At 42.4% G+C, this 72,089-nt stretch overlaps 2 protein-coding genes across 2 annotated transcripts; one reads left to right on the top strand and one right to left on the bottom strand.

The window, feature by feature from the left end:
• Positions 1-17,174: 17,174 nt before the first annotated feature.
• Positions 17,175-35,060, bottom strand: SARAF (store-operated calcium entry associated regulatory factor). Its single transcript, XM_012468770.3, has 6 exons — positions 34,848-35,060; positions 29,690-29,868; positions 25,386-25,803; positions 21,648-21,789; positions 20,847-21,001; positions 17,175-17,966 (listed from the first exon to the last, which is right to left on the bottom strand). The coding sequence occupies exons 1-6, from the start codon at positions 34,948-34,950 to the stop codon at positions 17,941-17,943; spliced, it is 1,023 nt and encodes a 340-aa protein (XP_012324193.1). The 5' UTR covers positions 34,951-35,060; the 3' UTR covers positions 17,175-17,940.
• Positions 35,061-45,158: 10,098 nt separating this feature from the next.
• On the top strand, positions 45,159-57,142 carry LEPROTL1 (leptin receptor overlapping transcript like 1). Its single transcript, XM_012468773.3, has 4 exons — positions 45,159-45,248; positions 50,999-51,074; positions 53,797-53,983; positions 54,848-57,142. The coding sequence occupies exons 1-4, from the start codon at positions 45,233-45,235 to the stop codon at positions 54,962-54,964; spliced, it is 396 nt and encodes a 131-aa protein (XP_012324196.1). The 5' UTR covers positions 45,159-45,232; the 3' UTR covers positions 54,965-57,142.
• The last annotated feature ends 14,947 nt before the right edge of the window (positions 57,143-72,089 follow it).

The raw sequence follows: 72,089 nt of genomic DNA, 5'->3' as shown, positions 1-72,089 counted from the left end.
GGCGAATCGAGGGTGAGCTATAAGTGGCAAGTGCAGCTATGGTGTCCTCTCACCTGAGTCTGAGTTCCCGCCCACCTCAGCATGAGTGTGTTGGCTGCACCTGCTGGCCATGTGAAGGAGAGGTTTCTTGTCTTTGCAATCTCTTAGCCAGTCACCTGTAATGCATGTCATATTCTGGTTTAGTGCTTATTCTATCATAAAACTGTCTTCTTTTTCTTCTACCATTGTGGAGATTTTCTCCAGTTTGTCAGAAGATTCCAGTGTTAATTATATTCCCCCGAAAAAGTCTCAAAGATGCAAGTGTCTTTGCAAGACTCTTGGCAGGTGAGGGCTTCTGTTTCTGTCGGTGGGAACTTCAGATGAAGACGCCTTTGTGGAAGGGAAGTGAGAGCCAGGACTGGGCTTTTTCCACAGCCACGAAGGGATGCCCTTGAGTCGGTAATGCCACCGCCCAGCGGGGTTCACCTCCCCTGCTGCCTAGACACAGCCCATTTTTTTTTTAATTTAATTTTATTTTTTTTATTGCATTTTAGGTTTTGGGGTACATGTGAAAAACATGCAAGGTTGTTGCATAGGTGCATACATGGCAGTATGATTTGCTGCCTCCCTCCCCTTCACCTATATCTGGCATTTCTCCCCATGCTATCCCTCCCCAACTCCCCACCCCCCCGCTATCCCCCCTCCCCCAACAGACCCCTGTGTATAGTGCTCCCCTCCCTGTGTCCATGTGTTCTCCTTGTTCAACACCCGCCTATGAGTGAGAACATGTGGTGTTTGATTTTGTGTTCTTGTGTCAGTTTGCTGAGAATGATGTTTTCCAGGTTCATCCATGTCCCTACGAAGGATGTGAACTCCTCGTTTTTAATGGCTGCATAATATTCCATGGTGTATATGTGCCACATTTTTCCTGTCCAGTCTATCATCGATGGGCATTTGGACACAGCCCATTTTTGAAGGCAGGGGAATTGCAATACAGAAAGAGTAATTCACACAGAGCTGGCTGTGCAGGAGACCAGAGTTTTATTATTACTCAAATTAGTCTTCCTGAAAACGGGCGGGAGGTGGCGGGGAGATCAATTTTTAAGGATAATTTGGTAGATAGGGACTTGGGAAGTGGGGAGTGCTGATGAGTCAGGCTGGAGATGGAATCATACGGGATGAAAGTGGGTTCTTCTTGCTGTCTTCTGTTCCTGGGTGGGATCACAGAACTGGTTGAGCTAGATTACCGACGTGGGTGGCTTGGTGGCGTCAGCTGGTGCCTGGATGGGAACCCAGGGTCTGCAAAATATCTCAGGCCCTGATATTAGGTTTTACATAAGTGATGTTATTCCCAGAAGCAACTCGAGGAGGTCCAGACTCCTGCAGCTGGAGGCTGCATGGCCCCTAAATCATAATTTCTCATCTTGTAGCTAATTTGTTAGTCCTGCAAAGGCAGACTGGTCCACTGGCAAGAAGAGTGTTTATTTTGGGAAAGAACTGTTATGATACTTGTTTCAAAGTTGAACTATAAATGTCTTCCTGAGGTTAGTTCAGCCTCTGCCAGGCATGAATAAGGACAGCTTAGAAGTTAGAAGCAAGATGGAGTCAGTTAGGTCTGATCTCTTTCACGGCCATCATTTCCTTAGTTAGAATGTTTGCAGCCTTAGTCATGCAGCCAGGCATCTTTGGCTCTGGACGGGGGTCAGCCAACCATGGGCTGTAGGCCATATTGGGAAGCTCTGATGTATTCATAAATAAAGTTTTGTTTATGCAACCATCCCCATGAGTTCGGTTATGACTGCGTTTGTACTAGGATGGTGGAATTGAGTAGTTTTATTTCAATACACTGGTTTGGTGCTAGAGAAAAAAATGGAGAAAGTGTATTTCATACATTACTACCTTGATGGTGGTGGTGTTCACTTTGTCTTATGTTAGTGTGTTGGTGTAGGTTTTTTAATCCAATCTTATCATTTCTATCTTTGAACAGTAAGTTATCATTTGCATATGTTTGTAATATCATTCATAGCTTTAAAGCAACTTCAGGCATATTGTTTGACTTTTTAAAAACTTTCTGTGGGCCAGGCGCAGTGGCTCATGCCTGTCATCCCAGGACTTTGGGAGACCCAGGCTGGTGGATCAGCTGAGGTCAGGAGTTCAAGACCAGCCTGGGCAACATGTGAAACCCCGTCTCTACTAAAAATACAAAAATTAGCCAGGTGTGGTGACACACACCTGTAATTCCAGCTACTCCGGGGCAGAGGCAGGAGAATCGCTTGAACCTGGGAGGTAGAGATTGCAGTGAGCCGAGATAGCACTACTGTGCTCTAGCCTGGGCAACAGAGTGAGACCCTGTCTAAAAATAAAAAATAAAAATAAAAAAATTTTTTAAACTTATTGTGTTTTTTCACCTTGTAAAAGTTTATTTTTGACTTTTTAAAAACTTATTGTGGTTTTTTTTACCTTGTAAGCAGTGTATTTTTTAAATTATAGAAAACTTGAAATATAGATTAAATCATATATCTGTGTCTACTGAGCATCCATTTCACCAACAAACAAATAATTGGGTATTAACAGAGTCTCATTTGTTTCAGATCTCTAATTTTAAAGGAAGGGGCATTAGAGACAGCTGAAACCTTAGCATCCACCCTTCTTCCTCACCCTACATGGGTCATGAAGCGTGATGGGTCCCCCGACAGGTGTGTGTCTGCTGCTTGAACTTGGAAGGTCAGTTGGTGAGGGAAGACCATGGTGCCCAGCTAAGGAGCAGGTATCCCCAAGAATCCAGATATCCTTAAGAGAATCTGAGAACCCACCAAGAAAAGCAGTCTCAAAGTGCAAATGCAGTGGGCAGAGAGCCAGAAAATTAGGTTTAAAGCAGCTTAGATGTGGGAGGTAGCACAGACCTCTAGGGCTGACCTGCCCTCGTCCAGGAGTGCCCCCATGTACATCCCACTAAATTCATCTCCTGCCCCCTCCCAGGAGTGTCCCCATGTACATCCTAATAAATTCATCTCCCGCCCCCACCCAGGAGTGTCCCCATGTACATCCTAATAAATTCATCTGGCCGCCAAGCTGCACTTGTCCGAGGCATTCCTTGGTCGCTTGGCTCCAATATGGGGTAGATATTGCAGTGCCAAGGTTTTCAGGTTAATAGATCACCTCTGACCTGAAGCTGATATCCATTGTCCCAGTACACATGTGTGCCCCAGGGCTTTGAGTGTACCTGTCCCTGCTCCTCCCCACTCTCTCCATCTGTTTTACTGTCTTTGTCTCTCTCTCTCTGTCTCCTGCTCCAGCTCTGCCCCATCTTTATGAAAGCACAAAGCACACAGATGTAAGATAAAGATACGCCTGTGTGCTCTGTGCTTTAAACATGTGTGGACTGCAGAGGCTGTGGCATATGAGTCCTCACAGAACTGCTGTGCCTTGATGCTTCTGTTTGGGGGACGCACCCATTCAGATCGGTGTGGATCCCTTCATGAAATGTCACGCCCCTTCCTGGTCTGAGTGGTGACCAGTTAGCATTCACAGATGTCGGGCAAGGTTTCTCTTCCCTCATTTTCATCTTACAGCAAATGAGCAGGAAAGACTTAAGAACAGACACCCACAGTTGAGCTGTGAGTTTGCTCATGGGGTGAGAAGATTCCCAGCTCATCTGCAGTCAGCCTGCACAGTCTCTGAGTCCATGGCCCTGTCCTTGCCAGCACCAGATGTTGTGATTGTGGTGAGAAGCTGGCGCCACAGGCCTCGAGTTTCCCCATTGCTTTGACCCTCCACCCCCTTATTTCCATGGGCCAGGGTCTCTTGCCATGTCTTAATCAGCCATTCTGGGTTCTTTTCATGAGGATTACTCGTTTCTATTCTCCTTTCATTTTCCTTCCAGACAGCTTGTCTTGTTCCTCACTGAGGTGGGAGGTTTGTCTATGTAATTATGTTACACAAAGTGGGTCACAGATGTGTGCATTGGAGGCAGGGGTTCAATTAGTCCTGATGTCTTTTGTCACAGATTTTTTTAATTAAAATCCTTTCTGTTAAGCTTTACACTTTTTGTGCTTTATTTCTTGTATTCCATTTGTGTTGTTTAGAAAATCTAGATGTTTTCACAGTTTTCAGGTCCATATTTACACAGCTGACCCACTGGGAATTTGCCTCTGTGTGAAGGGGAGTGATGTTTTCACGTGGGCTGCCAGGCGGCTTGGCACTGCTGATGGGCACCAGCACCACTGCAACCTTCCTCCACAATCAGGCTCTGGGCGGTGTGTCTCTCCAGGCTGTGGGTCTTTCACTCTAGAAATGGTTCTAGTCATGGCAGCGTTTCCTGCAGCCCCCAGTCACCTGTGAGGTTCCTTCCCTGTTTCCTGTCCTTGCCCTTTTGTTTTCTTTGATATTCTTGGTGTTTTCACCGTCTATGTGAATTTTAGACCAAATTTGTAAAGTTCCATAAAAAGAACATTTTCCAGATAAATCTATCAATTTAACATAATTATATCTGTATCTATCTATGTATATGTTATATTACATATAACATATTGCATATGCAATTGATCTGGATGATACATTCCTAAGATTATTACCAGAAGTGTACTGAAGCGGTATTCACTGATTCTGTCTCTGGAGGTCACTGCTAGTCACACCGTTGCTGTCCTGGTCAGTGATGCTTTCATCATACCTTTCATGGTTGTTCTTTGTTTCTTGTTTACCTCCCTCTTCCTTCTGTCTGACTGATGGATTTTTAATCTTTTTTTCCATTAATCAATTGGAAAGCTTTAGGTCACATTTTTGTTCTGTTACTGCCTACCCATATAGTTTTAATTATACATGTGACTACAGAGTTCCAATGTAAATCTCAGCTATTTAACTTGTCCCAGGTGATCTTGCACATCTGACTGAGGTCAAGGGCACAGTGAGAGAGCACAGAAGCCTTTGGGGTCCAGCATGAGGGCTCCACACTGTGTGCTGCAAACAGCGTTCTGGTGGGCACGTGTTTTAATTCCCCACAGGGCTGAGTATGGAGGAGATACTTCCCAGCATGCTGCCTTCTCACTGGCTGTGATGGGAACAGGTGTGGAAAAGAAGAGATCATCTCATGGGTTTCAGTTAAGGATAAAACTTTGTAAAAATGTTAAAAATAAAGACCAAAAATACATTTGACAAAAACAGTCCAGACAACATTTTTCCTGCTATTCGGAAGAGTGACTTTGGACTTAGTAACAAGAGGATTTTATGTTCCCTGCCTGTCTCCGTGTCTCACCCTCTTCCTGGCATACTCTCCATTCTCACCGTGCAGACACAGGTGCACACCTGTGGACCCACAGAGGCAGCCCATTCCAGGAGGAAGTGAAAGAGAATCACATGTAAAGAAGATGAAAGATTTTGTAGGTTTCACTTCTGATGTTGTTCAATCAGTGAGAACATAATTAAATGGTATTCTTGGGAGAATCCATGAAGATTGTCTTTTAAATACAGGCTATTTTGTTTGATTCCCAGTTTTCTTCTCATTTTGTTTCCAGAGGGCCCACACGATGCCCACAGCAGGCTCTGAGTAGTGATGGACTCGCTGGTCTCTGGTTTCAGTGGGTGACCAAACTGTCACTGCATCGCTCAGAGCATGGACATCTTAATGTTCCTGCACACACCGGGTCCCGCCTGGAGGAAGTGCTGGCATTGCAGACCTGTGTGGCCCAGGCCTCCTGACTGGGACCTGAATCCATCGTCGCATGGTCTTACCCAAGCCTCCAGACAACGCACGGGGGCGTCTTATCCCCTGCAAGGATGGGGGAACAATCCTCATCCCACAGGGTTTTTGTGCAAAGCAATTGGGATAATCTTGGTAAAGTGCTTAGGGCCTCACACAGCATGGATGTCTGAGAAACATTTGCTCTCATGCTGTTCCTCACCCAGACCGAGCTAAGAGAGGTGTTCTAAATCAGGAAGATAAACCTGGGAAGCTAGTTATGATCTGGCTTTTATGAACATATTTAGGAAAATCCACGGCATCCAATCTGCTGTCCTTATCAGAGGGCACCAAACAACATGGAGAGAGGAGACAAGGCCTGGGACATGGCTTTAATTATCCAGTTACATTGAATAGCACAGAGCAAGGCTGCTAAGACATAGCTCTGATTTGCTCGACTGTGGAGTTCCAGTGTTTCCATGTCCTTGAGAGGCAGCCTGACCTTGCCTTTCAGAACTGTGGATGTCTTCTTCACCCGGGAATGGCTGGGAATTGCTCCGTGACTTCATTACTAAACCCGACATTCTGTGCTCCTCCACACAAGACTCCGAATACATTTGAGATCCCCTCCCTGTAAAGAGTAGGTGTGGGAACCAGTGCTACCACAAGCAATGATCAAATATTGTCAGAGTGAAATCCTGAGAATGACTGGATTTACTTATTTATGCAGCTGATTCATCACATAATTGAGAAATACACCCTTCAGAAATTCACAAAGGGTATAAAACCTTTACAATATTAACAATTACTTGAAAGTTTTTCTGAGAACTTAGGTGGGTCTGAGATTACCTTTTCATGTGGTTGTGTTTTATGATTTTTTTTTTGCCAGGGGGGAGGGGAGCGTAGGGAGGGCGCAGGCAGGGGGAGTAGGAGGAGCAGCCGGAGGAGGTGGCGGAGGGGCGGGTGAGATATTTTATGATTTTCAAACACGTTTTTCCTCTGAATGATGAAGTTAAATAGTGGACTTTGCTGCCATCTCATATTTGCTCATGCACCTACTCATAGCTTTTCTTACCATTGGCTGAGAAGGAGGGCTGTCTAGAATCACCACTCACAGTGCAATTTTGAAACAGTGCATTAGATTGAAGAATAGTCCATCTTTGTTAGGTATTTTCTTCATAATATATAAATGCCAGTGAAGTTGTCAAGTCACACACATGGAAATTACACACTGGGGAAACTGGTTTGGGCATTTGACCTCAGCAGTGAGGAATCAAGCACTGTGGAGAAACAGCAGCAATATTCTTCCTCAGTACACGTGATGCATTTTGTCCCTCAGCTCAGAATTATCTATCTTAATTATTTGATGTAAATTCTGGTCTAATTATCTACATTTTGCTAATCCCGTATCTTGTCTTTTTTGAGAATGTTTTTATTCAGCCTGCCCTTGAGTTTACCCCCACAGGTCTGAAAATCTGTGGAATGTGTATTTGAAGTTTTATTATCACTCAAAGTCCCCCCACCCCCCACTCAGTTGCTGATGCTTTCTCTCCAAAGTGATGTTAACAAGCTCTGGTGGGCTCTGCCAGAACAAGAAGCCGGCCCACTTTCAAACCAGGTCAGATGTGGCATCCTCAAAGTCACCACCCACGTGGCCCTGGCACTCGCTGCTCCGAGCCTGGCATTGCCTTCACTGGTTGGTGTCTCCTGTTGAACTCGCCAGGCCTGCTGGAGGGCAGGTGCAGCATGGGTGCGTCTGAGACCTACCCTTCCGTAGACAGCCCATCTGTCCCCAAGCCAGTTGGACCAGAGAGCCTGGGTGGTGGCTGGTCATCCCTCTCCATGTCCCCCTGACAGATGGCCCTCTCCACATCCCCAATGCCTGTTGGGAGCAAATTAGCTAGTTAAATAGTTGATGAATTTGTGAGTGGGTGCCTGACAAACATGATGCCTGTCACACTCCTGTTACAGCCCATATGAGAGGAGCGGACAGGCCTGTCAGTATCGATGAAATCACGGGGCTAGGGGAGACTGCAGGAGTAGGGCCTGAGGTCGTGTATGGCATGCTAGGTAAAAGGAAACAGAATTTTTACCTGATTCTTCTTTGTTTTCTGCCCTCCAGTGCCCCACGCTGTCTGGGTGTCCCAGTGAACCCAAAAGTCAGACACTTTGTGTTTTGGGGTTGATAGAAGAAAGAAAAGATAGATCAGTTATTTACTCTTAGTACGTTTCAAACTTTAACTTTTACCAGATGGTGAAGTCCCCACAGAGGAATTTATAAGGACTGTTTGTGCTTGACAACGGGATCCGAGTTCTGGACAATCTGGAGCCTGGGTGGCCGGCCGGAGCGTTTCTGATGGGGTCCTAAGTGTCCCATTCCCTTCAAAGCATCAGAAATGGATGAGCAATGTCCCCAACTGTCCCCAGAGCAGTACAAGCTGTTTCCATCTGATCTCACAGGCAGGAAGGAAACCCCCGCTGAGGCCACCACCTTCCCACGGCCACCACGTGGCGTCTGCACACACACCTGACCACTCTCAGACCTGAGGGGTCCACACCTTCACCTTGAAAGGCGGCTGGAAGCTGTGTTTATCTCCTTTATTCATAAGGACATGTTTCTTCACTCTTTTTTATCATTTCTCACAGAATCTGGCTATTTCATTCATTTTTAAGCACTCATTTGTTCTTAAAATTTAGAAAAATATTATTGTTCTTTATAATATTTCCTGAAGTACAATATCAGGGCACTGGTTAAAGTTAGAGGTTGTAAGTAGAAGGCCTTGTTTCATGCTAATAGAAATATCACGGGCTTGTTTGACCAGGACAGTTTGCTGGTAAGTCAGGTTATTTCCCTGACCTGGGCTTTCTCCAACATCATGGCTCTCTTTTCTCAAATCCCCACAGCTGTGATGAATGGGCACAGAAGCACCTAAGTTAATGTAGGGCCACAGCTGAAGACAGCCAATGCTCAGGACAGCTCCACGAGTTAGCCACGAGGCTGAGCCCGCATAGGTGTGGTCTTTTCACCTTCGCCATCGTTGACTGCTGACCCTGCCGCAGAGACAGGAAAGAGAGATGCTGGGGAGTTTGTTGGAGTCACAGATCCTTCCCCCAAGAGGTGCATCTGGCAAACTGGAAGTCATACCCTGCCAGCCAGGAGCAGAGGCTCATGCCTATAGTCCCAGCACTTTGGAAGGCTGAGGCAGGAGGATCACTTGAGCCCAGGAGTTTGAGATCAGCCTTGGCAACATAGTGAGGCTCCATCTCACTAAACATAAAGAGATTCGCATGGTGGCACACACCTGTGGTACCAGCTACTCAGGAGGCTGGGGTGGGAGGGTTGCTTGAACCCAGGAGGTTGAGGCTGCACTCCAGTCTGGGGGACAGAGTGAGACCCTGTCTCAAAAAAAAAAAATGATATGCTGTTTCTCTAACACACCCCTTGGGCCCAGATGTCTGCTAAGGAAGTGTATTTTACATAAGGGGAGACACAAGCCCCGCCACAACTATGATAGATGAAGTGGGTCGTGGGCTAGAGCTCTGGGAAGAAGATGCTCACTCTGGCAGGAAGGGCAGGTGCAAGGGGAGAACCTGGTCTGGGAAGAAGCAGAGCTGCCTGGACACCACAGAGAGCACAGGGGAGCACTGTGTGAGGATGAGAGTGGAGATTGCAAGATGCAGCTCCAGGGAGGAACAGCACAGATCACCAGCAAAGCACCGGAGCCCAGGAGAGAACGGGAAGCAGGTCCTCCCCACAGCGTCAGAAGCACCTGGACCTCGGGCTCCTGCCTCTAGGGCTGTGGAAGATTTCCTCTGTGCTGCTTCAAGCTGTCCAGGTTCCTGGTAACTTACTGTGGCATCCCCCAGAGATGGGTGTGGGCTTGGAGCTGAGGAGGGTGTTGTTGCAACAGACACCCAGCAGCATGGACGCAGCTTCAGAACTGGGCAGTGGGTGCAGGTGGGGTGAATTTTTAGAGGCATGGTAGGGAAAATCTAGAGCATCTTGGGGAGACTATTGGTAAAATATGGATGTTGAGGCTGTGGAGCCTCAGGTGGAAATGAGGAATGTGCTATTGGAAACCAGAGCAGTGGCCACCCTTCTCATAAAATGCAGAGAATTTGGTTGAACCATGCTGTACTATGTAAAGGAAAATGGAAATCATAAAAAAACAATGTGGATGTTCAGCTGAGGAAATTTCCAAGCAAAATGTGAAAGGCATATCTTGACTTATCCTTGCTGCTTCTACCAAATGCAAGAGGAAAACCATGAAATGGAGGAAGGAACTGCCAACCAAAATGAGCCACCACAATGACTTGGGAAATTTTCAGCCTGTCCAGAACGTGTGCACAGGAACAGGCCAAGCCTGTGGCCAGACAGCTGTTTGCTAAAGAAATTAGGAGTGAGATTCACAGATCCCACAGCCACCTCAGGAAAGTTAGGAATAGACAGAGACCAGAAAGGACCTGTAGAGAACCCTCATGTTTAGTGGTGACAGCCCCAGTAGCATACATAGGAGACCTTCGAGAGTTTTGAGAATTTACATCAGCAGAAACAGTGCCAATGTGGACTGAAGAGGAGAGCAATAAGATGGAATGAAGGAGGAATGGGCCTTGGGGAAGGGCTATAGATGCAGTGGCCAGAGCAGGTGGACTGCCCTGGGGGCCCAGAGGACAGAGCGTCGCACCACAGACCATTATTCTCAGCCTCCAGAATCTAAGGGAAGAACGTTCCCTGCTGGGTTGCAAACTTTCCATAAACTGATGACCTCTCCATTTTTTCTCTTGAATGTATTCCTTTTGAAATGGAAATATCTATCCTATTCCTGTCACAACCTTGTATTTTGGAAGGAGACTTGTTTTTTAGGTTCATGGGTCCAAGGGTAGAGAGGCATTTTTCCCAGGATGGGTCACACATGGAGTCTCACCCATACTGGATTTACATCATATTTAGGTGAGACTTTTGGATTTATAATCAATGCCAGAATGAGTAAGATTCTGGGGGATGTTGGGATGGGGTGAGTATATTTTGCATATGGGACAGACATAAATTTTGAGGAGACAGTGAATTGTACTGGATTGAATAATGATGCCTCTCCAAAAATTTATGTCCTTTCTGGAGTGTCAGCATATGAATTTATTTGGAAACAGTGTCTTTGCAAATGCAATTAAATACATTAAGATGAGGTCATTCTGGAATAGAATTGGACCTAATTTCAATATGGCTGATGTCTGTATAAGAGGAGAAGAGGCACAGACATACAGGGGGACGGCTGCCTGAAGGTGGAGGCAAGGACTGGGGCAATGGGATCACAGCCAAGGAGCAAGAGGATTGCCAGAAACCCCTGGAAGCTGGAAGAGGCAAGGAAAGATGCTTCCTTGAATCCACCCCCATGACCCGAACACCTCCCATCAGGCCTCAAGTCCAACACTGGAGATCACATTTCAGCTTGAGTTTTGAGGGTACAGACATCCAAACCTTATCAATTTCCCCTGGCCCTCAAATCTCATGTCCTCACATTGAAAAGTATAATCACGGCCGGGTGCGGTGGCTCACGCTTGTAATCCCAGCACTTTGGGAAGCCAAGGCGGGTGGATCACAAGGTCAAGAGATCGAGACCATCCTGGTCAACATGGTGAAACCCCGTCTCTACTAAAAATACAAAAAATTAGCTGGGCATGGTGGCGCGTGCCTGTAATCCCAGCTACTCAGGAGGCTGAGGCAGGAGAATTGCCTGAACCCAGGAGGCGGAGGTTGCAGTGAGCCGAGATCACGCCATTGCACTCCAGCCTGGGTAATGAGAGTGAAACTCCATCTCAAAAAAAAAAAAAAAAAGAAAAGTATAATCACTCCCTGCCAACAGTCCCTCGGAGTCCTAACTCATCCTAGCATCAAGTGCAAAGTCCTAAGTCTCATTCAAGACTCATCTCCTTCCACCTATGAGCCTGTAAAATCAAAACAAGTTCTTTACTTCCAAGGTACAATGGTGGTTCAGGCATTGGGCAAACATTTCCATTCCCAAAGGGAGAAACTGGCCAAAAGAAAGGGGCTACAGGGCTCATGCAATTTTGAAACCCAGCAGGGAAGGTATTAAATCTCCAAGGCCCAAAACAATCTCTTATGACTCCATGTCATGTATCCAGGGCACAGTGCTGCATGGGTGGGCCCCCAAATCTCTGGGCAGCTCCATCTCTGTGAGTTTGCAGAGTGCATCCCCCACAGATGCTCTCATGGGTTGGAGCTGACTGCCTGCAGCTTTTCCAGGTGCTGGGTGCAAGCTGCTGGTGTATCTACCATTCTGGAGTCTGGAGGACAGCAGCCCCCTTATCTTAGTTCCACTAGGTAGTTCCCTGGTGGAGACTGCGTGGGGTCTCCAACCCATGATTTCCCCTCAGCACTGCCCTAATAGAGTCTCTCTGTGAGGGTTTTACTCCTGCAGCAGGCTTCCACTTGGGCAGCCAGGCTTTCCCGTCCATCCTCTGAAATCCAGGTAGAGGCTACGAAGCCTCCTTCTCACTTGCATTCTGTGTGCTTGAAGGATTAGCACCAGGTGAAAGCTGCCACAGCTTATGATTTTCACCTTTCAAAGTGGTGGCTTGAGGTGTGTCTCAGGCCCTTTGAGCTGAGGCTGGAGCTGGAGCAGAGGGTTGCAGAGAGCAGCCTCCCGAGGTGATACAGGGCATTGGTGTCCAGGACCTGGTCCATGAAACCATTTTTTCCTCTTAGGCCTCTGGGCCTGTGATGAAAGAGGCTATCCCCAGGATCTCTGAGATGGTTTCAAGGCCTTTTTCCTATTGTCTTGGATATTAGCCCTGGCTCCCTTTTAGTCAGTCTAATCTCTCTAGCAAGTGGTTCCTCCATAAGCCACTTGAATTCCTCTTCTGAAAACACCTTTTCCTTTTCTGCCATATTACTAGGCTGCAAATTCTCCAAATTTTTATGTTCTGATTTCCTTTTAAATATAAATTCCAACTTTAACTCATTCATTACCACATCTGATCATAGGTTATTAGAAGCAGCCAGGTCACATCTTGAACACTTGGCTACTTAGAGATTTCTTCCACTAGATACCCCAGGTCATTACTCTTAAGTTCAACCTTCCATGGATCCCTCAGGAATGGCCACAATGCAGTCAAGCTCTTTGTGAGGGCATGACAAGGGTGAGCTTTGCTCCAGTTCCTGGCAACTCCCTCATCTCCATCTGCTTGAGACCTCAGCAGCCTGGGCTTCACTGTCCCTATCTCTATTGGCATTGTGATCACAGCCATTTAACCAAGTCTCCAGGAACCCCCACTAGGCACCAACCACATTCTTCAAAACAGGGCTATTTTAAACGTGAGGACCATGGGAAGGTGAACACATTGCTTACAAAGTTGACCCCTGGGCAACAAATGCAGACTTTACACCCATGGTCTACATGTGGTGGGATTGTTCAGTGAGAGTTTTCTGATGCAAATATGTGTGGCTAACACCCCTAATTGGACCTGGACAACCTGATCAATATCTCTGAACACTGAGTGATTATTAATCTACAATCTAATGACTACCAGCAAGCTCAACCAGATCAACTTTCTATCAAAAATAATTGTCACTGAATCCACTTAGAAATCCTTATCAATTTGTTCTCAGCTAGCTCAGTTAAGTATTTACAAATTCTTAGCCTACAGATCCTCACTTTAGCTGAGTGAGACCATATCATGCATCAGAGCTTTGCTTCTAAACTTAAACTCTTAAAACATGGCCAGGCTCCTGCAAAATTATTTTTTCTCTGCCTTTTGTGTCTCATGAATGAGGAAATTTTGTATTTGATTCTTCAGTTCAACTATCAGAAAAATGACATTTCGTATTAGTTTTCTCCTGATAAAAAGACCTTGCTTTCATTGTATTTTCTTTTAGAATTATCTTTGACACCAGTCTTCTTTGCACTTTGCTTTACAGTCGAGATGAGCAAGGATTGAAAAGCACATTTCCCTTGCAGACTTTCTGGGGCAGCTGCATGGCAGCCAAGCCCTGACCAGCCTCTCCCTGGAATTCAGGGCCTGGCAGCCTCACCAAGCTCAGCTGTGCACAAACCTTCCTGTCAGCAGGACATTCGGCTTGACTCTCTTGAGAATCACGGAATTGGGAGTTCCTAAAACAACCTCACACCTGTAACCCTGCAAGAGGATCTAACATTCTCAGGGTTCCCTTTTCAGGGTGGCTGAAATATCCTATTAGCTGTATGGTACCACGTTTTTTTGGTGTGTGACCTATTTGCTCCCAAGGCAAGTGCTATAATTCCAAGAGGGTTATCATTCCCTTGCTGTGTGACTTACTTCCTCCCCAAAAATCAGGGACTGTCTTTCCCTATCACAGTTGAGATCTGACTCTAGTTATTGGCATGGAGGCAGAGATGTGGCAGCGCTCAGTCTTTTGCAAGGCATCTGCTTCAGGTGAGGCCATTACATGGTCTCTAGACAAGGAAGGCTAATCCTCTTCAGCAAGGAGAAAGGAGCTGCCATGCCAGAAAGAAAGACTTAGGAAGATGTAGATTTTCAAGATGTAGATGTTCCTGTGAACAATCCAATTAGCCAGCCAACATCTGTTGCATGCAATTGAAGAATCAGGAGATTCATCATATGTATGAAGTTTTTAGTAGCAAACAACAAAAAATGACTCTATCAAATTGGGCAATGAGAAGTTGTTAATGTATGTGTCAAATAGCTCAGAGTCAATGGGAAGGCTAGAGATGCAGGCTTGGCAAGAGGCAGGTTTTCACCATGAGCATCCAAGCGGCACAACCCAGCCAAATATGCTACATTAAGTGTCCAGTTAAAACACCTCCCTGTAAACTATCACCAGACACTCACCAATGCCTCTGCTAAGTCTTTGACGACTCCATCACTGCTGAGAATAATTTCTAATTGTCCTGAGCTCTTAGCATCACTCCCCACAAAGACCTGAAGGAGGCATCTGATTGACAGAACTTAGTCACATGACCATGCACTAATTGGCAAAGAAAAGGAATACCCCATGCCCCGAAAGAGCACAGAGTAGCAAGAAAGACCTGTGCTTAAAAGATAATTATAACACAAAATACTAAGATGTGTTATAGAACATTAGAAGGCCAGGTTCGGTGGCTCATGCCTGTAATCCCAGCACTTTGGGAGGCCAAGGCAGGCGGAACACTTGTCAGGGGTTCAAGACCAGCCTAGCTAAGATGGTGAAACCTTCTCTCTCCAAAAAAAAAATACAAAAATTAAACTGGGCACAGACCCGTAATCCCAACACTTTGGAAGGCCAAGGCTGGTGGATCACCTGAGGTCAGGAGTTTGAGACCAGCCCAGCCAACATGGTGAAACCCCATCTAAATACAAAAAAAAAAAAAAAAAATAGCCAGGCATGGTGACAGGCAACTGTACTCCCAGCTGCTCAGAAGGCTGAGGTAGAATTGCTTAAAACCTGGAGGCAGAGGTTGCAGTGAGCCTAGACTATGCCACTGCACTCGAGCCTGGGAAACAGAGCAAGACCCTGTCTCAAAAAAAAAAAGAACATCAGAGAAACTTAAACCCAGCCGGGCGTGGTGGCTCACGCCTGTAATCCCAGCACTTTGGGAGGCCAAGGTGGGTGGATCACTTGAGGTCAGGAGTTCAAGACCAGCCTGGCCAACATGGTGAAACCCCATCTTTATAAAAAAAAAAAAAAAAAGAAAGAAAAGAAAAAAAAAAAACTTAAACTAGTCTTCAGGAGGAACAAGGTCAGAATGGAAGATATCAAGGAGCTTCAGAAAGAAACCTGCTTAAAACTACAGAAACACCACTAACTGGTTAAAATACCAGAAACCTCATCTTAACATCCAAAGATTTATACACAAAGGTGAACCCTCACGTGTATAAAACTGCAAAGCTTGTCTTCAGTTCCCTTTCACTCCTTTGTCCTTTCTTTGCCCTCCTAACAGGGCACACCAATCTCCCACTGAGGTGCCACAGTCTCCCTTGGCAGCGACCCTTACTTGGTCCCTAGAGACTTAGATGTACTATCTTATTATTCTGAGCCTTATATTTGGGGAGGTGATACATGTGAACCTTTTCCATAAACAACAAAGGGCTGGGAGTAGTGGTTCATGCCTGTAATCCCAGCACTTTGAGAGGCCAAGGTGCAAGGACTGCTTAAGGCCAGGAGTTTTGAAACTAGCCTGAGGAACATAGTGAAATGCCATCTCCACCAAAAAAAAAAAAAAAAAAAAAAACCCATAAATGACAAGGAAGTGCAAATACACAACAGATAAAAGAAGAACACTCAGATGGGGGTTGAAACCTATATTCTGCCTCTTTTCCTCCCTTACCTCCAGGGAGCCTCTGAAATAACCTCAAAGAACACCCCTAGGGCTCCCCAGAGTAGCTTGAAAGCCACCAATTAGTCAATTCTTTTTTAAAAAAGCTATCTCGTACAGGAGGAAGAGTCTACTCTCTTTACATTAACTCATTATTTTCTTACGATCCCAATGATCTGCAGTACTATGTTCAACAATAATCTTGAGCATACTGTTTTAAGAATATCCAATTTGATATTCAGATCACTGTCGTGGCCCAATCTATGGCAGTATTAGGTTTTTTTACTTTGCTTTCCAAGTAAAACATATATAAGACAAGATTATCAACTCCTGCAGCAAATAATATACTAAAACCCAACAGAGAAAAAGGTACCAAACTAGCTGGCACAGTGGCTCACACCTGTAATCCCAACATTTTGGGAAGCTGAGGCGGGCGGATCACCTGAGGTGCCCAACATGGTGAAACCCTGTCTCTACTAAAAATACAAAAATTAGCTGGGTATGGTGGCAGGCGCCTGTAATCCCAGCTACTCGGGAAGCTGAGGCAGGATAATCGCTTGAACTTGGGAGGCAGAGGTTGCAGTGAGCCCAGATTCCACCTCTCCAGCCTGGAAGACAGAGTGAGACTCTGTCTCAAAAAAAAGGCAAAAAACGAAATTCTCCTTTACTCCATATCCTTCTAAGGAGAAATGGGGTAAGGATTTAGTGGAACAGACATAAAGCAAAGCTGTGTTTCCTCTGTAAGTTAAAATTTCTACTGTTTTACTGATGAAAAGAATAGTCCTATTCACAGTACCCTTGCAACTACCCCCTAAGTCACATTTTAAAGTCCTAATAAGGGTTTGTCTGTTTTAAATTGGTTCCTATTGGTTGGTACAAAAGTAACTGCAGTTTTTAATGGCAAAACTCATTAAACACATAATATATAAAACTGGGCTTTCAGGTTACAAAGCTTAACTAAATCTCTGATGGGTTGGGAGGCTTGGAGATTTAATTTAAAAAAAAAAAAGCAATTTTTTGGCAGAGGCTTTCACAACATTTCTAAATTACTTTTTGAAAACATTTACTGAAAGACTAAGGTATGACTACCACGTAAAATTATTATTTAGGGATGCAGAACTTCTGCATGGACTGTCCCCCCTGGGAAAAAGGGTTTAAAAAAAAAAGTAACATTTTTTTGTGCCAAGGCTAGTAGAAAGAATGAGATTAAACCCCTTGTTTGTTTTTATTTTTAAGATTGAAACAGACTATTACAACAATATTTGAGATTCCACAGAGAAATGCATGCTTTTGTTATTAAAAGACTTTTGTTGAAAAATTTGACCTTTACCTCTTATAAACTGAAGAAATATAGAGGTTTCAAGCATTTTTGCCAGCACACAGTCTAGATGCTTATTTTCTACCTTTTCCCACAGAAGGTAACATTCACTTACCAGAAGGCCATCACCACCACTGAATGATTCAAAGCCTCAGAGCTCAAAAGTGATCAGAACTCACAAATTAGTATAATTCATCCAAAGCTTGATTTAAATGTTTGAAGAATAGCAAACAACAAATAATATAATACCAAATAGAATATTAGAGTCTCTATGAGGTAATAACTCATCAGCTACAACCACCTAAGACTGAAATTTTCTGTACTTAGTTTTTATTAGTACAATGCCTTCATTCTTAATGCTTCTTAGGGCATCACAGGTTTTAGAAATTAATGTATTTTTAGCATTCCACAGTAATGATCACTTTCAAAAACTGCAATATACATCTGCATGTTACACTGACATACAGCACATAAGTATTTTGTCACATATGAACTTTCAGCCTCAAATAATAGAATACAAAAAGCTATACAGGACAAAACACCACACAACTTTTGAATATTCCCTTTTCCCAATTGTTAACAGGCAGCACTTTTTCTAAAGAGAAAGTGATGAAAAATCCGAAATTTCGGCATCCAATGATTGACTCCAACTTTCTACTTTATCGTCTCCTGGTACCACCATATCCTAGAATGAGAGGGGTAAAATTTACATTAGTTTTTTAAAATGCATTCGAATTGCTTATAAAATTACAAGAGTCATACATGTTTATTGTTAGCAAATTAATGAGAGAGACAGGAGGGAATGAAAGAGTGAGCCACTAGGTGGAACAGGGCTGAGCAGGACAGTGCATCGCCTCCCACAGCAGCCTTCCCAATCAGCGAGCCTACTACACTCACACATGCTTGCTGGGAACGACAGGACTCCAAAGAAGAAGACGCATTCTATAGTGGGGCCACTATGGTACAGGCAATACTCAAAGTCTAAGCCAAAAAGACAGAGGCCAATGGCGCTTAAGCCATGCCCTGCGACCTCTCACAACTCCAGTGGTAAGAGACACATGTGGGGAGGGATATGGACTTTAGATGGTTAAGCATTACGTACACACCGTGCATGCGTGCGTACACACACACACACACACACACACACACACACACAGACACGTGCGCTACAGGATGACAAGTCTTCCTATCTGGAAAGTCTCTCAATTTTTTTCAGGTTTAGATTTTGGTTTTTATTATTTTCTTCCATGTAATTCCCATACATTTCTAGTTGACTGTCAAGATTTTTTGGAAGTCTTCTTTCCATTGAGAATGAGTTTTCTTCTGTCATAATGTCTTACCTAGTCTAATATATGTATGACAGAATTTTGCTCACTGCCCAGGCTGGAGTGCAATGGCACGATCTCGGCTCACTGCGACCTCCACCTCCCAGGTTCAAGTGATTCTCCTGCCTCAGCCTCCCAAGTAGCTGGGATTATGCCACCACACCCAGCTAATTTTTGTACTTTTGGTAGAGACGGGGTTTCACCATGTTGGTCAGGCTGGTCTCAAACTCCTGACCTCAGGTGATCCACCTGCCTCAGCTTCCCAAAGTGCTGGAATTACAGGCATGAGCCACTGCACCCAGCCTTAGCCATATTTTTACATATTCTCCTAACTCCTTTTTTTATCCCCAAAAGTACGCACTGTCTCATACTCTTAACACCATAGTTTTGCTTGTTTTTGAATGTGTATTTTATAAAATATAACTGCTATCATCATAGTGTATATATTATTTTGTGTCTGGCTTCTTTATATTTGGTATTTTCTGCACACAACTGCTTATTTTCTTAGTTGCACAGTAACCCACTGCATACAGCAAACATAACTCGATTTATTCATCCATTTTACTGCTGATGGAAATGTGGCTGTTTCCAGTTGCAGGCAATTATGAATAAGGATGCTATGAACATTCTTGTGCTTATCTGCCAGCATACAGGTGTATGTATTTCTGTGGCTATATATCTGAGAGCAAACTGCTGTGTCCTAGGTATGCATAGGTTCAATTTTAGTAGGTAGTACCAGTTTTGTTAATTGAATGTATCAATTTATATCCAAACCAGCATTATGAGAATTCTACTCACATTTTAAAACTTATTTAAATATATTTTTCTATCAATTTCAAGAATTAAGTCATTGTTCTATAACTTACTTCTCCTGAAAGACAAATCTACTCCACAGCAATCTCTCATGGCCTTTTTACCCAGCAGCTCCCATTCTCTGGCAGTTAGGCTTGATATTTAATCCAGCTATTACTTTGTTTTTTGTATCCTTGCTTTTTATAAAATATCCTCTGAGCCATTCCGAGGGAATGTATTCTCTTCCCGGGTCCACAAGGGGGCGTAGTTTCAAAGGCAAGATTCTTCCCAGCACCATGCCCACCCTCTCCATTCGGGAATTAAGGGTCTTTGTTTAAATTTTCGCACGAGTGGGAAGAATCAAAGATCAATCACTCTAGTGGAAGTTTGAAGGAACTCCTTTCATAGGTCAAAGGGCTTGGAGAGGGAGGGAATTCCTCCCTGGTTAAAAGTCCCTGTCCCCCACATCAAGGAAGATTCCATATTTGGGCCCCCTTCCACAATCTTTGTGGAAGCTCTCTCTCTCTCATCTTCTCTCTCCTTTTTCTCTTTCTTTGTCTAAATAAATCACTTTCTGCAAAAACTCTTTGGGGTCCGATATTTACTTGCAAACGCACCATGCCCGGCATGGTCCCCCTTTCCCATTCTTGGGTGAGAGACCAAGAACCTGGAGCCCACCAGGGAGTGAGCTAAACCTCCCCTGCACCTCGTGTCCCAGAACCCGGCAAACAATTCCAGTAAACATTATAATCATACTTTTGAAAATTTTTTAATGTATACCTCAGTATCTTTTTTGAATGTTACTGAAATTTTAAGTTTAAGCTTCTACTTAAAAAATTCTAGTTTAAGGCCGGGTGCGGTGGCTCAAGCCTGTAATCCCAGCACTTTGGGAGGCCGAGGCGGGTGGATCACGAGGTCAAGAGCTCGAGACCATCCTGGTCAACATGGTGAAACCCCGTCTCTACTAATACAAAAAATTAGCTGGGCATGGTGGCGCGTGCCTGTAATCCCAGCTACTCAGGAGGCTGAGGCAGGAGAATTGCCTGAACCCGGGAGGCGGAGGTTGCGGTGAGCCGAGATCGCGCCATTGCACTCCAGCCTGGGTAACGAGCAAAAACTCCGTCTCAAAAAAAAAAAAAAAAAAAAATTCTAGTTTAGAACTTAAAGGATCCCTAGAGATCACAAAATTAAATATATGTGGAAGCTACCATCCAAAAAGGTTCAAGTTAAAACTTTGGTTGGTGGTAGAACTAAGCCTAAATCAAATCCCTGTTTGATTTTTAAAGAATGTTTAGACGTGGTATGTCAGTTAATTGTGCTATTAAAATTTTGGTGAGTACACCAAATAAAAATAATGGTTGCTATATAGATAATCATCTTCTAAAGTTCCCAAACTATTTCTCTACTTTACTGCTATGTAAAAGAAACTTGTATATTTGCACTCTTACCTGATGCAGTTCTAGTTTTCGTGTCTGAATTTGAACATGCCGAATAGCTGCCCGAGCCTCCACGAAGGGGTGAGTAAGCCCGACTATTCCATGTGCCAGAGTAGGAGGGAGGATAGGACGGGTAGTACCACGAGTCTGAGAAGGGTGCTGCCGCTCTTTAAATGCATAAAAGCAGGTTAGGCATTTTTCTTGTAGCTATAATTTTTAAGTACCTTCCTGTTCCTAAACTGTCAGAAAAAAATGTCAATTATTTTTTCCTGAATGTTCTGATATAGCAGAGTTAACATGAAATTTAAAACTGTTTTATATTTCTGCCATTATTATGGTCATTGCTATAGGGGAAAAGTGACAGGGAGTCAATGCTCTTTCTTTCTGAATTTGCACTGAAATAAAATCTAAACTTAACTACCATTAATACTTCATATTCCAAAATCTGGCCCCAAGCTCTTTCCAGCCTTACTTTTATCATTCTTCTACCAAACAAGACTAACTGTTCCCCAAATGTTATATTCTTTCCTGCCTTCTCATTTTCTCAGGTAAACTAAATAGTCTTTTTCTCATTTCATAGTATCTATGAGGATGACATAGGAAGAAACACAGTGAAAGAAAATAGCATATACAATACTGATCAATTCACGTACAGTGTACCTTCCCCCTTCCCAGAGAATCTTATTTAGTAGGCTAATGTCACCAATTTATTTTCCTTAGCAAAACTAAATGCAGTTAAATTGTAAGCAAAACAAAGAAGCCTCTTTAAAAAGTTGAATTCAAGAGCAAGTGAGATCAATGCAAAAAGCTTACCTATTGCTGCCAAACAAATATCCTAGTAATCCACCAGTTCCCAAGCCAGTCCAGAACCCTGGTCCTGAATTTTCGTATCCTTGTTGTCCTGCAAAAGCACTGCCAAAACCAGAAGTTGCACCACGGCCAGTATTCTGTGGTCCTTAAAATAAAAATGAGTTATTATGTATCTTCACTTAAACATGACATAGTCTACAAAAGCAAAGTAACATAACATTTCAATTATTTCATCTGTCCTGAACCATTTATTAATAATACTCAGGCATCAAGTTATTACAAGTTGTATTCAGAAAGGTATTTGTAAAATACTGGTTTATAATGAAGGAGATCATTTCCTACAGACATGGGAGGAGAGGGTTATTTTGGTACTGGGGAGGGTCTTGCTATTAAATTACATCTGCCCTGCTCAAGATCAGCTACTAGAAAATGACCCCACTTTTCAGAATTACTTTCTCTCTGCATTGTGAACTCAAGTGGAGTCTCTAAGAGCTTCAGATGAAAGCTGTGCCTCAGTCTCTAACCAAGGAATCCAAGAGGAGGCAGCCAGATATTTATTTGTGTCAGCTGGGAAGTCAGAGCGAAAAGGGACCTAAAGAGTATCTTTTACTCAGAGGAAGTTTTATTTGATGTATATCATATATATAGGAAAGTGTGCTAATCTTACATGTATGGCACAATAAATTTGTACATATGTACCCATCCATGTAACCACCACCCACACCAATAAACCATTTCTGGCACCCCAGAAGGCTCCCTCATGACAACAACTAATCGATTCACATCTGTGTCAGAGATCAGCACTACTCTGACTTCTCTTACCATACTTTAGTTCTGTCCATTCGTAACGTTTTCTAAACAGGATCACACAGTATGTATTCTGTGTCTGGCACATCATTATGTCTATGGGAGTCAATCCTACTATTGCATGTATCAGTTTTTTTTTTTTTTTTTTTTTTTTTGAGATAGAGTTTCACTCCGTCACCAGGCTGGAGTGCAGTGGCACCATCCTGCTCACTGCAATCTCTGCCTCCCGGGTTCAAGCGATTCTCCTGCCACAGCCTCCCCAGTAGCTGAGATTACAGGCAAGCACCACCACACCCAGCTAATTTTTGTATTTTTAGTAGAGATGGGGTTTCACCATGTTGGCCAGGATGGTCTTGATCTCCTGACCTCGTGACCCGCCCATCTTGGCCTCCCAAAGTGCTGGGATTACAGGCGTGAGCCACCACACCCGGCCTCAGTTTCTTTCTTAACTCATGTGTCTTCCACTGTGTGAAAAACACAGTCCCATTCTAATATTTACAGATATTCTACCTCAATTTTTTGGCTGTTTTAAATCAAACTGTTATGAACATTCCTGTGCATGTTTCTTGGTACCCCATGCATTCACTTCTCCTAGGTATTTACGTAGGAATAGAATTGCTGGTCACAGTGTAGGCGTATGTTGGGGTTAGTAGATACTGACAGTTTTCCAAAGTGTTTTACCATTTTAACTCCTACCAGCAAAGTATGAAAGTTCCAGTCACTCTACATCCTTGCCCATACCTGGTACTCTGTCTTTTTAATATTAGCCATTATTGGTCATCTGGTGGCTAAAAATAATCTGTGGTTTTAATCTGCATTTCTCTGAAGACTAATGATGCTGAGCACCTTTTCTTATTTTTATTGACCATATAAATCATGGATTGGGGACCCCAGTACTGGTCCGTGGCATGTTAGGAACTGGGCCACAGAGCAGGAGGTGAGCAGCAGGCAAGCGACTGAAGCTTCATCTGTATTTAACGCCACTCCCCATCACTTGCATTACTACCTGAGCTCCACCTCCTGTCAGATCAGCAGCAGCATTAGATTCTCATAGGAACGCAAAACCTACTGTGAACTGCACATGTGAGGGATCTAGGTTGCATGCTCCTTATGAGAATCTAAGGTCTGATGATCTGTCACTGTCTCCCATCACCCCTAGATGGGACTGTACAGTTGCAAGAAAACAAGCTCAGGGCTCCCACTGATTGTACATTACAGTGAGCTGTTAATTATATATTACAATGTAATAATAACAGAAATAAAGTGTACAGTAAATGTAATATGTTTAAATAATCCCAAAACTTTCTCTCCCCACCCCTCTAACCCCTACAGCCCATGGAAAAATTGTCTTCCACAAAACCAGTCCCTGGTGCCAAAAAGGTTGGGGACTGCTGATGTAGACGTCTTCTCTTATTATAAAATGGCCATTCAAGTCCTCTTTGGAGGGCTTGTCTCCCTGGGAGTTCATTTTATATTCTAGATATATATATGCAAGAAATACGTTTTGCAAATTTTTCCCAGTCTGAGGCTTGCCTTTTCACTCTCCTAATAGTGCCTTTTGATGATTAGATGTTCTTAATTTAAATAAAGTCTAATTTACCCATGTTTTCTTTCATGGCTAGTACTTTTTTTTTTTTTTTTTTGGTTGTATAAAGTGATTTATTTAGAGAGAGAGAGAAGCAGGAGAAGAAGAGAGAAAGAAACAGCTAACTCTCACATTGAATCAGAGAATCCAGAAAGATGGAATCCAGGAGAGGAAAGCAGCTTCCATACTGAGTGGAAGGGAATAGAAAGAGATGGAGTTTGGGAGAGGAAGACAGGCTTCCGCGAAGGGAGTGTTCATCGAAGGGGACTTCAGAGGGGAAATCCAGGATAGAGAAAAACAGCTTCCACGAGCACAAGAGTATTCATGGAAGGGGATCCAAACATGGAGTCCCTTATGGCTGGTACTTTTTATGTTCTGTTTAAGAAATCTTTACCTATCCTAAGGTCATAACAAATATTCTTCTATGTTTTATTCTGGAAACTTTAATTGTTTTACCTTTTACATTGAGATCTATAATACTTAAAGAATTAATTTTTGTGTACAGTCTAAGACAGTGGTCAGGGCAAATGTTTATTACCAAAAGCATTCTTTTTTTTTTTTTTTTTTTTTGAGACAGGGTCTCGGATGCAATCTCGGCTGACTGCAACCACCGCCTCTTGGGTTCAAGTGATTCTCATGACTCAGCCTCCGAAGCAGCTGGAATTACAGGTGCCTACCACAACACCCACCTAATTTTTGTATTTTTACTAGACACTGGATTTCACTATCTTGGTCAGACTGGTCTCAAACTCCTGACCTCAAGTGATCTGCCCACCTCAGCCTCCTAAAGTGGTGGAATTACAGGCGTGAGCCACTGTGCCTGGCCAATCAGGCATTCTTAACATTGCAATCACAACATACCTTGGAAGAAAAGCAGAACAGAAGAGGAAAAAGAAGTTGAAAGTAAAAAACAAAATGAGAAGACAGCCAGGTGCAGTGGCTCACACCTGTAATCCCAGCACTTTGGGAGGCCAAGGCAGGTGGATCACGAGGTCAAGAGATCCAAGACCATCCTGGTCAACATGGTGAAACCCTGTCTCTACTAAAAATATAAATTAGCTGGGCATGGTGGCGCGTGCCTATAATCCCAGCTACTCAGGAGGCTGACGCAGGAGAATTGCCTGAACCCAGGAGATGGAGGTTGCAGTGAGCCAAGATCGCGCCATGGCACTCCAGCCTGGGCAACAAGAGCGAAACGCCATCTCAGAAAAAAAAAAAAAAAGAAAAGAAAAAAGAGATGACAAATCTTCTTTGGTTTCCCAATGCAACCATTTTCTATTTCGGAACCAAGCACAGGATACGCTAACCTCACACTGACCCTTCTTATAGCCACTGCAAGGGAAACATACCTGTAAACTCAGACTTAAAGCCTGGGGGAGGAGGTCCTGATGGATTGGTGAATCTCTGGTAACGGGGGGAAAATGTTGGATAATCAGAATATGGTGGAGGAGAATACTGCCCATCACTCAGGAACAGCTTATAGACTACAAAGGCGATCCCGAGGAGCACCACAATGGTAATCAATCCACTCATGTTACAGGAATCTGCCGAGTACCACTTATGATAATAATCAGAGAAAGAGGCAAAGCCATGCTGCTTTCCAGACTCCTTCAGTTTCTTCAGGCCAAGTTCCGTATAATCTAAATTATACTCCAAGCCACAGGAACCTCTTAGTACATACTGGTCTTCAGAGGACTCATAGCCTTCACAGCTCACCACAGTTTTTCCAAATTTGTACGCAATATCTAAGTCGGTCTTACATTCCCACTATGAAGAAAAATAGAAACAGACTATTAGAAACAAACATTTTTTTCATTTAATATATGTTACTTGGGCTATATATCTGTCATAAAATTGCAAAATGAAGCAATGGAATGATCCACAAAATTCAGGACAGTAAGTATTCGTGTTTGGGGGGACAGAAAATAAGGGGCATATCTGTGTTCTACTTCTTACGCTGGATAGTGTGTACATGAGTGTTCGTTTTATTACTATTCTTTATTCTTTACATATGTTATATATCCATCTGAACATATTAAGTATTCTATAATTTATAAAATTTAAGCAAACTGTCAAAATGTCAATTTCTTGCCACTGTTGTTGAAGATGCTTTCTTTAAAAACACAGATTTCTTAAAAGATGTTAAGGCTCAAAACAGTATCATATATGAACGTCTGGTAGCTACACAAAGCAACAGAGATATTATATAACCTTCTGAGAAAAAAACCTTTCTACACTAATTTTATATAAAACCATGGACTAACTTTCCAGGGCCCAATTATATGTAATTCTCTAGTATTTTTAGAGATAGTTAGAAAAATGCAAAAAGAATCCAGGCTAGCCCCAAAAATATCCACCTTAAAAAAATACATGCCCGTTTGGTCTATATTCTATATGTTGCACTGAAAAAGCAATATGCTTCTTTAACTCTTAAGATACAAGCTCAACGCCGGGTATGGTGGCTCACACTTGTAATCCCAGCACTTTGGGAGGCCGCAGTCAGTGGATCATCTGAGGTCAGGAGTTCAAGACTAGCCTGGCCAAATGGTGAAACCCCATCTCTACTAAAAATACAAAAATTAGCTGGGTGTGGTGGCATATGCCTGTAATCCCCACTACTTCAAAGAGAGAGGCTGAGGCAGGAGAATCACTTGAACCCAGGAGGTGGAGGCCGCAGTAAGCTGAGATTGTGCCACTGCACTCCAGCCTGGGCGATAGAGTGAGACTCAGTCTTAAAAAAAAGACACAACTAAAGTAGATTTAATTGGTTCTGTTGCCCTTCTGCAAATTTTTGTACAAATTATTTTCCTCTTTCAAAGTTCAGATACACTATTTTACTTTATTTATAACAGCCGTATTGAAATGTAATTCATACAATTCACCCACTTCAATGGTTTTAGTATATTCACAGTTGTGCTACCATCATCACAATCAATTTTAGAATATCTTCATCACCCTGAAGAAATCTTATACCCATTAACAGTCACTCTCCATTCTCCCCCTGGACTCCTCCCAACCAACTTTTTTTTTTTAAGAGTTGGTTAATCTTTACCACTTTGGAGGATTCAAGGATTTTTTTTTTTTTTTTTTCTGTAAGACAGAGTCTCACTCTGTTACCCAGGCTGGAGTGCAGTGGCACAACCTTGGCTCACTGCAACCTCTGCCCACTGGGTTCAAGCGATTCTCCTGCCTCAACCTCCTGAGTAGCTGAGACTACAGGGGCATGCCACCGTGCCCAGCTATTTTTTGTATTTTTAGTAGAGACAGGGTTTCACCATATAGAGGCTGGTCTTGAACTCCTGACCTCATAATCTGCCCATCCTGGCTTCCCAAAGTGCTGGGATTACAGGCATAAGCCACAGCGCCCATGCCCTGCCAACTTTCTGTCTATATGGATTTCCCTAACTGGACAGTTCACAGGACTATAATAATACAATATGTGGTCTTTTGTGACTGGCTTCTTTCACTTAGCATAATATTTTCCAGATTCATCCACGTTGCAGCATGTATTAGTATTTTACTCTTTTTCATGGCTAAATAATATTTCTTTGCATGGATATACCACATTTTATTTATCATTCATTAGTAATGGACATTTGAATTGTTTCTACCTTTTGGCTATTATGAATAATGCTGCTATAAACATTAGTATAAAAGTTTTTGTGTGGACATGTGTTTTCAATTCTCTTGGGTGTATTCCATAGAGTAGAATGACTGAGGCATACGTGATAAGTCTATGTTTAAACTTTTGAGGAATTCCCAGTTTTCCAAAGCAGCTGGACCATTTCACATTCCCAGCAGCAGTGTATAAGGGTTCCAATTTCTCTACATCCTCACCAGCCTTTTTATCTTTTTTATTATAGTCATCCTACTGAGTGTGAAGTGGTAGCTTATTGTGGTTTTGATTTGTATTTCTCTAATGGCTAATAATGAGGAACATTTTTCATGTGCTTATCCGTTATTTATCTTCTTTGTTCAGATGCTCTGCCATTTTTAACTTGGTTGTTTTCTTATTGAGTTGTAAGAGTTCTTTTATATTCTAGCTATAAGTCCCTCATCAGTTATGATTTGCTAAGTTTCCTCCCATTCTGTAGGTTGTCTTTTCACTTTCTTGATAATGTCCTTTGATGGCCAAAAGTTTTTCATTTGGGTAAGATGCAGTTTTTCTTTTGTTGCTGTTGCTGTTACTACAGTATTTTTTAAATAATTTTATTTAGAGGAAGATTTATAAGTTTGTTGACAGGTAAATAAAACAAGCTAAACCTATATTGATATTTCAGTGTTAACTACCATTTCCTTAACCGTACATACTACTAGGTAGCTTCTAAGTACTTTATTTAAATCTCAACTCTTGGAATAGGAGTCTCTCTCCTTCTACTAACCAGCCTCTCTCCTGCTACTAAACATAAGCCAATGTATGATATCCTCAATACTTCTTTGCTCATGCTATTCCCTTCTCTAGCCCTTTCTCTCTAAAAATTTTATTATTCCTTCATTCAGGTAGGCTTGCAAAAATAAAAAATAAAAAAAATAAAAATTTTATTATTCCTTCCTAACACAGCACAAATACCTCCTCCTTTAAGTCCCAATGGCTCCAACGAGATGCGACTTTATAATTTTGTCTTGGAACCTACATGTAATCTGAGTGCTTATCTTACCTCTTCTACTAGTAAGAGAGTTTCTTTATTCTACCTTACTCATTTTTGTATATTGCAATTAATACATGTTTAATGAATGACATCACCATTACTGCCTTTTTTTCCATCAAGACTGTAAAAGTAGCAAGTAAAGTGGGAGTGAGACTTCTGCAATAACCCAGAGGATTCTATGATTCAACTTAGCTGTACTGGGGGAAAATATTGTGAAGTATCACCCAGTACACATCAACTTCCTCTCTGAATTGCAAAGACCATGCATAAAGGTTGCATCAAACAAGAATATCATTCTGATGGAGAGGGGAAATTGTCAACACAAGTTTCTTGCCTTGTGAGCAATCATCTTAAATCCCTTTTGAAAGCAGTCAGAATACAAAGTAGAAATATGTAACTAGTGATTTAAACTGAATTCATTTAATAAAATCTATTCTGTATGTAAAGCATATTCAGTTTTAGAACTTCAAGGAGATGCTCTGCTCCATGTACAAAACACCAGCGTCCCAAAGGCAATAAATAAAACTTGCTGAAATGCTTCCATTCAGAAGTAACCACCCTCAGTTCTACGACAATTTTAAAATCAACTGTTAGAAGCACAATAGAGATATATGAACCCCTACTATTTACGATCTATAATTCCTAATTATCTTAACTTTGTCTTAAGGGTAGGTTGGTATTCTTTGAGTAATGACAGGGAATTAACAACCATTAAAAGATCCCCTATGCCTCACCCTCAAGTATCTAAAAAGTTGTGGAAATTTACAAATGTCTTAGAAGGAGGTCACAGTACAAAAACTGCAATGAGCATTTTCAGGCTTTAAAATAGGTTCATTTCTCTTGGAGGCCCTTTCTTCCACAGGAAGAGTGACTGATTTAATTACATATTTTAGGCTGATCTCCAGCTTCCGTATGTGCTCCCCCAAAATACCGAGTAATGTCCCAATAAACAATTTACTGAATAAAAACCCCATTTAGACTGCCATCACTGTAGTGGATATTACCTGTACATCATACCCATCCCAGCCTTTGTTCTGACACTGTATGACTTTTGGGGTGTAAGAATCACAACCAGCTGTGCCTCCAACACATTTCAACTGTGGGATGGGATCCAGCCTGCGGGAGGTGGTATAGCGGTCATAGTGAAGGGTAAGAGCTTTTACATCCCGCAGCAACATTCTGTCTGAAACAGCAAGAAAACAGAGGAACACAAAGTAAATATCGTGTCAGAGAAAGGTTCATCCTAACAAAACTCTCATCATAGGAAATGTCTTTCTAGCCTTCTGAGGATGGCTAAGAAAGAGAGGATAAATCCCTCTCTCAAAGCTATCCCAACAACATTCAGGCCTTCTGCAGAAAGTTCAGAAGGTCACACTTTTAAGATCTCTCTGCATTTCAGGCCAGATGCTTCTATAGCACAAGTGGTACATCATTTTTGCTAAATCAAAAGAACAAAAAGTTCATTAACTTGAAACACTGTACTATGTAGTAATAATAGTGGTTAATCAAAATAGCAAAAAATATAAGCATGTTCCTGAAGTACATTTAATGATTTAAATGTCCATCAACAGGTGAAGAGATTAATAAATTCTAACCTATTGCAGTAGAATATTCCACAGCAGTTAAAATTAGTGAACTAGAATTCATGTATCAAACTAGATGGCAAAAATATTTTAAACAAAATACAAGTTGCAGGATGTTTCACATGATAGCTTCACACAAACCTTTTTAAAAAAGGCAAAACAGTACTACATACAGTTAACATCTATATACATATATAGTAACAACATGAAAACATGTATGAGAAGGATTAAACACCAAATTCAAATCAGTATCTCTAAGCTCTATTCCTAATGTTTTATTAGTGGGAGTGGGGAATTTGTAGCAAATATAGTAGAATGTGAAGATTTAAAAAAACTGGGTGATGACTACATGTATGTTCATTGTATACTTCTGTATATTTAAATACTTTAAATATTTCACAATTTTAAAAAGTAAAACTAAATTTCACAAACTAAAAAATTTTAAACATACTGACAGATTTTAAAAGGAAGAGTCAAAATAATAAAATTATGTCTGGCATTCATGTGCAAATACGTATTTCTAAACTGGGCATGATGGCTCATACCTGTAATCCCAGCACTTTGGAAGGCTGAGGCAGGTGGATCACCAGAGGTCAAGAGTTCGAGACCAGCCTGGCCAACATGGCAAAACCCCATCTCTACTAAAAATACAAAATTAGCCAGGCATGGTAGCACATGCCTGTAATCCCAGCTACTTAGGAGGCTGAGGCAGGAGAACTGCTTGAACCTGGAAGGCGGAGGTTGCAGTGAGCCAAGATTGTGCCATTGCACTCCAGCCTGAGCACAAGAGTTCTGTCTCAAAAAAAAAAAAAATGGGAGGCGCAGGTTTCAGTGAGCTGAGATAGTGCCACCGCACTCCAGCCTGGGCAACAAGAGTGAAACCCCATCTCAAAAAAAAATATATATATATATATATATAATCAAAATAGTAGAGAATGGGAACAGAGACAAAGAAATTGTGAAACAAAAGAAAGCTTAGAAATAAATCGAGATACATGTGGGAATTCAGTGAGATAAAGCGGTCTTTTTAATTTAATAGATAAAATATGTCTTCTTTAATAAATAGCACTAGCGTAATTGACTATGCAGCCACAAGAAAATCCACCTAAAGCTATATAAAAACTTAATTCCACATGGCCGAAGGATCAAAAATTTCCAAGAACTATATTAAAATAAACTACGCTATATTAAACACAAACTACTGCCTCCTCATACATAAAAAATAAGACCATGAAAATGTTCAATGGTCTAAAAATCAGACTGTATTAATCAAATAAATAACAGAAATAAACTGAATTTATTGTAACAGAGTTGCAATAATGCAAAGAACACTGAACTAAGTTGGTGTCATTATCTGGCTATGACTTTGGCCAAGGCACTTAATTTACCTGTGTACAAGTTTCCTCATCTACAAAATTAAAACATTATCAACCTTGAAATTGGTTGTGAAGCTTAGATACAATTTATTAATATTATCTGGCAGAGTACTTGAAGCATAACAGGTGATTAGGTACGATAAATATTACTGAAAGTTTTAAGATGGAATAGCATGACCAAAGCCCTATAGCATCTTTCTTCCCTAGAGATCCTTAAGGTCTGAAAACAAAATGCTAACAACCACACCCCACTAGTTACATCAGTCAAGGGACACAGGAGCTCTCTGAACTCCAGACTCATAAATCAAAATCTATGGCTGGTCTCAAACGAGATAAACAAAACCAAACTCCCCCAAACCTGATCATCTCACAGTCTTCCACATCTCAGGAAATGGTAACTCCATGCTTCTAGTTGCTCAAGCCAAAAACCTTGGATTTCTCATCTTTCCTCTCACTCCTACATCGAATTCATCAGAATATCATGTTAGCTCCACCTTCAAAACAGGTGACAAGAGAATCCAGCTACTCTAACCAACTCCACTGCTCCTCCCCTGGTCCAAGCGGTCACCACTCTCAGAACTTACTGTACAATATTAAAACAGATATTAATATATATTCATTCACTGGTTTCCCTGCTTCCCTCCTACCCTCTTTGGTTTGTTTTCCACAGAGCAGCCCAAATGAGTCTTTAAAGATATAAGCAATTTCAGGTCATTTACTCCTCCTCCCCACTTTAGGTTCCTAGTCAAATGTCACCCTAACAGTGATTTCTTTTCTGATCAGTATATATATATATATATATATATATATATATATATAAAATTATTTTTTTTTTTTTGAGACAGAGTTTAGCTTTTGTTACCCAGGCTGGAGTGCAATGGTGCAATCTCGACTCACCGCAACCTCCACCTCCTGGGTTCAGGCAATTCTCCTGCCTCAGCCTCCTGAGTAGCTGGGATTACAGGCACGTGCCATCATGCCCAGCTAATTTTTTGTATTTTTAGTAGAGACAGGGTTTCACCATGTTGACCAGGATGGTCTCGATCTCTTGACCTCGTGATCCACCCGCCTCGGCCTCCCAAAGTGCTGGGATTACAGGCGTGAGCCACCGCGACCGGCCCAATGTATATTTTTTAAGTCTCCACTTTTGCCTGCACACCATGTCCTCCTTATCCTGTTTTATCATTCACGGTGCATACCACTTTTCACAATATAACATGTTATTTACATGTTCATCGGTTTATTGTCTATTTCTCCCCAGGAGAGGTAAAGTCCTTGGGGGTAAGACACTGTTTTGTTCCCAACACTCTGAGGAGTGACTTAATATAAGATTACATTCAATAAAGAATTTTGAAAATTCTTTGGTTATCTCTTTAGAATGGTGCTAATTTTTTTTTCCAGACCAATTACTGCTCAATGTTAGCTAAAGTAAGGGCATCCAAGTCAAACAAAAGATAAATTAGGTTGTTGATTAATGCTTTAGTAAAGGACTTAATAAAGGGTATCTCGATAAAGTACCTTCATAAAACAGTTCCTCAAAGTAAACTTAAAGTGAAGTAGAATTTACATAAAACAATCGAGTTTACTCTGCAAAACATTTTGGTGCTTTGTGTTCCAGAACAATAGTTTTATAGCATAGATAAACCAGGAAGTGGTTCATCTTTAATTTAAATTTGGTTCTTCTTTTTATAGTTCCTCTGACTCAACTTTAAACTTCCTTTTTAAATTTATTTAAGAACTGATTTTAAAGTTCAACAAATTAATGTTTCATTCTAGGTTTTCAACTGTAATTCTGATGAAGTCTCCCACTTATATACAACTTGTAGAAATACAAAAGAAAAACGTAAGACATGTAAATACAACCTGGCTTTTTATTTTTTGGTAATAAAACATCCATATCAAATGGCTACTCAACGTGATGTGCTTGCGTATAGCACCTTCCCTCTCATTTCAGCATGTAAGAATAAAATAGGCTATTACAGAAATAAACCTGTTGCTTAAATTCGCAATGTAGGCATTTCCAATCACCAAATCACAAAAGCAGTATGCTTTCGATGCCATCTTTACTCCGAAATCCAAAAATGTCGTTTTAATTTTTTTAACAGAATTCCAATTTAACAGCATGCATCATTTATTAAAAGGAAAAAGTCAAAATCTGTATCTAAGTAGACATATACGTATTAATTGCACGGAATATCATTGATCCCATGAAAATCTTTAGACAATTTTAATACCATACTAACATATAAGAACCTCTTCCCTAGAACCCACTTATCATGTACCATCACCAAAAAAAAAAAAAAAGAGAGAGAGAGAGAGAAAATTATTTTTTTTAATTTTTGTGTATGGTAAAAGCCAATGGGAAGAGCTGGTGCCGCGTGATGTACTTCACTGCAATCGTCAGAATAAGAGGCAGAGGTTCTCATAAAAACACAGTGGCTCACGCCTGTAATCCCAGCACTTTGGGAGGCTGAGGCGAGCGGATCACGAGGTCAGGAGTTCGAGACCAGCCTGGCCAACATAGTGAAACCTCGTCTCTACTAAAGATAGAAAAAATTAGCTGGGCTTGGTGTTGGGCACCTGTAAACCCAGCTACTCGTGAGGCTGAGGCAAGAAAATCGCTTCAACCCGAGAGGCGGAGATTGCAGTGAGCCAAGATCACGCCACCGCACTCCAGCCCGGGCGACAGTGCGAGACTTCGTCTTGGGGCGTGGGGGGGAGTGCAATCTGCGCTTCTGCTAACAGACCTGTAAGGTGTGCAGCCCTGTCCGCTAAAGGTGACTCAGAGACCGCGAGTGGCAGGCAACGGCCGGCCATAGCAACAGGCGGCCATGACAACAGCCGTTCACTGTGACATCACACAGCTATGACAACAAAGCAGATGCGCAGATGAGTATCCAGTTCTCCAGTCAGACTCAGAGATGAGAAAGAAGACGGTGGGCAAATTCCAGCAGTCCGGGGCAAGGAGAAAGGAATCCCCAGCCGTCCCGCCCCGCCCACTCCAGCCATCTCTACTCGCCTCCTAGGACGCCCGGGAAGAGCAGCGGAACCAGGGAGGGCAAGAACAGCAAATAAGTCAGACATGGGAAATCCAGGAACCCAGGCTCCGGGGAGACGGCGCAAGGAAACGCAGGGGCGCCCGCACCCGCTGACGGCGGCGGAAAAGGGCGAGCGAGGCGCCTGAGGGCCCCGACAGCACTCACCAGGGTTGTTCCAGCCCAGAGCAGGGCCTGCGGTCAGCAGAAACAAATGCAAGCCGAGGAGCAAGCAATGCCCGGCCGTTCCCGGCCCGCAGGCTGCCGCCATGGCGCTCAAAGAAGATGGCGCTGGGCTGCCAGGCGCCTGCGGGCCGAAGCCGGGTGCGATAGCGCGCGACGCTTCGCCACGACACAGCCAGAGCTGGCAGGGAAGGCACGGTGCGACTGCAGAGGCGTAGCCGCAACGGGTCGGTGCGCCAATCCTACGTCATTGCCGCTGCGGGCCGTGGGGCGCCGTGAGTGGCCGCCGTTGGCCCCGCCCCTGGAGCGAGGCCCGGCTTGGGGCGGGGCGAGGCAGTGTGGGCGGGGCCGAGGGCTGCGCGTAGCGTTGTTGTGTCTGGTCTGAGATTCCGGAAGCTTCTGTGCGTAGGCGCTGTGGTTTGAGAGGCTGAAAACGTTGCGACGCGAAATCTAAGAAATGTAGTCAAATTATGTTTTACTAAAGGCTCAATAACTGTGCTTTATTCATCTCTATGTGTTCAGCACTTAGCATAGCGCCGGGCACAAGGTCAGTGTTCTATTACTGGTTGCTAAATACAGGCAAGATTCAGGCAAAAGGTAACAGGGAAATAGATTGGTTTCAGGGCTCAGAACCTTTACGAGGTTCCTTGCGCATGGAGGCCGGAAGACTGTAAAATGTCAGGAGGAGAAAATACTGTCTGAATGAAGCCAGAGAAAACAGTTATCTGAGCTTTGAGGTCTAGCAGGTTTGGGTTTATTTCATTCATTCATTCATTCAATGAATGTATGTTGAATACATAATACGCACCAGGCACTGTTTTAGGCATGGAGGATACAGACAAGATCCCTATACTCATTGAAGTAGAATAGGACAAACAACATACAAATTAAACAACAAAAAGAATAGATAATAGTAAGTACATTGATGAAAAAAGACAGTAGATGCATGGGACACAACTTCAGGGAGGGCCTTGCTGAGGAAGTGATTTCTGAATAATGAGAAAGAACCAACCATACAAAGATCATACAATGCTATCCTGGAAACTGGATGCAAAAGCCCTAGCTTTGTATTTTGAGGAAGAGTCATTCAGTCAGATCCTATAGATTGAGAGTTAAGACCCACAAGACTGCCCCCACTTCAGACATCAACCACAAGTCTCAGCTTGTGACCTGTGCTTCTGACCAACTTTCTATAAATTAGGGTTTCCAGGTCAAGCTTGGTGGCTCATGGCTGTAATCCCAGCATTTCTGCAGGCCAAGGCAGGTGGATCATCTAAGGTCAGAAGTTCAAGATCAGCCTGGCCAGCATGGCAAAACCCCATCTCTACTAAAAATAGGGAAATTAGCTGGGCGTGGTGGCACACACCTGTAATCCCAGCTACTTGGGAGGCAAGATTCAGGTGAAAGGTAGCAGAGAAATATATTGTCTGGTTTCAGGGCTCAGAACCTTTACATGGTTCCTTACTCATGAAGGCTGGGAAACTATGTAAACTGTCAGGAGGAGAAACTATTGTCTGAATGAAGAACTAGCCAGAGAAAACAGTTCTCTGAGCAGTTCTCGATTCTCCTGAGACAGGAGAATCGCTTGAACCTCGGAGGTGGAAGTTGCAGTGAGCCAAGATCGCACCACTGCACCCAGCCTGGGGCATGGAGAGAGACTCCCTCTCAATGAATAAATTAGGGTTTCCATGACCCCCCATCTTGAGTTCCATAATTTGATAGAATGGCTTACAGAACTCAGAAAAACACTTTATGTTTACCAGGTTATTATATTGAACACGTACTAGTACTTAACATTACCTACCAGGCACCGTTATAAGTACTGGGGATACAGCAGTGAATAAAACAAAATTTGGGGGATAAGAGAGGCAAACAAGGCCATAACTGAAGCAAAGTAAATTAGGGGAAGAGTGGAATAAGAGGTGGCAGAGCAGTGGGGCCTCAGAGTAGGACCAAGCAATGGTGGGACCAAGAACTGAAATAGAGATAATAAAGAATCCTATTCTCAACATGTTAAGTTTGAGGTCACTATTAGGCATCCAGGTAGACATGTCAATAAACAGATATACTATAAAAGTCTGAAGTTCAAAACTAAGGTAAATTTGGTAGTTATAATATAAAGATAGCATTTAATGTCATGATGCTATGGTTTGAATGTGTCCCCCAAAGCCCATGTGTTGGAAACTTAATCCCCAATGCAATAGAGTCGAGAGAGGAGACTTTTAAGAGGTCATTAGGTTATGAGGGCAGGGCTGTTAATGCTGTTATCACAGAAGTGGGTTAGTTATTGGGGAGTGGGTTCCTGACAAAAGGGTGAGTTCAGCTCCCTTTCTCTTTTGCCTACCACCATGGAATGGCACAGCAGGAAGGACCCCACAAGATGCAGGCCCCTGGACCTAGGATTTCCCAGCCTCCAGTACTGTAGGAAATAAATTTCTATTCTTTATAAATTTCCCAGTCTCAGGTATTCTGTTATAGCAACACAAAATGAACTAAGACATGTGGGAAGAGATACAGTAACAGTAACATAGAGAATTGAGATACCACAAAAGAGGCGGGCCAGGGTATGAGAACACCAACATTTGAACCTTGAGCAGAAGAAGATTCTAGAAAGAATCTGAGAAGTAACCTGGTGAAGAAGAAGGAAGAACCAGAAAAATAAGGATATGGAAGCTGACAGACAGAAAGAATGGTCAACAGTGTCCATTGTTGCTGAAAGTTTGAAGCAAAATTTGGTCTTTGAATGTTGCAATGTGGAAATCACTAATTACCTTAACAAGAGGATTTTAATTTGAGATTCCCACCATGCACCATATACAGTTCTGGACAGTCATGAACAAAACATGAAAGTTTGTACTAATTTACATTCTAGTGGAAGAGGTAGCCAACAAATGTTATTTCAAATAAATAATAAGTGCCTTGGGTAATCTCAGCAATCTGGGAAGCAGAGGCACAGGATCACTTGAGACAAGAAGTTTGAGGTCAATCTGGGCAACATAGTAAGACCCCATCTCTACAACAATTTTTTTTAAATTAGTCAGATGTGGTGGCATGTGCCTGTAGTCCCAGCTACTCAGTCTCAGCTACCCAGAAGGCTGAGATGAGAGGATCACTCGAGCCCTGGAGGTTGAGGCTGCAGTGAGCCATGATTGCATCACTGCACACCTGGGTAACAGAGCAAGACTCTATCTCAAATAATAATAATGAGTATCTTGAAGAAGAAAACAGAGTAATACCACAGGTAGTGCTATAATAAGTAGGATGGCCCAGAAAGAGCTGAGCCTTTCTGGCTCATTCATTACTGAATGATGAGGCTGTAAAAGGAAAAAAAATGTTTTCTCCTTTCTACTGTCACACAACACAGAGCAGTTCTGCGGCCAGAAGGGAGGCTGGGGGAGTATTTCCCCCACACACCAAGCAACTCTAAAGGACATCAACTCAGTGTCTTATAACTTAATTTAAATTAAGGGCCCAGTCTCCCACAAGACTGCCCTCACTTCAGACTTTGGTCCAGGAAAATACTTAATGTTTACCAGTTTATTGTAAAGGATTTAGAAAGGATACAGATGAACAGCCAGATGAAGAGATGGATAAAGCAAAGATAGGGATCAAGGCCTTGGGGCTTCCATGCCCTCGAGGGGCACCCCATCCTCGCAGCACCTCCCTGTAATCAGCAACCTCAAAGCTCATCAAATCTTGTTGTCTAAGAGTTTCTATAGAGCTTCATCTCCAGCTGCCCCACTCCCACCTCTCCTGTTAGTTGGTGGGTGGGCTGAAAGTTCCGACCCTCTAATACTCTAATCACATGGTCTTTCTGGTGACCATCTGGTATCTGTAAACAATACAGCGTAACAGCTATTTACATAGCATTTACATTGTATTTGGTATTATAAATAATTTAGAGATGATTTAAAGTATATAGGAGGGACTGGGTGCGGTGGCTAACACCTGTAATCCCAGCACTTTTGGAGGCCCAAGGTGGGCGTACTGCTTGAGCCCAGGAGTTTGAGACCAGTTTGGGCAACATAAGACCTTGTCTCTACAAAAAAAAAAAAAAAAAAAAAGTAATGCCTGACTGTGGTCCCAGCTACTTAAGAGGCTGAGGCAGGAGGATAGCTTAAGCCCGAGAGGCAAAGATTGCAGTGAGCCAAAATTACGACACTGCACTCCAGTCTGGGTGAGAGTGAGACCTGACTCAAAAATATGTTTTTTCTCTGAGCTTTCTCTGACTCAACCTGTAAGAGTTAGTAATTACCAGTTTACAAAATTGTGAAGAGGATTAAATGAGATTAATGCTAAAGCACCAGGCACATAGCACCTGCTGAGTAAAAAAGAGTTTTCTTCCTCTCGTCCACATTCTCATCTTCACCATTTAATTTTGGAGAGTGGGAAACCATCTGTGTAAGAAGTATTGAAACTGAAAGTTAACACTAATTAGCTATTATGTAACAATAGAGAACATTTAAAAGATATGACATTAACTAGCATTTAGGGTTCACTTGGAAAACTGGTGAAGAAAACTGACATTCTTTGCTTTAGTTTGCATAGGAATCGTTTGAGGTGCTTGTTAAATTTTTAGATTCTGGGCTTTACACAAAAGAGTTCTAAATTCAGAAGGTTGAGAGTAGCAGTCAAGAATTTGGAAAGCATCCCAAAGTATACTGCTGTGGGTGGTCCTTGAAATACAATACTTAAAACCACTGTTTTTAAGGTCTCAAGTGACTGGTCCCTAGACCAGTAAAGCAAAAATAGTCCTTAGAGTGATGAGTGTTTCTGTGCTGGAAACACTGTGAATCTCATGGGAAAGATAAAGAGCACAATCTCTTAGGATTCTGTGACCATAGAAGAAAAGAATATAGATTCCTGTAACCCAATGAGTAATCCCAGTTGCCCGTGAATGTCATCAAAGACATCTGTAATGCCAACACATTTATACTCAAAAGAGAAAATCAGGCTGGGCGTAGTGGCTCACAGCGGTAATCTCAGCCCTTTGGGAGGCTGAAGTTGGAGGATCTCTTAAGCCCCGGAATTCAAGACCGGCCTAGACAACGTGGCAAAACCCCACCTCTACAAAATTTAAAAAATTAGCGGGGCATGGTGGTGCATATCTTTGGTTCCATCCAGCTACTAAAGAGGCTGAGGCAGGAGGATAGCTTGAGCCCTGGAGGTGGAGGCTGCCATGACAGGAGGTTGCCATGACTGTGATCACATCACTGCACTGCAGCCTGGGCAACAGGACAAAACCCTGTCTCAAAAAGAAAAAAAATAACAAAAGTGAAACTCTGTGTCAAAAAAGTTGAGACGAGGCAGGGGTGGGGGGGAGTTACATACCTACCTTACAATTTGCCCACAAGGAAATTACTTGTGGACAAAAGACGAGAGAACTCAAAGTCATCCTTTGCTCACTCCTTATGTATGGCCCTACTATATGACAAATGCTTATCAGATTGCTTCTTTTGCCCTGTTTTTTCACTAAACCAGACTAAAGCATAAGTGATTATACCTGTAAAGTGTGTATTCAGCAAAAGGCTAATCAGAAACTCAGAAGAGGCTGGACACATTGGCTCATGACTGTAATCCCAGCACTTCTGGAGGCTGAGGAGGGTGGATCACTTGAGCTCAGGAGTTGGTGACCAGCTGACCAAGATGATGAAGCCCATCTCTACTAGAAATACAAAAATTAGCCGGATGTGATGGCATGAGCCTGTATTCCCAGCTACTTGGGAGGCTGAGGCAGGAGAATCACTTGAACCTGGGAGACAGAGGATGCCACTATACTCTGGCCTAAGTGACAGAGCAAGATTCCATCTAAAAAAAAAAAAATGCTGGGCAAGTTGTGGCTTACGGCTGTAATCCCAGCACTTTGGGAGGCGAGGCAGGCAGCTCACCTGAAGTCAGGAGTTCAAGACTAGACTGATCAACATGGAGAAACCCCCCATCTCTACTAAAAAATACAAAATTAGCCGGGTGTGGTGGCACACGCCTGTAATCTCAGCTACTTGGGAGGCTGAGGCAGGAGAATCACTTGAACCTGGGAGGCGGAGGTTGCAGCGAGCTGAGATAGTGCCATTGCATTCCAGCCTGGGCGACAAGAGTGAAACTCTGTCTCAAAAAAAAAAAAAATTAGCCAGGTATGGTGGTGGGTGCCTGTACAATCTCAGCTATTCGGAAAGCTAAGGCAGGAGAATTGCTTGAGTCCAAAAAGTAGAGGTTGCAGTGAGTCAAGATCATGCCACTGCACTCCAGCCTGCAGCCTGGGTGACAGAGTGAGACTCCGTGTAAAAACAAAAAAGAAAAAAAGAAAAACTAAAAATAATGCAACCATTTGTCTTTTATCTACCTATGACCTGGACGCCCCCTCCTCACTTTGAGTTGTCCTACCTTTGCAGACCCAACCAATGTACACCTTCCATATAGTTATTGACGTCTCATGTTTTCCTAAAATATATAACACCAAGCTATGCCCCGACCACTTTGGACACATCATCAGGACTTCCTAAGGCGTGTCAAGGGCGCCCCTTTAAACCTGCAAAATAAACTTTCTAAATTGAGTGAGACCTGTCTCAGATATTGTGGGTTCACAGAACAAAACAAGGTGCTGTGGTGACATGTGGGATGGAATTACTCACTTCTCCAGGAATTCTGCCTATCCATTCAAGAGAGTTGGGGAGAAGGACACATATGACTGCTTCAGTAGTTTAGGGAAAGGAGCCGGTGGTTCACAGATTCCATGTAAACAGTGTGCGTTTCCATGGCATATGTTCAAGTGTGCCTTGTGGTTTTGTTACCACATCCTTAAATGGAAACTTTTTTTATTATACAGGACAGAGATGGTAGATCATTCTGCACTAACTTGAACAGAAAAAAAATTATACTCTCCTACAAAACACCCATAGACTTATTTGGGGCATTAAGACTCAAGAAGTAACCTGTTTATTGTTGTTGTTTAAATTGTAATTCAACCCTAGAAATAGTAGAGTGAAGCAGAGTGGGTAATGCCTCAAGCTTCCCAGTCACTCTCATTTTAAAGCATGTTGGAAATATCTCTTCTAAACATTCACTCAACACTTTATCTTAGTCTGATGACTGAAAAAAAATTAAAAATTTAAATTGTATGTAGCTCACCCCCATCTACTTCCTTTTAAAACCTTCAAAAGATTTTTATTGCTCAGAGAAAAACCAAAACTCCTGATGTATGGCCCTACTATATAAGCACGCTGCCCCACACCAAATTTGACCAACCCCATTGGCCTTCTCTCTTCTCTCCAAGGGACCAAGCTCCTTTCTCCATTTGCTACCAAAGCTCCTAACTCCCCACCACACACACACAAACATGCACACACACAAACACATGCACACACACATGCATACAAACACAAACATGCATGCGTACACACATGCACACACACACATGTATACACACAAACATGCACACACATGCATATACACACAAACATGCATGCGCACACACACATGCAAAAACACACAGACGCACACACGCACACACACACACACACACCCTACGCCACCTATGATGGCTTTTCCCTTCTCTAGTAACACATTTGTTCATCCCTCTGTTGTCTCTCCTTGGGAAAAATTTTCCCTGGCAGATGGTAATCAAAAGTTTTCATAGGACTTTCTATGCATCTTTCGTAGTGTAAGAAAGGATAAAAACTTCTTCTACCCTCTTAGGTTGAGAAGCTGAGGACTGTGATTAAACTAACAAAGTACAGATTACCAGGAAAAAAAGGTTTTTTTTTTTTATTTTTTTTTATTTTTTTTTTTTGAGACGTAGTTTCGCTCTTGATACCCAGGCTGGAGTGCAATGGCGCGATCTCGGCTCACCGCAACCTCCGCCTCCTGGGTTCAGGCAATTCTCCTGCCTCAGCCTCCTGAGTAGCTGGGATTACAGGCACGCGCCACCGTGCCCAGCTAATTTTTTGTATTAGTAGAGACGGGGTTTCACCATGTTGACCAGGATGGTCTCGATCTCTTGACCTCGTGATCCACCCGCCTCGGCCTCCCAAAGTGCTGGGATTACAGGCTTGAGCCACCGCGCCCGGCAAAAGGTTTATTTTGCATGCACAAGGAGGCTTCACAAAAAAGAAGTGAAAACTCAAAAAGTAATTAGGCCTGGGAGCATGTATTATTTTAACAAAGGGTGATGTACTGTGGAAAAGTAGACAAAGCAAAGGGGTTTGGATGTTTAGGGGCAGTAGATTTTAAGAAAGTAAACATATGGGGGGAAACTAACGAAAAGTAAGTTTTACTTTAGTAATGTTTAGGCAGACTCTAATCAATGATGTTTACTGGGGCATAGGAGTTGCCTCCTCTCCCTAGTCTGGGAAATGGAAATATTTATAAGTAGAAAAATTTGTTTATACATTTTTGGGGACCAGGCACAGTGGCTCATGCCTGTAATTTCAGCACTCTGGGAGGCCCAGATGGATAGATCACTTGAGGTCTGGAGTTCAAGACCAGCCTGGCCAACAGGGTGAAACACTGTCTCTACTAAAAATACAAAAATTAGCTAGGCATTGTGGCTTATACCTGTAATCCCAGCTCCTTGGGAGGCTGAGGCAGGAAAATCGCTTGAACCAGGAGGCGGAGGTTGCAGTGAGCTGAGATCACACCAGCCTGGACGACAGAGTGAGACTCTGTTAAAAACAAACAAACAAACAAACAAAAAAACACTTTTTTTTTAGAAGTGGAAATTTATGTTACCTTTACAAAGGGAACTTAAGCACAGCTTTTGGGTAGAAAAGGGGAGAGAAGAGAGCTCCTCCTATGCCTGCTGCTGCTTATTTGCTTTCAGCTCAAAACAACCCTTAGGCCTATTTATTTATGTATTTTTATGTATTTATTTAGAGTCAGAGTCTTGCTTTGTTGCCCAGGCAGTGGCACAATCAGAGCTCACCACAGCCTCGACCTCCTAGGCTCAAGCTATCTTCCTACTTCAGCCTTCCAAGTAGCTGGTACTACAGGCGCACACCACCAAGCCTGGCTAAGTTTTTTTCGTTTTTTGTTGAGACAGGGTCTCACTATGTTGCCAGGGCTGGTCTTGAACTGCTGGACCCAAGGGATCCTCCTGCCTTAGCCTCCCCAAGTCCTGGGATCACATGCATGAGCCACCACACCCAGCTTCAAAGTGGCATATTTTAGAGCAGCATATTCTGATCCCCTTTACTAGCAATCATCATTCTTGCAATTTTACATTTTTTTGTTTCTGTCTCCCTCACCAGTCTGCAAACAGTACCTGGTTTTGCGTATCTCAGTGTCTAACCCTGTTCCCAACACATAGTAAACAGATAGTAAATGTTACATACCTAACTGCAGCATGTGCAAATAAATGTACTGGACCTGGGCTTTCACTTTTTTTTTTTTCTAGTCTTGTTACTACCAAAATGACAGTCATCCAAAGGATTGGATTTCTATTAAATCCACTCTTTACTGAGCCCTGCCGCTCCTACCTCTGGAGGTGGGTCCTCACCAGAACCCTAGTCCTATGTAGGAACCCGAGGAGCCAAGTGCAGACGACCCAACTAACCTTAATTCCCCTTATTATAGTGCTGGGAGTGGAGGAATTTCCCTTATAACGGGCTGGTAGCGAAGGAATGGAGGGAGAGAGGAAAAGGCGCAGTAAAATAATGTGGGCCCAGCAGAGTGGCTCACACCTGCAATCCCATCGCTTTGGGAGGCCGAGGAGGGCAGATCCCTGAGCTCAGGAGATCAGCTTGGGCAACATGGTGACAGTCCCACCCCCTGCCCGTCTCTACAAAACAAAACAAAACAATTAGCCAGGGATGGTGGCTCATGTCTGTGTTCCCAGCTACTCGGGAGGGTGATGTAAGAGAATCACTCGAGCCTCTGAGATCAAGGTTACAGTAGCCGTGATCACACTCCAGCCCGGGCGACAGAGACCCTGTCTCAAAAAACAAACAAAACAAAGAATGTGAAATTAAGCCAAAAGCCATCACACGTGCCTCCAAAGGACGGCGGCCACCCGCGCTCCCTTTCCAAAGCACGCGGGAGGTTGTGGGATCAGGGACGCGGGCTTCGGCAGGGAGCCCCCCGACCGACCCTGACGGGAATTCAAGACCTGCCGCCGGCTCATTCCCCCAGTCGGGGCGAGGGCAGCAAGCCTCGGCCGGCGGCGATCTGCAGACCTGCGGAGAAGGGAGGCAGGGGTCGATTCCACAGCCCAGCGCAGCTCGTCCCCCGCGCCTCCGCGCGAGCGCGAGCCGCCGGCGGAAGTGTTGCATCGCGCACTTCCGGGTGTTGTCTGGGCGCCGTAGCGCGTCTCGGGTCTCCCGGCCGCCGCCGCCGCCGCCGCTGCCTCGGGTCGTGGAGCCAGGAGCTACGTCACCGCCATGGCAGGCATCAAAGGTGGGCTTGGGGCGCGGGGCGCGGGAGGACTGGGGCCCGCCAGGGAAGATGGGCAGGGGGGTCCCACGAGGCCCCCACATTTCCTCTCCGGGCCCGGGCGCGCGCGCGGGGTTGCTGCGCCGGCGAAGCGACCCCCGCCGCGGCCCTGCCCTCAACCCGGGGGTGGGCGCGGCGCCCTCCGTTAAGGGACTGCTTTGACCGTGGCTTCGCCCGGCAGCCCCCACTTTCTGCCGGTTTCGGCACCCTCTCTCCCACCTATCGCCCCCCGGACAAAATATGGAGTGGTTCGCGGTCATTGAGGAGTCCCGTCGCGACTTGGGCGGCCACACACGTTTTGCAGGAGTTTGCATCCGAGAGAGAGGCGGGTAGAGCGTGGGATTGAGGATGCTGAGGCTGCTGGAGAAGCCAGCTATGGAAAACGAGTCATTTCCCACCGAAAGGCACAAGTGCGATCTGCGGGCGCTGCACGGGTCTTCCCGAAACCTCGAGCCGCACATCCCACCCGGCCGCCCGCGCCCGAAGCTTTACAGGCTCCGGAAACTGGTGCATTTTCATCTGCGGTGTCTGGACCCTAAAGTGGATACTGTAGGCGACCCCAAAGTCCTCCTGGCTCTCTTCCTCTCCGCAGTTGCATGCTGAGGCTTTTTCAAATTTAAAGTTTTTTTTCTTTTTCTTTTCTTCTTTTTTTTAGAAGATAGAATAGTCTTACAACTTAATGAAAAACTACTGGCTTTTTTATGTATTTTCTTTTTTTAAAAAAAAGGAAAGTTATATTCCAACTGTTTGGTAGTTTTGTTGTCATTGTGATTAGAAGCAAAGTTTTCAAACTACTACTTAACTAATTACATTGATTTCTTGACCTACCACTTTGTAGAAGGGCAGGCAGGCAGGAAACAGGAACTATTTTGGGAGCAGCGGTTTTCTGTGTATTTTTTCTTCTCTAAGGAAAACTTAATCGAGTTTTTTTCTCAGGGTTACAATCTTACTGTTTCTTGTTTATTTTCAGTGTCTGAAAACATTTCATTTCCCACATAAAACCTTTGTCATTTGAGCAACTGGGATACTTTGTAATCTCCGTTTGAACTCTTAATAGACTCTTTTAAAAATCCATATGTGAAAGGCAGTTATTGTGAAATGCTGTGGTTTTCAGGATGTTGCCCGTTTCCCTGTTCTTCCCCATTTCTTTAGTGTCATTAAGAGTCTCTTAAGAAAATAGCTTTGTAGTTTACTTTTCCAGACCTAGGGAAATACTGCATTAAACAGATGAAAGAGCCTCGGGTGAATTTCACTTTTGATTTCAGCAGGCTTTTCTGGTTGTTATGAGTCAGTATGTTTCTTTCTCTTGGCCTAATATCATTTTTATATTAGAAAGGCGTGTTGCTATAATTAGAGACCATTAGCCATTTCTTAAGCCATTTGTACCAATGTATCTAAAAGTAATACATCACTTCCCCAGGTTAGGGAAGTGGTCCCTCCTTCTACTCTAATTTCTTTGTAATCACAGAATCAGCATCTTGTCTCTAGAGGGTTTTTCTAGATAATTGGACTGTTCCATCCCTAGCCTAGAGGCTTTGGGAGTAGAAACCAGACTTATCTAAGCTTTGTCTTCCCAAATGTTGCATCACTCAATTACTGTATGAATTTTGCTTGTTGATGTGTCATTTAAGAAACAGTTTATATACAAGTGATGAAATTTATATATAAATCTGCCTAGTTGCCAATTTTATAAGATTGAATAAACTACAAGTTTTGAGAACATTTTTAAGCAATTTATTTAACTCTAATTGACTGCCTTATTCGGTATGACTGGGTGATAAGGTGTCATATCAAACTGTGTTTTGAACATTTTTTAAAAATTTAGTGTTTAATGGAATGAAAGTATATCTCATTCAATGGAATGAAAGATATCTCAAAGTATCTTGATTCCCCCAACCAATTCCAAGGACCTTACTTTTTCATTATACAACAGTGTTGAAAAGGAATTAGACTCTAAGGTATAAATCAATATATTAATAATGTTATTCCAATATTCATATTCATAGCACTTATGATAAACAATCTTGGTTTATGTTTTTAAAATTGTTTTGATACCTGAGCCTTATCTCATTTTAGTCCCTGGATTTTTTTTTTAAAGAAATAATTTTGCATTAACTTTATAAGAGTGTAGTCAAAGAATTTAGATTTTCTTTTTTGGTAAGAACATGATGACTGTTCTCTGCCACAGAACAGCCACCTTCAGAGGCCATCATGGTCCTAAGGTGGCTTGCCTCCTGCTGAGATGACCACAAATACGCTTTTTAAGATTGTTCTGCCTGGTTAAATTTTTTGTTTGTATCCTCCCTCCTGTCAAAGGGCAATTCTTCCTTGTATCAACCCTTTCTCCTAGTTCTATTTGTTTCAGTGTGAGAAGCAAGATAATCAAACTTAGAAATTTTGTGTCACAAGATACACAAGTAATGGTGATTACTTTTGGGAAGGGAAAAGTTCCTTTTTCACTTTTTTTGTTCTGGGTATATGAATTACCTATTGAAAAATATATATAAATGAGCATAGATAATTCTTTAAAATAAAAATATGTTGGCCGGGCACAGTGGCTCACACCTGTAATCCAGCACTTCAGGAGGCTGAGGCAAGCGAATCACCAGGTTAGGTGTTTGAGACCAGCCTGGCCAATATGGTGAAACCCTGACTCTACTAAAAATACAAAACTTAGCTCGGCATGGTGGCGCACATCTGTATTCTTAGTTACTTGGGAGCCTGACGCAGGATAATCGCTTGAACCCAGGAGCAGAGGTTGCAGTGAGCCAAGAAGTGCCACTGCATTCCAGCCTGGGCAACAGAGTGAAACTCTCTCTCAAAAAAAAAAATATATATATATATATATAAAAAATAAGGCCGGGCGCGGTGGCTCAAGCCTGTAATCCCAGCACTTTGGGAGGCCGAGGCGGGTGGATCACGAGGTCGAGAGATCGAGACCATCCTGGTCAACATTGTGAAACCCCGTCTCTACTAATACAAAAAAATTAGCTGGGCACGGTGGCGCGTGCCTGTAATCCCAGCTACTCAGGAGGCTGAGGCAGGAGAATTGCCTGAACCCAGGAGGCGGAGGTTGCGGTGAGCCGAGATCGCGCCATTGCACTCCAGCCTGGGTAACAAGAGCGAGACTCCGTCTCAAAAAAAAAAAAAAAAAAAAAAAAAAAATAGTGTTTTACTCTGAATTCCCATCTAACAATTGTGTCACAAAAATGAATTAATATAAATAAATAAGAGTCTGTTTATAGAGAATGTTGGTTTTATTGTATGGGCTTTGTAACATCTATTTTGTCTCTTTTTAGTGGCCTTTGTTTTCTCCAGGATTCTAAGTTGCATATGAGTGGCTTCTGAATGAATGAGGTGTTACCAGGTGGTACTTATAGTAATGGACTTCGCTGTCTTCACAGTACCTTTAATGTTCTGAAAATTATCAGCATTTAAGATCTAGTCCAACTGTCATTTTAGAGAAGAAAGAACTGAGACTCACACATTACTGGAACAACTAGTTAGTAGCTATTAGGGTCTAGGATCCTCCTGACTCAGTTCCGTGCTGTTTCCACTCTGCTACTAAATTCATTCTCCAAATATCTATTGACTGTTAAGAGCCAGGGCACGATCATCACAACAAAAAAACTAGTTCCCTCCTCTCATGAGATGGACAGTTGAGAAGGAAAGACAAAATACAAACCAGTAGGAAATCATAGCTGATAATCAAGCAAAGGAGAGTCGCTCTGTGAACAGAGGGCCTCTTAGCATGCACAGGTCTCTGCCTAGAATGCTCAACCCCAGATATCCACATGATTTCCTCCCTCACCTCATACAGATCTCTGCTCTGGTGGTACAGAGATGCCTTTCTTGGCTGCTGTGTCTAGACTAGCACTCCCATCCCTTGCTCTACCTGGTTAAAAATCATTTTCTTCTCCCACTAGAACATAACCTCCATGAGAGCAAGAGCTTTGTTGTCATTGCTCTGTCTCCAGTAGCAAGAACAGTTTCTGACACACATTATATGCTCCATAGATATTTGTTAGAGGAAGGAGTAAATAAATATAACGGGGAATTTGTGTAGTCAGAAGGTTTGGAAAAACTTCACTGGTTGAACTAAGATCTAAAGGAAAAGCAGGAGTTAAGTTGGAGGAAAATGGAAAGGAGTGGGAAGGGGCCATGCCTCATTCACTGTCGTATCCCCAGTGCTTGTCGCATATTTAGTGCTCAGTGCATGTTTCTTAAATGAATGAAAACATGTCCAAGGCAGAAGGAACAAAGTATGCACAGGCCATGTGGGTGAGCAAGCCTGCTGATTTCCAGGAAACGAAAGAGGGCCAGTGTAACTGAAGTGCAGGGTTCAGGGGCACTGTTGTAGCTTGGTGTGACACGTCACAGGAGAGGTGGGCAGGGCCAGGTCATGAGAACCAATTTGGAACTGAAGAAAACAAATGGTAAATTCAGTATTTTCCTCACAGTTTATATTGCGTTCCCCTGTAAACTTGAAGTGCCTCATTTGCTGTAAAGTAAAAATGCACTTCTTTTCCTGTAGCTGGAAATAGAATGGTAATCAAGACTAAGTGAATGTGTTCAGGGTTGACATGACCTGCATCAGCGATCTAACTGAAAACCAAATCTGCCAAACCACCGTGTCATTGGGTGTCCTTGATTACAGCCATTTTAGTTCTGCAAAGTATATCAGTAGTACTTGGCAAAGTTTAACTTGTTTCCTGTTCATTTTGGTTTCTCTAGGTTTGCCTTTGTCCTGGTAACTTTTAGACCTTCTACAAATCTTTCGAATTTTAACTTTTGAATTTTAAGAAAATGACCTAAGAACATCAAAGTTCTTTATTTTCTTAGCCACTGTAACTGTAGAAATACAGGGTACATAGAACTGAAAATAAATTTAGCATGTATTTCTTTGCTTTAGTCTAGGTCATTGATTAACTATGCCTATTCATGAAAGTTGTTTCTATTCACTAACATGTTGAGAGCACCTTAAAATGTAGTGCTGTGTGTGTGTGTGTGTGTGTGTGTGTGTGTAGCTTTAGAAACTGTATTTCACCTGTAGAATGCATCTATTACTTAAAATAATGCCTTAAAATAGTGATACCTCAGAACGATTATAACCCATTATCCTACAGATTTTCTAATGTATAGATTAGGGAAGGAAATGCAGCTATACTTTTGCAAACTATTCAAACAAAATTAATTGATTAAAATCATTAACTATAGATATCCTTGAGCATTTTTCTGGTCAGTTTTATGCACATTGAGAGTATAGGTGCAAGAAACAGGAGCTGATCAGAAGAGGTTTTCCTGTAGGATGAAGCTTCCAAAATCCAGTAAACTTGAGAATGTGGGCTTTGTCCACATACTGCTTTTCAAAACTGCAGTGATCTGTGAAGTAAATATAATACTAATGCCCAGAAGAGCAATGATCCTGTGGACCGTGACTCTTCAGAAATGGAACCAACAATTGGGGAATGTGGTGGGGTACTAGCAGTAGGTTAGAGCTTTAAAAATCAATGTCACTTGATTTTGCCTTGAAGATGCCACGGAAGATTTATTCTAAAACTAGATAACTTACACTTTTGATGTCAACTCACTATTAATGTGTTTGAGGGATTTTTGCTTCTGAGGTTACAGATAATGTTCAGACTGCTAATATTAATTAAAGTAATATTTATTTAACTAATTTATTCCTATTGGACTTTTTATTTGCTTTGCAGCTTTGATTAGTTTGTCCTTCGGAGGAGCAATCGGGCTGATGTTTTTGATGCTTGGATGTGCCCTTCCAATATACAAGTAAGTAAAACGTTTGTCTTTCTGAATGTTTACAAGTAAAATTTTTCTACTTTTAAAGCTTAAAGAATGGTTTTTTACTACTGTAAAAGCAGTGCAGAAAAATGTTCATTTACCAAACACATACCTTTGTAAAAATTACCACTTAAAATTTGTTTGTAAAGATTTTAGAGCACCAATATGCTAATAAGATTTTTGGCTGTTACCTGTTCTGTCACTACTGCTGAGTCTGCAGTGGCAAGATAGCTACACAGCAGCTCAGCCCTCCTGCTCAGTTTTTAACACCTATTGATAATACTAATTGCATGAAAATTTTAAATGTCTTTTTGCAAAAAAATACCATAAGCAAAGTCAAAACACAATTGACTAAAAAAAGGAGATGCAAACAGTTACTTTCCGGCTGGGTGCAGTGGGTCATGCCTGTAATCCCAGCACTTGGGGAGGCTGAGGCGGGAGGATTGCCTGAGGTCAGGAGTTTGAGACCAGCCTGGCTAACATGGTGAAACCCTGTCTCTACTAAAAATACAAAAATTAGTCAGGTGTGGTGGCAGCACCTGTAGTCCAGCTACTCGGGAGGCTGAGGCAGGAGAATTGCTTGAACCCAGGAGGCAGAGGTTGCAGTGAGCCAAGATCGTGCCACTGAACTTCAGCCTGGGTGACAGAGCAAGACTCCATCACAAAAAAAAAAAATTACTTAAGATAGAAAGAACTTCTCAAAGTTAACATTTAGATAAATTAGAAAAAGATGTACAACGCAATAGAAAAATAAACAAATACCAAAAGAGAACTACAGATTGCTAATAAGCACATAAAAATATCCTCAGCCTCACTCAGAACTAAACAAAATCCGTTGGCAAAGACAAGAGACAGGGCAAACAGGCACTCTTAAGTGCTATGAGGGGAGTACACATAGAGAGTTTTCTTGGAGATGAGTTTGCTTTAGCTCTCAAAATATATATTCTTTGAGGTAGCTCTTTCACTTCTTAGACTTTCTCATACAAACCCACTTGCAGATATTTACAAAGATACATTTAGGGAGGGTATGGATGTTCAGGCAGCCTTGTTTATTTTTTGTTTTTGTTGTGTTCTTTTGGGCCTTACTTATAAGAGCCAAAAAAAAAATTCTGGAAACATCCTAAATGTCCTTCAAAAGAAAAATGGTTAAATTATAGTAAATCTATCAATGGAAATGGAAATACTAGGCAGTCTTAAAAAGAATGAGGAAGAGCTGTAAGTGCTGGCATGTAAATATGTTCAAGATATATTATCAGAAAACTACAGGGACCCATTCATATTTTAAAGTTTATGTGGAAATGTGGAAGAATTCATGAGAAGTTCAGTAGGAGAGTGGGCAAGGGGAGATTTGGGGAGCTTTTAGTCTTTACTTTTTGTGCTTTTATACTGCTTGGATTATTTTTCTTAAGCATATGTTTCATTTTTAATTTTTTTCTTAAAGTATTTAGGAAATGGCCAGGCACGGTGGCTCACGCTTGTAATCCTAGCACTTTGGGAGGCTGAAGCGGTGGATCACCTGAGGTCAGGAGTTCAAGACCAGCCTGGCCAGCACGGTGAAACCCCGTCTCCACTAAAAATACAAAAATTAGCTGGGCGTGGTGGCATAGGCCTCTAATCCCAGCTAGTCATGGGGACTAAGGTGAGAGAATCACTTAAACCCAGGAGGTGGAAGTTACAGTGAGCCAAGATCAAGCCACTGGACTCCAGCCTGGGTAACAGAACCAGACACTCTGTCTCCAAAAAAAGTAATACTAAAAGACAAACAAATTTAGGAAACATACAAATAGCTACTCATCATTAGCCTCTGTATAATCAGATCTCCACCATGCTATGTATTTTATGCTATGGTAGTTTTAAGGGCAGCTATTTCTTTTTAACTTTTTTTTTTTTTTGAGACAGAGTCTCGCTCTGTCGCCAGGCGCCAGGCTAGAGTGCAGTGGCGCAATCTCGGCTCACTGCAACCTCCACCTCCCGGGTGCAAGCAATTCTCCTGTCTCAGCCTCCCGAGTAGCTGAGACTACAGGTGCGCGCCAGCATGCCCAGCTAATTTTTGTATTTTCAGTAGAGATGAGGTTTCACCATGTTGGCCAGGATGGTCTCGATCTCTTTACCTCGTGATCCGCCACCACGCCCAGCTAATTTTTGTATTTTCAGTAGAGACAGGGTTTCACCATGTTGGCCAGGATGGTCTTGATCTCTTGGCCTTGTGATCCGCCCCCCTCGGCCTCCCAAAGTGCTGGGATTACAGGCATGAGCCACCGTGCCTGGCCTTTAACTTTTTTATTTTGAAACAATTTTAGATTCTCAAGAAGTTGCAAAAATCATACACAAAGGTCCCCTGTACCCTCCACACAGCTTGCCGCAGTCATAAGATCTTACCTAACCGTAGTTATTAAAACCAGGAGATGACTATGGTACAATCCAGTAAACTAGATGGTAGAGTAAAAGCCATCTATTTTTATTGTGATAAATTCTATATTGTGACTGAAAGTGTTCCAAATTACTTTGTTACTTTTCCGTATTTTGATTTCTGTAATTTGGGAGTTCTTGTGATGTAAGGAAAGTTTAGGGTTATTTCAGCTTTATGCTAAAGTTGGGTATCAGCCATTAGAAGTCAAGGGATTGAATCTTGATTTTTTAAAAAGAGCATATTTTGTATGTAGGAAAATGACATAGCAAAAATTACATTAACTTATTTTTCTTTTTCTAGCAAATACTGGCCCCTCTTTGTTCTATTTTTTTACATCCTATCACCTATTCCATACTGCATAGCAAGAAGATTAGTGGATGATACAGATGCTATGAGTAACGCTTGTAAGGAACTTGCCATCTTTCTTACAACAGGAATTGTCGTGTCAGCATTTGGACTCCCTATTGTATTTGCCAGAGCACATCTGGTAAGTGAATATATTCTTCTATTCATGATTTTATATTGAACATGGGTTAAATATTTCTCAAGCAAAGTTTTTGTTAATGACATGAAAAGAGATGAAAGACCTAAGGGCCTAGAAGACAGAGATTAAAATCACACTTTATTGTTTGTTCTTGTTAACTAATAAAAACAATATTGGAGAATGTGGCTTCGATATGCAGCAGCCATTAGCTTGCTAATACTTAACTGTCAGAGTTGAGCATATCAGCACCCCCAGTTCCGAACAACCCAGGCCTATCCTGTAAAACTTCAAATATGGAAGACCTGAGCACATACATGTTGTATGTGCTCTGCAAGTGGAAAAGCACTGAAGAGGGGAGGGGGCTGGCTACAGGTACTCAGTTCTTCCTCCCAAACTCACTGGTTCAGACTTGTGCCTTCACTCCTGGGGAGGTAGAGAAGGCAGAGAAGACAGCCATATGGAGAAGGCAATTGTTCTCCCACCCCTTCAAAAGAACGTACACGGATGTGTTTCCATCTGTGATACTCTAAAATTTAATCTACTCTGGGAAGATTTTTAGATTAAGGAAGAGTAGGCACATTCCTTTATAAACAGAAAATTGTAGAATTTAATGCTGCTTCATCATAGCCCAGAAGTCAGGCTTGTTTTTGAATAGTCATTTCATGACTTTCTTTTTAAAGGAACCAAAGGTAAATAAAAACAGTAGTATAGAAGTACCATTAAGTATGTGTTCAGCACTCTGACAATTATTGTTACAAGCCATATTTATTTAAGAGCATGATCAGCATACAACTAGAGGCTTGATTTTTTTTTTCTCTTTCTGTTATTCATGCCTGTTAACTGAGTGTTTGTTTCTTATTTCCATAGATTGAGTGGGGAGCTTGTGCACTTGTTCTCACAGGAAACACGGTCATCTTTGCAACTATACTAGGCTTTTTCTTGGTCTTTGGAAGCAATGACGATTTCAGCTGGCAGCAGTGGTGAAAAGGAATTACTGAACTATTGTCAAATGGACTTCCTGTCATTTTTTGGCCATTCATGCACACAGGAGATGAGGCAGTTAATGCTGAATGATATAGCAAGCCTCTTGGGGGTATTTTAGGTGCTCCCTTCTCACTTTTATTGTAAGCATACTGTTTTCACAGAGACTTGCTGAAGGATTAAAAGGATTTTCTCTTTTGGAAAAGCTTGACTGATTTCACACTTATCTATAGTATGCTTTTTGTAGTGTCCTGCTGAATTTAAATATTTATGTAGTTTTCCTGTTCAGTTTATTTTTTTGGAATCAATATGCAATGTTAAACACTTTTTTAATGTAATCATTTGCATTGGTTAGGAATTCAGAATTCCACCGGCTGTATTACTGGGCAAGTACATCTTTTCTCTTAAAATTGTTTAGCCTCCATTATTACAAAGAATTATAAAGTTTTCAGTCAGTCAGGATGACGTCACTCCCAATGTTATACAAACATGCAGACAGTTGGCATACATTATAGACTATATACTCAGTGCAAATATAGCTGCATTTATACCTCAGAGGGGCCAAGTGTTAATGCCCATGCCCTCCATAAGGGTTGCTGGTTTTATTAGTAGACAGCTGTTTTGTGAATTGAAAATTGTTTTATGGAATTGCTACAGAGCGCTTTTCTTTTCAATTGTTAGAAGAATTTATGTTGAACTTTAAGATAAGGGTGTAAGAACAGATTTTTGAGATAGGGTTTTTATTTATGTTTATTATCATTAGAGTGAGTTGCAATGTGGGAAGAAATGACGTTGAAATTCTAGTTTTTGAATCCTGTTTCTATTTATGAGTGAAATTTGTGATTTCCTATCACCCTTTCATGTTTTACCCTGGTAAAATGGATATACATGGAACCACTACTGATGAGGGACAGTTGTATGTTTGCATCATATGTACCAGAAAACCTTCCTCTGCTTCCTCCTTTTAACTTATTTTGTATGTTGTATATATTACATAAAATAACTTTTCAAATATAGTTTAATAACACTTAGAAGTGTTTACTTACCTGGAAAATAATTGCTATGCCATACATTCAGAGTGCCCCCTCCCCAACAAGGCCTTGCCATGATTAACAAGTAACTTGTCTTACAGATAATTCATGCATTAACAGTTTAAGATTTAGACCATGGTAGTGGTAGTTCTTATTCTCTAGGGTTATATCATATGTAATTTAAAAGTATTTAAGACAAGTCTCCTGTATACTTCTGAACTGTTTTGATTTTGATTTCATCATGATAGATCTGCTGTTTCCTTATAAAAGGCATTTATTGTATGAGTTAATGCAAAGTAGCCAAGTCCAGCTATATAGCAGCTTCAGAAACATACCTGACCAAAAAATTCCCAGTAACCAGGCATGATCAATTGGTAGTGGTCATTTTCATCTAAAAATTATCAGGACTTTTTTTGGGAGCGGGTTATAAAAACATTCAAGTTGGTCTGACAGTATTTGTTAAGGATATTTGTATGTTTATTCAGTATACTTACATAGAAATTATTTCGACTACAGCCAAAACTCAGTAATCTTGACAGCTATTTTTTGTTGTTTTATTAAGTTTATTTCTCAAGAAAATGGGAACAAATTTGGGGTTTGTTCAGCTTTTTTACTAAAGATGCCTAAAGCCACAGGTTTTATTGCCTAACTCAAGCCATGACTTTTAGCTATGAGATGACAGGAAGCAGGGCATGTGGCTGGAGCCTTTACACTTGAGGTGGAAAGTGGCTTGTGGTATTATAATGATCAGACTCAAAGAGGAAAGTGCAGGTGCACATGAGTTAGACAGCTGGTGAGACAGTTGGGAACTCTTTGTGCCTGTGATCTACTGGACTTTTTTTGCAGGAAGTGCATTCTCTGGTCCTTCCCCATTTTCTGTTCCAGATGTCAGTGCAGTGCACTGCTGCTGTTTTATCCACTTGGCCATAGACTCTTTTTCTAACAGCTGCGTATTCTTTCTATATACTAATTGCATTGGCAGCATTGTGTCTTTGACCTTGTACACTAGCTTGACATAGTGCTGTCTCTGATTTCTAGGCTAGTTACTTGAGGTATGAATTTTCCATAGAATATGCACTGATACAGCATTACCATTCTTCTATGGAAAGAAAACTTTTGATGATGAAACAATAAAGATTTTAAATATCTATTTTAGTTTGTGGGTGTTTTTGAAATGAAAATATGCTGCTCACTTTAGTTCTGAAGAGCATTAACCATTTTAATAATGTGATGTAAAGCAAGTATGACATTGGTGTAATGTGATGCTTGCGAAGTTTCAGTTCCAAAATAAAATGGAAACCATAGTAACAGATACTACAATGCAGCCCTGTGATTTTGAGCTGTAGTATAAGGATTGGTAATCTGGGAAGTAGAATTGTTACATAATCTTTTACAAAAACAGTTATAGAAGGTTTTGTTGACATTTAAGACTACTACTGTTCTAAAGGCAAGGTCTTACTTCTTCTTAAATTTTCAGAACTTATATATTTACTACCATTCATTATTATGACGCTTTACTTTTTGCAGACTTTTTTTTTTTTTTTGGAGTGTTGCCCTGTCACGCAGGCTGGAGTGCAGTGGCATGATCTCAGCTCACTGCTGCAACCTCTACCTCCATGGTTCAAGTAATTCTCCCACCTCAGCCTCCCGAGTACAGGGATTACAGGCACGCACCACCATGCCCAGCTAGTTTTTGTGTTTTTAGTAGAGATGAGGTTTCACCATCTTGGCCAGGATAGTCTTCATCTCTTGACCTCGTGTGACCCGCCTGCCTCGGCCTCCCAAAGTGCTGGGATTACAGGTGTGAGGCAGACATTTTAAACAATTAAAAAATGTTTCTGTGTGGTACACTGTGAAAAGAGAAGAGTACTGTTCTCTTTTTTCAAACATTAATCATGTCCCAAATTGTCCTAATTATAATCTCATCATATACTTTAGGTTGTGGACACTAAATGTCTGCTCTGGTATGATTTTGGGGGCATTGTCAAAATAAAACAGGTTGGTTTCTTTTGTTTTTCTTTTTAGACTTGCTCTGTCACCCAGGCTGGAGTCAGTGGTGTGATCTCAGCTCACTGCAGCTTCCGTCTCCTAGGTTCAAGGGATTCTCATTCCTCAGCCTCCTGAGTAGTTGGAATTACAGGCATGCGCCACCACACCTGGCTAATTTTTTTATTTCTTGTAGAGATGGGCTTTTGCCATGTTGGCCACAGTGGTCTCAAACTCCTGGCCTCAAGTGATCCCGCGCCCCACCTCAGCCTCCTGAGTAGCTGGGATTACAGGCGTGAGTCACTGCACTTGGCCAAAATAATCCAGATTTCTAAACTCTAGGATATTTATATTGAATGTGACTAGATTCTTAAGTTTCAGATAACTTCTAATCAGTGCACCAAAGTTAACAAGCAGCACGTTATTATTAAGTGGTATGTGTGTTTTAGATCCCAGGATGCTTTATGATGTATACAATTGATGGGAAATTGAAATTCGTATTTCTTCCCTGTAAGCCTGTATTGCCCTTTGTTCCAGTGAAGATTTGGAGCTTTGATTTTATTACAGGTCTGCTCGTTTTATGGCATTCCCAAAGAAGAAAACATATCCTGGAGGTAAATGTTTTAGATCACTGAAGCTTTACTTTTAAGAACTAATGTTTGTTTTACTTTAATCATTTGATGAAAGTATTAGATGGATCATACACTTGTGCTTAGAATATATTAAAACACTTTAATTTTTCCTTGGTAATTTAGGACTATCATCATAAACTATTCCCGCCCACCATCATAAATGGCTGCATACCTGTATTTTTCTGGAATTGCGTTTATGATATCTTTTCATACAACTGAGTATTTGTTTCTAGCACCCCTTAACTTATTTTGTTTCCAAGTTGCTGATTTACAGTATACTAGGAAGAGTGGAAAGTGGACAAGGAAAAAAATCAGGCAACCAAGCTCATTAAATCAATTACGTAACATTTCTGTACATAGTACAACATCAGTGGACTTACTTAGGGTGTGCCTCCTACCTCTTATACAAATGAAATGCTTTGTGACAGGTATTTTTTTTTTTTTTTTTTTTTTTTTTTTTGAGACCGAGTCTGTCTCTGTCGCCCAGGCTGGAGTCAATGGCACAATCTTGGCTCACTGCAACCTCCGCCTCCCGGGTTCAAGCCATTCTCCTGCCTCAGCCTCCTGAGTAGCTGGGATTACAGGCATACGCCACCACCCCAGCTCTTTATTTTATTTTCTTTTCTTTTTTCCTTCTTAAGACGGGGTTTCACCATGTTGGTCAGGCTGGTCTTGAACTCCCGACCTCAGGTGATCCGCCCGCCTTGGCCTCCAAAGTGCTTGGATTACAGGCGTGAGCCACCACGCCCGGCCATTTTTGTATTTTTAGTAGAGATGGGGTTTCACTGTTGGTCAGGCTGGTCTCAAACTCCTGACCTTGTGATCTGCCAGCCTCCACCTCCCAAAGTGCTGGGATTACAGGCATGAGCCACTGTGCCCAGCTGTGACAGGTATTCTTCCTCTTGAAAGGCTTTTTTTTTTCTCTTTTTTTTTTTTTTTTTGAGATGGAGTCCTACTCTGTCACCAGACTGGAGTACAGTGGTGGGATCTTGGCTCACTGCAACCTCCAGCTCCCTGGTTCAAGCAATTCTCCTGCCTCAGCCAGCTAATTTTTGCATTTTTAGTAGAGACAGGGTTTCACCATGTTGGCCAGGATGGTATCCATCTCCTGACCTCGTGATCTACCCGCCTCAGCTCCCAAAGTGCTGGGATTACAGGTGTGAGCCACCGTGTGGCCAAAAGGCTTTTTTAAGAAAAAAAAATGTAATTTTTAACTGTATACTAGATAATCTGAGATTACAAAAGGAGCACCAGATAAAGGAGGTATTACCGTGCTGCGCAGCTGAAGAAGCCTTATAATTAAGTTTGCTACACTTTAATGTAGGCGTTATTCTGAGTTCAAGATACTCATGGACCTTTATCTGACTTCTGGGGTCTTAGATCTCACTTCACCCTTTGTGTTTAGTTACTAGAAGTTTAGGGATGAAGACAGATTTACAGTTTATTTTTACAAGAAACTAGACTATGTTTTGCGTCCAGTCTCTTGAAGATTATTTGAATTCATCTGTGGGTTTATGCCCATGCACATGGTTAGTAATTCAGATAGTAACTGTTAAGCTTATAAATTCCAGCAGAGGGTGATGGGAACAGAGAGAATCCAAACCTGTTTCCAAGAGTGAGAGATTATGACCATAAAACATTTATTTTTCAACTGTAATTGTGGGGAGTTTTGTATTTAGAGGAGTGTGTGTGTGTGTGTGTGTGTGTGTGTAGTGAGAGCAGAAGCAGGAGTTTTTTTTACTTCAAAAGCCACTAGAGGCCAGGCATGGTGGCTCATGCTTGTAGTCCCAGCATTTTGGGAGACTGAGGTAGGCGGATCACTTGAGGTCAGGAATTCGAGATCATCCTGGCCAACATAGTGAAACTCTGTCTCTACTGAAAATACAAAAATTCGTCAGGTGTGGTGGCGGCATCTGTAGTCCTAACTGGTCAGGAGGCTGAGGCAGGAGACTCACTTGAACTCAGGAGGCAGAGGGTGCAGTGAGCCAAGATTATGCCACTGCACTCCAGCCTGGGCGACAGAGTGAGACTCCGTCTCTAAAAAAAGAAAAAAACAAGTAGAACGTCTAATACTGTGAAAGAGAAGTGTTGTGGCAGTTTACAACCATAGAAACCAGCAAATAGAATAAAATACTAAAGAATAAACTCAAGTATTTCCATATCTGTTTGCAAGAGCATTAGTATTTATTATCTTGATACACTTTTTTTTTTAAGAGCAGAGAAATAGGCCAGATATGGTGGCTCACGCCTGTAATCCCAGCACTTTGGGAGGGAGGGTGAGGCTGGTGTGAGGTCACGAGTTTGAGACCAGCCTAACCAATATGGTGAAACCCCGTCTCTACTAAAAAATACAAAAAAAAAAATTAGCCGGGCGTGGTGGCGGGCACCTGTAGTCCCAGCTACTCCGGAAGCCAAGGCAGAAGAATCCCTTGAACCAGGGAGGTAGAGGATGCAGTGAGCCGAGATTGTGCCACTGCACTCCAGCCTGTGCAACAGAGCAAGACTGTGTCTCAAAAACAAAGCAAACAAAAAAAGAACAGGGAAATACATTGAGAAAATCAAGAAAGAGAAGGCTTGGTGGATCTGAAACTAAGAAATTTCTGAGTAAAATGAAAACAAACGAGATCATATTGAAGAGGGAAACTGCAGCCTAACACACTGCTAGTAGGCATGGGAGAATACTACCATAAAAGGAGGGAGCCCTGCCAAGGAGCCTGTTTCACTGCAAGAGGTGGAATCCAAGGAGCAGGAGGGGGCTTATTGAGGCAATTTACAAGGGGAGGACTTGGGGTGCCGTAGGGGAGCAGCCAAACTGACAGACGCCTACGCATCTTCATGTACACACGCATCTCCATCTCACCCTCCATTCTGGGCCGGAGAGAACATGTTTCCTGCAGTAGCGAGGATGAGAATACCAAGTCTGGAAGAGCAGCCACCAGGCACTCTGCTCAGCAGTACACCGTTTTCATCCCTAATGCTGAGAAAACACTGTGCCTCTCCCTTTAGTGAGGCCTCACAAGCAGGCACGGCTAGCCGTCCAGCCAGGGGGTCTCAATGCAAAGAAGATCACCCAACAGTGCCGGAAGAAAACAAATTTGGAGAACTCGCCACTGAGGAAACAATGGAACACACTGAAGCTTTTACAGTTTTAAGTATTGGAGCCATCAACCAGCCTAAGAAGACCCTAACAACTGTTGTACAAAGTCAAGCTGATGAAGGTTAAAGTTAGAGAACATTTTACATTTTTTGCATCCAAATCCAATTAGGCTGCCCAGGACTGAACCCTAAGGAAAACACACCATTTTGGTTTTCCTCAGAGGCTCTCTGTTTTATCACAAAGATGCATTTGGTTCAAAGACACCAAATCTCCTTCCTGTAACACTTGTCCTGAGACAATGAACCCAGAACCTGCCATCTGCTTGGATAGGAAGGAAGGGAAAAGTTATGCTCAGAATGACACATCTTATATGAAATTTTTTGTTTTGTTTTGTTTTTTTGAGATGGAGTCTTGCTCTGTCACCCAGGCTGGAATGCAGTGGTGTGATCTTGGCTCACTGCAACCTCTGCCTCCCTGGCTCAAGCGATTCTCCTGCCTCAGCCTCCCAAGTAGCTTAGATTCCAGGCGCCTGCCACCATGCCCAGCTCATTTTTGTATTTTTAGTAGAGACAGGTTTTCACCATGTTGGCCAGGCTGGTCTCAAACCCCTGACCTCTAGTGATCTGCCCACCTCAGCTTTCCAAAGTGCTCGGATTACAAACATGAGCCACTGCACTCAGCTTACATGACATTTTGGATACCCACCTAGAACCCTGCATGGCCCATTGTGGACATTTATTCAAGTTGGAAAACGCTCTGATGGAGTCCAGATGGGATCAATTATGCTGCAGCAGCAAACGACTCCCAACTCTCGGGGCCAACAAGAAAGGTTTATTTCTCACTCGATACCTGTTCATCACAGATTGGCTGTGACTCTACTGGAATATTGTCTCAGGAACCTGGACTATCAGTAGCATTGTCCGTCTTTTGGCAGACTTGGGAACAAGCATGGAGGCCTCCATACCATGGTAGCTGTTAAGCTGTTAGATCTTTTGCCTAGAGGTCACACACACCTCTACTCCCCGTTCATTGCTGGAGCAAGTCACAAAGCCACGCCTTATCTCAAGCCATCAGGGAACATAAATGCCAGCAAGACAGTCAACCACCCTTCTTTTTTTCTTTTTTGAGATGGAGTTTTGCTCTTGTCATCCAGGCTGAAGTGCAATGGCGTGATCTCGGCTCACTGCAACCTCCGCCTCCCAAGTTCAAGTGATTCTCCTGCCTCAACCTCCCAAAATGCTGGGATTACAAGCATGAGCCACCCTGCCCAGCAAATCAAAAAAACCTTAAGGCCAGGTGTGGTGGCTCAAGTCTGTAATCTCAGTGCTTTGGGAGGTCGAGGGAGGATCACTTGAGGCCAGGAGTTTCAGACCAGCCTGGACAAAATAATGAAGACCCTGTTTCTACAAAAAAATTTTTAAAATCCTAAAGTTGGCAGAAGGTTGATTGAATCAACTATGACTGTATTAGGTGGTTATTAAAAATTACATTGTGAAAAAATGCTTATAAACATAAAATTTTTCTAATTATTAAGTTTAAAAAGTGGGCTACAAAATAGAAATTAATATGAGCCTACTGTTTGGAAAAATATATATATATAATTAAATGTATATATTGTTTATATAAACAATAAGTATATATATTTAAATATATATTTATTGTTTAGTTGGCTGGTTTTTTTTTTTTTTTGAGACCGAGTCTCATTCCATCCTCCGGGCTGCAGAGCAGTGAGGGAATCTTGGCCCACTGCAAACTCTGCCTCCTGGGTTCAAGCAATTCTCCTGCCTCAGACTCTGGAGTAACTAGGATTACAGGTGTGTGCCACCACACCTGGCTAGTTTTTGTATTTTTAGTAGAGATTGAGTTTGCCAGGCTGGTCTCCAATTCCTGACCTCAAGTGATCTGCCTGCCTTGGCCTCTCAAAGTGCTGGGATTACAGGTGTGAGCCACCACGCCCCTCCAGGAAAACATAAATAAATTAATATATGTACACATACATACATATGTATATGTGGAAAAAGCTGTAAGGTTATTGTACTAATTTTCCAGGGCTGCAATAACAAAGTACCACAGACTGGGTAGTTGAAACAGCAGACATTTATTTTCTCACTGTTGGAGGCTAAAAGTCCAACATTAAGGTGCCAGCAGGTTCAGCTTTTTCTGAGCCCTCCCTCCTTGGCTTGCAGATGGCCCATTCTCCCTGTGTCCTCACACAGAAGTGTTGGGATTACAGGTGTGAGCTGCCACGGCACCCTATCTAGTTTTTTTATGTAAATTTTATAATTTGCTTGTCACTTTCTATTTTTGTGTCTGTGTCCTAATTGTCTGATTTTAGAGGGATGCCAGTCATATTGGACGAGGGCCCATTCTAATGACCTCATTTAACCTTAATTACATCTTTAAAGCCCTATTTCCAAATACAGTCACATTCTGAGGTACTGGGGGTTAGGATATGAATTTTAGGGAACACTACTCAGCCCATAACAGCTATATATGAAAATATTAATTAGATGTTTTTAAAATTAGAATTTTTTAATGATTTTTTAATAAAATTGCTTATAGGTCAGGCCTGGTGGCTCATGTCTATAATCCCAGCACTATAGGAGGCTGAGGTAGGCGGATCACTTCAGGCCAGGAGTTCAGGACCAGCCTGGCCAACATGGCAAAATGCCATCTCTACTAAAAATACAAAAACTAGCAGGGCATGGTGGCACATGCCTGTAATCCCAGCTACTAGGGAGGCTGAGGCAGGAGAATGGCTTGAACCTGGGAGGCAGAGGTTGCAGTGAGCCAAGATTGTGCCACTGCACTCCAGACTGGGCAAAATAATAAATAAATGTTTTCAATGCTGCACATTAAACTACCTCAAATAAAATAATAAAATTATAATTGATTGTCATTATTAATAATAATTTTTGTCCCAAGCAAGTTTCTGAAAAGGGTCCAAATAGCTCATCCCTTTGAAGCAGATTCTGAGTTGGAAAATCTGTTAACAGTTGCTTCCTCTGTAACAAGCATAAAAGAACAGGGTGGATCCAGCTCTCCCCCGACCATTCTGGGAAAAATAGAAGATTAAGAACTATTGTAAGACTGCAACAGATGTTACGTGATACTCTTTTAGTTGTAAAATATAAAGGAGGCAAAATATAAATGATCGCTTAATGAGTTGTATATATTTGTATATGCATATATATGTATTTTTTTTTTAGCTCTGGTAACAAAATACATAACAGGAAATCTGCCATCTTTGTTTTGTTTTGTTTTGTTTCTGAGACGGGTTCTTTGTCTATCCCCCCGGCTGGAGCGCAGTGGTGCAATCTCAGTTCACTACAACCTCCACCTCTCCAGCTTGAGCAATCCTCTTGTCTCAGCCTCTCATGTAGCTGGGACTACAGTCATGTGCCACCATGCCCGGCTAACTTTTGTGTATTTTTTAGAGGTGATGTTTCGCCATGTTACCCAGGCTGGTCTCAAATTGCTGGGCTCAAGTGATCCACCAGCCTCGGATTTCCAAAGTGCTGGGATTACCGGCGTGAGCCACGCCACCCAGCTGTTTTGCTTTTCTTTTGAAGCAGGACTGTCTGAAATACCATCTTAAATTATTAAGTGTACACTTTGGTATTGCTGTGTAACTGCATAATTCTATACAGCATATCTCTAGAACTTTTTCATCTTGCTTGACAAACTCTACTCCCATTTCCCCCTCCTCCTGCCCTGTGGCAGCCACGATTCTACTCTGTTTCTATGAGTCTGACTCTAGGTACTGCCTATACATAGAATCATGTAGCATTTGTCCTTCTGGGACTGGTTGATCAGCTGCATTTTGTTTACTGACTCCCATTCCCTTTTACCACAGGAGCGTTGAAACTATATTCTCTCGATTCCCTTACCTCCAGGGTTCTGTGTTTCCTCTACATATTGTGTTTTGTGTGTTTTGCTGTTTATTTTTTTGAGACGGAGTCTCACTCTGTCTCCCAGGCTAGAGTGCAATGGCACCATGTCGGTTCACTGCAACCTTGGCCTCCCGGGTTCAAGCAATTCTCCTGCCTCAGCCTCCCGAGTAGCTGGGATTACAGGCACACGCCACCACGCCTAGCTAATCTTTTGTATTTTCAATAGAGACGGGGTTTTGCCACGTTGGCCAGGCTCGTCTTGAACTCCTGAGCTCAAGTGATCCGCCAGCCTCAGCCTCCCAAGTTGCTGGGATTACAGGCATGCACCATTGCATCCGGCCTATATATTGTTAATAAGATAAACTCATAAGATTACTTAGAAACCTGAAGGAAAGCAAAAGACTTCCTTCCTCTGCCAGCAGTGGTGTGTGGGCTTTGGTGTGTTTCTTGTGTGGCTGCAAAGACTCTATTGCACTGCTTTTTACCAGATGGGGGGATATGTGATTCTGGCATGGTTTCTGAGTCTCTGGATGACAGTAGAAATGTCCTGATAAGGGTGTCAGGTCTAACAGGAAAGCTGGTGGAGCGCCCCTTAACTTCTGCTCCCCCAAGCATTCTGGTGATTTCTTTTTTGTTTTATTTTTATGTAAAAAAAAAATTAGGCTGGCACAGTGGCTCACCCCTGAAATCCCAGCACTTTGGGAGGCCAAGGCGGGCAAATCACTTGAGGTCAGGAGTTCAAGACTAGCCTGGCCAAAATTGTGAAACCCCGTCTCTACTAAAAATACAAAAAATTAGCAGTACTTGGTGTCATGCACCTGTAATCCCAGCTACTCAGAAGGCTAAGGCAGGAGAATCTCTTGAACCTGGGAGACAGAGGTTGCAGTAAACTGAGATTACGCCACTGCACTCCACCCTAGACAACAGAGCAAGACTCCCTCTCAAAAATAAAAATTAACTTCCAGTGTCAAGGTAATTCAATGTGGAAAGAATCGTCTTTTCAATATGATTCTGCTGGGATAACTGGATACCACATGCAAAAGAATGAAATTGGACCCCCTACTTCACTCTGTATTCAAAAATTCACTCAAAATTTGTATGGTGAATGGAAATGCCTGTATCTGATTTTCTCTTCCTTTTCTACCCAGTAGTCTCTTGTACACTTGTTTTCATATAAATTTTTTAACCTATACAAAAATAGAACTCCTCATCAACCAGTTTCAACAATTCTCAACACGTGGCTGTTCTGTTTCATCCATGTATTCCCCATTCTCTCTAACTCAGATTATTCTGAAGCAAATCCAAGACATATAATTTAATCTGTGGGTGTCTCTAAAATGTGACCCTTCCTTATTCTAAAAAAACCCACAATATGATTATTACACCTGAAAGAGTTAATAATCAAGCTTTACTATCCAGTTAGTGTTTAAATTTCCCTAAAAATCCTTTCAAAGTTGGTTCATTTGAATCAAGATCTAAACAAAGTCCACACATTTACATAACTATATAAACAGAAAAAAAAAATTATACAAATAAAATGTACTTAGGGTCAGGTGCATATTTAAGAAATGGGGAGGAAATTACTTTTGCTCTTTTCTTCCATCCTGAACAGGATGTTCCCTTGAATTCATATCATTACCATGAGTGTCACCCACTAGGAGTTAACATAATGTTCTTTCTACAGGGAAATGCCATCTAAGTTCTAAACAAACAATTTAGAAGCAAAGTTGTGGAAAGCGTTCCTCTAGTAAATTGAGAATGCCACAAAACATCACCTCACATGTCCTCAGGCTAATGAATCCACCAAAGGCACTCAATGTAACATACCCAGATTGGCCACGAAACTAAACCGAAGTATCACTTAAATCTTAGTATCACTTGAATCTTATGAACTGCACAAATTCCCTGCAAAGAAAACATGGATACATACTTAATTATCTCAACTGTTGTAGCTTAAAAAGTGTTTCTGAAGAAAAAGGTGCCGCAAGAACCAAGCAAGACAAAAAGACTTCCTTAGAAATCATCTGACATCGAGGCCTGGTGCGGCGGCTCATGCCTGTAATCCCAACACTTTGGGAGGCCGAGGTGGACAGATCACGAGGTCAGGAGATCGAAACCATCCTGGGCAATATGGTGAAACACTGTCTCTACTAAAATACAAAATAATTAGCTGGGCGTGGTGGCGCGCGCCTGTAGTCCCAGCTGCTCAGGAGGCTGAGGCAGGAGAATCGCTTGAACCTGGGTGGTGGAGGATGTGTGAGCCGAGATCGTGCCACTGCCCTACAACCCCACAGACTGGGCAACAGAACAAGACTCCACCTCAAAAAAAAAGAAAGAAATTATCTGACATCTCTAGCTGTTGTTATGATTGTCCCTGGAAATGAGGCCAAAGCAGATTAATAAGTATTTGACAGTTACAAACTGCCAAATATAGGCTGAGAAATTAAACCTACTATTCAGGAAACAGAGAAGTTAACAGTGTTTTCTTAGTAGGAGAGAACTATTGTCAACTCTCAGTTTTTTAATGAGCCACAAAAATATCACTTTGTTCTTTTATACAATAGAAAACAAATGGAAGGAACATAATAGGAAATCCTGGCTGTTTATAAAGAACCTTAAGCACTCAGCAGATTTTCTTCCATTGCTTTCTATAAAATTCTTGCTGGATGAATAGAGCCAGGTTGGGAGATGGATGCCTTACTTTTTCTCCTTAATGTGTTGAAAAATTAATAGGGCACTTACACAAACATAGTGCCTTCAGTTTTAAAATTAAATACTCTAAAAGGATATTTTATCCACATCCTGTTTTGGCATACTAGGAAACTTGGGCCCCAGAGGGAATTGCCTGGGTCCCACAGTTGGCCCGTGTTAGAACTGGGGCCCGGCCAGAACTTCTGCCTTCAGGAGAGGGGTTCAGGCTGCTTCCCCATGAGATGGCTTTGCTAATATCAGAAACAGCAGTTATCAGGAAGAAAATGCTAAAGTAATCATAGCCATTTTACTCTGTCATTTCTTTTTTTTGAGACAGAGTCTTGCTCTGTCGCCCAGGCTGGAGTACAATGACATGATCTTGGCTCACTGCAAACTCCACCTCCTGGGCTCAAGCAATTCTCCTGCCTCAGCCTCCCGAGCAGCTGGAACTACAGGCACCCGTCATCACAGCCGGCTAATTTTTGTATTTTTAGTAGAGATGAGGTTTCACCATGTTGGCTAGGCTGGTCTCGAACTCCTGACCTCATGATCTGCTTATCTCGGCCTTGCAAAGTACTGGGACTACAGGTATGAGCCACCACGCCCAGCCTCTATCATTTATTTTGAAATGCTTTGGAAATAGATGCATTTGGACATTTGGAAAAAGCTCACATAAAACACAATCACTATCCCTTCACCTCTTAGCACTGAACTCTTAAACTATGGAGAATCGAGTTTCCTGAACCATCTCCTATGTTATAAATCTGGAAAATCTGTTGTAAGTGATTTGAATGTACGATCTAATAGTTGGCATTCTAATCAGGATAATTACTAATGATTGCAATTAGATCATTGCAATCCCCATAGTCTATGGGTCTTTATGATGTGCCTGTGAATGTAGGGGTCAAATCAGTTCTTTCACATCTGTGGGGATCGCTCCAGCGTTGAGACCACTCAGTGTCCCCGCCATAATGGAGCTTGAGCCCGGACACATTTCCCACCCCCTGGAGGCAGTCGAGACCAGTGAAAGAGAGATTTAATAGAAGTTTGAGTTTGCAGAAGCCTGTTTCTGGTCCACTGACCTAAAGGCTGGGTGAAGGCTGTGTGGCTTTACTAGGCATTGTTTCTTGAAGTACCTGCTCTGGGCTAGTTTTATGACTTTGTTTACCCTCTATTGAGGGGTCCCATGCTTGTTCCTGTGACTGCTATTTGCAACGTTAATGGGTCTATCGCCTCTCTGATGACTTGCATAGATCATTAACATTTTAACTATAGGTTTCCTCACCCTGATAATGAGACCCACCTCCATGACTTGATTGTACCCATTGTGTGTTTTCCGCTGCCTAAGCTTGTAGCCGGATGGCTCTCTCTTCCCTTTATTAAGATAATGGCATCTGTTCTGATAATTGAGATGGGACTAAGAATGCTTATGTAAATGAGGTGGGGCAAAGAATGTTCCTGTAAAATGAGGTAGGAAAAGATATATATACTAACTCAGTGTACAATAAAGTCACTGGTTTTAGGCATTGCTAATTGGGAACTGCCTGGCCAGCCCTCCAGACTCCAGCTGTCCTGTCTTTTCTTTTCTTCCACGCACTCTCTCTTCCAGGTATTGGGACCCTCTTGCAGGCCAAGAGACCCCGGCAGACGTGCCACTCTCACCGGCCCCCGACACACATCCACTGAACCTGCTTCACCATCAAAATCAGCATGCTCCTCATCAATTGATCCTTCTTCCTCCATCACCCAGGTATGCCAGGCAGCTGCCAGGACCTCTCAGGTGACCTGAGAGAGGGCTCATTGCCTACAGAAGGGAGATCACATAGGTTGAGTAGCATCTCTGGGCAGAGGTAGAACACGACCTCTTGGCAGTTTTCTGGTTTAAGACATCTAATGCCTGCCAGTATGAATTCCTCAAACTCTCCATCTGGGCCTCTGACTTAGTCCACTTTGTGCTGCTATAACAGAATACCTGAAACTGGGTAATTTACAAAGAACAGAAGTTTATTTCTTACAGTTCTGAAGGCTAGAAAGTCCAAGCTCCAGGAGCCCACATCTGGCAAATGCCTTCTTGTTACACCATCCCATGGCAGAAGGTGGAAAGGCAGGAGAGCATGTATGAGAGAGAATAAGAGATGGAATTTGCAGTGGGGCGCAGTGCCTCACGCCTGTTATCCCAGCATTTGGGGGACCAACATGGGTGGATCACCTGAGGTCAGGAGTTTGAGACCATCCTGCCCAACACGGTGAAACCCTGTCTCTACTAAAAATACAAAAATTAGCTGGGTTGTGGTGGCATGTGCCTGTAGTCCCAGCTACCAGGGAGGCTGAGGCAGGAGAATCATTTGACTCTGAGAGGCAGAAGTTGCAGTGAGCTGAGATTGAGCTACTGTACTCTGGCTTGGGGGACAGAGTGTGACTCCACCTCAAAAATAAACAGAAAACTAAAAATAATTTTTTTTAAAAAAGATATAACTTGGAGCCTCAAACCCTTTTACAATCAACATTAATCCTTGGATGAGGGTGGAATTCTCATGACCTAAATATAGCCATGCTCCCCATAATGACATTTCAGTCAATGACAGATCACATATATGACAGTGGTCCCGTAAGATAATAATGCAGCTGAAAAATCCCTATTGCCTAGTGATGTAGCTGCTGTGTTAGAACTGTCTGTGTTATTCAGTATAGCAACATGCTATGCAGGTTTGCAGCCTAGGAACAATAGGCTATACCAGAGGCCCCCAACCTTTTTGGCACCAGGGACCAGTTTTGCAAAAGACAATTTTACATGGACTGGGGGTGGGCAGGGGATGGTTCAGAATGATTCAAGCACATTACTTGTATTGTGCACTTTATTTCTGTTATTATTACTTGTAATATATAATGAAATGATTATACAGCTCACCATAAGGTAGAATCAGTGGGAACCCTGGGTTTGTTTTCCTGCAAGTAGACAGTCCCATCTGGGGGTAATGGGAGACAGTGACAGATCATCAGGCATTAGAGTCTCATAAGAAGCATGCACAGTTCACAATAGAGTTCGCACTCCTATGAAAATCTAATGCCACTGATCTGACAGGAGACAGAGCTCAGGCAGTAATGCAAGCAATGGGGAGTGGCTATAAATACAGATGAGGCTTCAGTCGCTTACCTGCCACTCACCTCCTGCCATGCGGCCCAGTTCCTAAGAGGCCATGGATCAGTACTTGGGGGTCAGAGACCCCTAGGTTATACCATATAGCTTAGGCTACTGGACTAGCCTAGGTCTAGTAGGCTAGACCATCCAGCTTTGTGCAAGTCCACTCTATGACATTCATACAATGACAAAATAGCCTAACAATTCATCTTTCAGAATGTGTCCCCATATTAAGTGACACATGACTGTATCTTCCATTAGGCGCCACCTCCCAACACTGCTGCCCTGGGGATTGCGTTTCTAACACAGAAACTTTAGGCGACACATTCAAACCATACCAGCCTCCTTTTCCAAGTTCTCGTAGAATTGATGAATCCAGTATAGGTGAATCGACATACTGAATGAGTATCAGTGAAGTCTTCCTGTGGTTTGCTTTATGAAACTATGGATAGAAAAATGCTAAGGTTGGATTGTCTCCTCTGGAGAAGTTTAACTACTGGAGTGGATCGCTAAACCTGGGACATCCATTAAAGCCACTGCCTGCCTGCTGATCATGACAACTGTCTACAGATTAAGGAGGCTAGCTCAGCTTAATAGCTGCTGTGATTCAGAAGGATGGTGCTGCACTATGAGGGTAGCTTATCCAGAACAGTATGTTG

Source organism: Aotus nancymaae, unplaced genomic scaffold (genome assembly GCF_030222135.1).
Source record: "Aotus nancymaae isolate 86718 unplaced genomic scaffold, 86718_ANA_hifiasm-v0.15.2.pri h1tg000079l, whole genome shotgun sequence".
Classification (NCBI taxonomy): Eukaryota; Metazoa; Chordata; class Mammalia; order Primates; family Aotidae; genus Aotus; species Aotus nancymaae.
This window is presented reverse-complemented; position numbering and strand designations above follow the sequence as displayed.

Bases quoted from the DNA above. Each gene is read 5' to 3' on its own strand.
- SARAF (XM_012468770.3), bottom strand. From the start codon at position 34,950: ATGGCGGCAGCCTGCGGGCCGGGAACGGCCGGGCATTGCTTGCTCCTC. The intron at 29,869-34,847 runs GTGAGTGCTGTC...TTGCTGTTTCAG, and splicing joins TCTGGGCTGGAACAACCCTG to ACAGAATGTTGCTGCGGGAT. The intron at 21,002-21,647 runs GTAAGCTTTTTG...ATGCATTTAAAG, and splicing joins TATTTGTTTGGCAGCAATAG to AGCGGCAGCACCCTTCTCAG.
- LEPROTL1 (XM_012468773.3), top strand. The intron at 51,075-53,796 runs GTAAGTAAAACG...TTCTTTTTCTAG, and splicing joins TGTGCCCTTCCAATATACAA to CAAATACTGGCCCCTCTTTG. The intron at 53,984-54,847 runs GTAAGTGAATAT...TTATTTCCATAG, and splicing joins TATTTGCCAGAGCACATCTG to ATTGAGTGGGGAGCTTGTGC.